The sequence below is a fragment of the Lissotriton helveticus genome, chromosome 2_1 (assembly GCF_964261635.1).
Source record: "Lissotriton helveticus chromosome 2_1, aLisHel1.1, whole genome shotgun sequence".
In the NCBI taxonomy this organism is placed as follows: Eukaryota; Metazoa; Chordata; class Amphibia; order Caudata; family Salamandridae; genus Lissotriton; species Lissotriton helveticus.
In genome coordinates this window covers 420,584,376-420,656,464 of record NC_136059.1, presented here as the reverse complement: position 1 = coordinate 420,656,464, position 72,089 = coordinate 420,584,376, and positions in this window count along the sequence as shown.

The window sequence follows — 72,089 nt, the reverse complement described above, 5'->3', positions numbered from 1 at the left end:
TGGGGCTCAGAGATGATCCTTGGGGGACGCCGCCGCCGCAGAAACAGCTTACAAAGAAACCATCTGGACATAACTATTGTGTGCCAGTAAACTGCCAAACAGCAGGGACTTCTGGGGTATCATAAATAACCTGAACAAAAGATCAAGTCTTCAGCTAGAACCAGGAATTGGAGTGGAATTGTGGGCTGAACACATGTTGAACATGTACAGTAGTACGGAATTAGGGACCACTGAAGGTTCACGAAGGCCTTCAGTGGAAAGGGAAACATGTAAAAACAAAATTCAGCCAGGACAACGCGGAGTGTCAAGACCCAGAACAAGAGAAAGATGGTAATGAACAAATTACTCTAACAAATACTAAGCAACTACGAGGTATAAAACAAAAGCTTAAGACAGAAGGAGCGGCACGGCCGAATGAGCTACCCAATGCGCTTTTTAAAAATGACCCTGATTTCTAGTCGGAAAATTTAACGCCGCTCTTCAATTACATCTATACGCTCACCGACGCCCCTGAATCTTGGAAAGGGAACATAATCTATCCAATATTTAAAAACGGAGATCATCGCAAACAAGGGAATGACAGGTTGATATCCCTAATAGATGTAGAGGCCAAACTTTACTCGTCCTGTCTCCTTGTCCATCTGCGAGAATGGATGGATGATAAGAACATAATTCCCAAATTCCAAACAGGTTTTAGACAAGGGATGGGCACAACAACAAACTTGGCTATTTTGGCACTCTTAACCGAAAATGCAGTAAAAAAGAGAACACGACTGTATACATGTTTTGTTGATATAAAATCGGCTTTTGATCGAGTGAGTAGAAAGCGGCTCTGGGAAAAGCTAAAGGCATGGGGCTTGCCGAGTCAACTATTAAATGCAATAATTGCCCTTTATAGCGACACATGGGCAAGAGTGAAATTAGGCGATAGATGCAGAGCAACCTCAAGCCTATTTAATTTGTTTCTCTCAGATATCGGCAAAAACATGGAAGTAGTCGATTGCCATCCACCGAAAATTGCCAACAAGCCGATTCCCGTTTTACAGTACGCAGATGATATGGTACTGTTAAGCCAAACCCCTATTGGTCTTCAAAGAGTGATGAACAATCTAGCAGCATATTTGGACCAGGAAAACTTGGAATTAAATAAAGAAAAAACAAATGTTGTCCGCTTAACAGATGTGAATAAAATCAAGTTTAAATGGTCGGTAAAGGGGACATCAGTGGAAGAGCAAGGGTCCTACAAATACCTTGGCGTAATAATTGGGCAGGGCATAACACACAAGGAACACAAGCTGGCTATAAAAGCCAAAGCGCAATCATTAATTTTTGCGTATAGCCAACCCAAAAAAAAATTAGACTGCCCAAATCATAACCATCTCTTAAAAGTAATGGCTGCGCAAAGCCTGACCACTTTATCATATGGTTTAACCGCTTGGCGCGGCAATGAGGTGGAGCTATTAAATGACCTCCAGATGAAGATCTATAAGGCCGTTTTCAGTCTGCCTCCCCGTCGCAAGTCCGGCTTGAATTCGGTCTCCAAAACCAGAAATTCCGGGGCATGAGTGGCTTTGTAAGGCTATGCCAGAAATTTCACTCCGCAGACCCAGACACAGTGGACAGCCTATGCTGGGAACAAATTAAGCACCTGGGGCCTCATTTATGAGGCCGTGCGTCACTTTTACGCCGCCGGTGCGTCACTTTTTGTGACGCACCAGCAGCATAAAAAATGTGCCTTGTTGCACCATATTTGCAAAGTGACGCATCTAGGTAGATGCGTCACTTTGTAAACCCCTGCGCTACATTATTCCTACGCCGGGTATAATGTATGCAGGAGGGGCATTCTGACGCAAGACAGGGTCATAGAAGTGACGCAGTGAAATCTATGTGATTTCACTGCGCCACTTCAAGGACACAAATGAGTCAATTTCTTACGCCTGCCTCACAGCAGGCGTAAGACTGACGCAGGCCCTTTCACATGGAGCTTCCCCCATGTGAAAGGTCGCATTGCTGGAGTTGCGTCACTTTTGTGACACACTCCAGCAATGCGTCACTTTTGCGATATACAGATACGTCAGAAATACTGACGTATCTGTAACTCCTTGCGCCATGATGCGTCATACTGTAAATATGATGCATCATTGGTCTCGCAAGGAGGGCGCAGTGAAAAGTGACGCATCGCTGTTTTCACGCAGCGATGCGTCACTTTTCATAAATGAGGCCCCAGGTGGGCCAAGAATCCTCAAGCTCATGGGGAAACTATTTGAGAACTTGTTTGACAGTCTTGGAAATACAAGGAGTATGGGAAAATAGGACAGATAAAGCAAGCATCAGTAAGGCAGCCAACGACGCAGCAAAAAATAAATCTTTTCTGGAGGACAAAAATACAATTTCTAAACACCGGCATGGGTGGATGGTCATTTCCTCCTACAATTATTTAAAACCGCAAGCTTACTTACTGTTGCATTTCAGTCTGCATTTGAAAAAGAGCAACACAGACTACCGGATGGGCTTGCACGTGGCAAAGGACCTTCAGCCATCTTGGAAACGTCTTAAACAATGCCCAGCAGTCATGACCTTGAGGAAACAGTATTTAAAACATATTTTTAATGAATTGCATATCCGCACGTGTAGGCAAGCGGTAATACGCTGGCTGGGCGGTTCCTCCATATCTCTGGCCTGCCGGAGAATAAAATACCTGGCAGAGGTAAGAAAACTTTTAAAGCAAGAAGACCAGGAGGAGAACTGAGAGGCGTGACTGACAGGGCATGGGTCCAGCTGGGCCAGATATGTAGTAAATGGACTGTAAGCATAACATATGAATGAATCCATTAGTAACCATGAAAATTGAAGTTGGATTTAATTTTACTTATTATAGTTAGGACATTTTATGTGTTGGGAAAACACACATTTTTAAGTACTGGTATTTTAACAATGTTGTTTGGTTTTAATAGTATATGTAAAAACATTTTTCTGCATTTTTTGGCGTTGTGTGTGTCCGTCCTCATGTAACGTAACTGGTGCTATGTAAAGCGCTCTGATACCTGATTCGGTTCGGGTCTAGTTCGCGTTATATAAAACTCTTAAAAAAAACTAAAAAAAAATGATTTTAATTAATCATACAGCAAATTTTGAATTGAATTGATAGCATTTAGTTATGTTCATCAGCATAGGTACCTGAATCCTTATATGCCCAGCTTAGGATCAGATGCCTTGAGTCCACAGAAGTTCAAATGCTGCAAAAACAACCTTCTGCCATAACGGAACAAAATACTGCATACAAAATAACAGTAGTCAAAACCACATCTTTGATGTGATTCTTGGCTAACTTTGCTTTGCGATAACAATATTCACACTTTTAAAAAGGCACAATCTTCTTTGTTTTATAAATGTCAATAGTTTCTGGGTACTACAGGAAAATTCGCCGTAACACTCAAGATGAAGTGTGCTCCTTCTGTCCAAGAAATATAGTTCTAATAATATGCGCAGTTCAAAGAGCAGTTCCAAGTTCCAAGTTCTAAAGCAAATTTTCCAAGTTCTAATGTAAGCAGACTCACTGTGGGATAGTTGTCTTCCAAAAAATACTTTAAAGCATGTTTTCTCTGTGCGCTTCTTTTTAGGGAACACGACACGGAAGAAGACGTCAGACCGGAGACTCAGCCCGGAACCACGAAGTCAGGAAATTGCAGATGCAAGATTGTCAAGCAGGAGATGCTGATCGGAGAAGCTGGAGCCAGGTAAGTGTGTTGAAGCAACGAGGTGAAACCCTCAATAGTGAAGGGGAGTGGTTTAAATAGGCTCCTAAGCAGGTGCTGGGTGTGGTCCTGAGTGTGGCCCAACTGTCTTTCAGGCCCAGGATTTGTGGCAAACCCGGTGTGGCTTCCAAATGTCTTTCAGGCCCAGGGAATGCTGGGTGTGGTCCTGGGTGTGGCCCAACTGTCTTTCAGGCCCAGGGTTTGCACAGAATAACTACACATTATTCTATTACTTACGGCATAATGGAGCCACAGTTTAAGAACATGACATAGTACATGAACTTAATTTACAGTAAACACATATATGAACAGGATGGCATTCCCTGAGTTGAAATGGAAGAAATCCATGCATTAACAGGATGCCTTATACAAGATACCAGTGCTATATTACCATTAACTCTGTTTCTGCTGATATGTGTACAAATCAAGGTGGACAGGCAAGGAGACGTGCACCTGTAACACTTATCTACTTAAATGTTTCATGAAAGCTATGAATTGAAATGTAGAAATAGGTAAATATATTGCACTGTGTATTAACCAGACAGCCCAAGATGTTTCGACTATGGTAAATGGGTGTTGTTCTAACTTCTCCAAATGCAGCATTGTATAGGTTGTATCTTCCATTGCCATCAGTTTTTGTTTGCATGTCAAATTAAAAGACAAAAAGGAAATACTGGAATTCAAATAACACCATGGGATATGCCCATTCTTAAGGGTTTGAAGTGTTGGTCTAAACAGCATTATAGATCTCAGCTGACTTTGCCCATGATACAATGTTGACATTTCACTTTGCAATAACAGACAACATATTGAAAGACAGCGTATTAATACTATTATCAACAACAGCAAAAACTTTATCCAAATTGTCTTTATCAATTTATCTAAAATGTGCAGCAGCTTCCATTTGTGATAATTTCCAAATGTCATTATAGGTAGTATAAACAAACCTTTTAGAACATGGAGATTTATGACCTAATAAAAAGTCTGATGAGTCTGTGTCTTTAGACAGAAGAGATATATGTTGTTTACTGCAGACAATGTGGAATGTTCCAACCATTGTGGACACAATTTCTACACAGAATAGGTGGTAACAATAACTGAGTGTTGTGAATTACAATATTTGGGGTTGGGTGTGCTTGATTTAAACCCATATCTGTAATTAAGAAAATGAGCATGACAACTTTTTGTGTCTACTGGCTACAATAACCACCCTATGGACCTGAAAGTAGGGAACTGAAAGTACCATTCTGCACCATACTATTATGTTGTTTTTCAGTATAATTTGTCAATCTTTGCCAATTATCTAAGCGGGCAATTGAGGGAATATCTGGAGCATTCATTTATGTCATTGTTGCCAGTCCCACACATGTGGTCTGCTGGACAGTGTCATTCAAAACAAATATTTGTGTTGGAAATAAACCTGCTCAAAACTGGGTTACTTTTCTCTGAACTTGCCACGGTTTGGTTCCTCAAATCAATTTTAGTTCAATTGTGTCCTTCCAATAATCATAGCCTTTAAGGGCTAAATGGGTGACAAACAAAGCAGTGTACATTCGCTTTGTCTATGTAAGCATATATTTTTTCAGTGGTGTAGGGACTAATTTGAAAAAATATAGTGTAGTATCTGACGTGTCATACCCTGAAAAATACGTGAATTTGTCTTAGTATGTTTTCAGGACTCTCTTGCGGGGGAGACAGACAATGTTCCCATTGTGTACAATTAAAAAGTGTACATTGAATACTGGCCCTTTGCAGTAAATGATGGCTGTAATGGTAATAACAGAACCGGTAATTAGCAGAATTAAGGCACAGGTCCTCTCATTCAAAAACAGTCTAATATTCCATCTCTGAGAGCGTAGAATTTACAGTTTCAACATCCCAATCATCAGAATGTAACCCAGGTAGGGTAACATCACCCCAAGAAACTTTAAACGCAAACGGTATCTGCAGGATCTGCATAGGACTGAATATGTCAAAAGGAACTTTATCCCAAATAATTCCATCAGTGACTGGAACTTCTGAAATGTTCATGAGGTACAAGTCTCTTTCCAGTTCATGGGAAGGAGAATTGGGGGCCAACACTCCATAGACCAGTTCCGTAGCAGAATGTTCTGGGAGGTAGATTCCATTAATCAACAAGAAAAAACTGTCACAAATCCAATATACATAAAAGAAAAACCAAGGAAAGTGCAATCCATATATATATATTCTTGGCAAGACTAGATAAATAGGTTTCAACCATGAAATGAAAGCACAGATCCATGCTGGAGGAGTGTTTAAAACAGAAGAACTGTCTGAGAAAAACTCATCATGATCCATATAATACTCAGAAGCACCTATTTAAAAAGTTGGAGGCTCCAGTTCAGTAACAGGACTCGAATATTCCAACAGTGGAGGACCCATCGTTAATGGATCAGTGCGAACACCATCAACTGTAGAGGACACAGTAGTAAGAACAGCGCTCACTTTGGTCGTATTGACAATTGCAGACTTATTCCCTTCCGCCCAGTCACGGAGTAACAGCTTTGTTGGTGCTCACTAGTGGCAGAGGAACATTGTGAGTAGTAGCAAAGACACATTGTGGCCTGCTATTTAGAAGTGGCCAAATGATGTAATTTGACATGCTCAATGGAGACAAAGTGCTTGTCATTAGAATTAGGAAGTGGTGGAAGGATTACTGTTCTTTGGCCTTAGGCGCCAAGGACGGACACCAGTTTTCTGTATGATGGCCTGAATTCTTTTTAATCACTACTATTTCTTGAACAACATCCCCAATTTTTGGAATCCTGCTGGAAAGTTCAGGATTGACATCCATACTCGGAAGGGGAGATGTTTTCAATTGTTCAACGGATTGGGCGTCATGGAACTTTTGTAGATCCTGTATGACAGCACGCACAATGATTATCTATGTCAATGATTGCAGTAGCAAGGTCTGAACCATACATCTTTGTCCGCCCACTCAGATATCTGTAAGGGAGGTTATTTAGAGCTTGTTGAACCCCATATGGGTGATGGATCCAATGATGTCCAGTGCCTAATACTCTAGCTGTTACGGAATGCTTTGAGTCACGGTTCATTCTTTCCACAACAGTATTGCCCTCTGGCCTATATGGAGAAGAATAATGAGCCTGTACACCAAGGGACACCATAGAATCCGGGTACGCTTTAGACACGAAAGCCGGGCCCTGGTCTGAGTGGAATGCACTGCATGCATTTGTCCTGATAAAGCCTTGCTAGTCTTTAATAACAGTTCAAACATCTGATTAGCGTTGTGGCCACACCCAGAGGAATCAAGAGCAAGAATCGACTGCAAACAAAATACATTTGAGTGCAGTGTCTGAAATCAGTGGACCATTGTTGGAACTAACCCTTCTTGCAGGGTCATCCTCAAACTTTTTGCTTCTTCCTCCCTTATTTTTCCTGACCCGTGGCTGTTGGCAATACGACTCTGCGCACTTTACCACTGCTGATCAGTGCTAAAGTGCATATGCTCTGTGTGTAAATTGTTATTATGATTGTATATACATGATTGGCGTATTTGTATCACCTATTAGTCCCTGGTAAAGTGCACTGGGTGTGCCAGGGCTGGTGATGACAAATGCTACTAGTGGGCCTGCAGCACTGATTGTGCTACCCACATGAGTAGCCCTAAAATGGTGTCTCAGGCCTGCCACCGCAGTGCCTGTGTGCAGTCTGTGTACTGCCATGTCCTCCTGGTCAGTGTCCCCACTGACCAGGCCTAACCCTTCCCTTTTTGTGCACATTAGTCACCCCTATGGAAGGCCCAAGGTACCCCCTGGGCAGGGTGCAGTGTATGTGAAAGGTAGAGCATATACTGGTGCAGGTGACATGCTCTGGTAGTGAATGGCAGCCATTTTCGTTTTTCACTATTGTAAGGCTATCTTGCTCTATAGATGAACATGGGGGATGCTGGCTACAGTGGCTACCAGCATTTCTTCCCATAGGAACAAGATAGGACATAAGTATCTAGTATCCCTGAACTCAGAATTTAATAACACATCTTCTAGGAAAGGTTGTTTTTGAATCCTGTGTTTGAGGACAGCACTTTTAGAATGTTGCTGTTCTCTTGTCTGACCTTTCTGTGTGCCTTGGCCTGTTTGTGTATTGACTGTCTGGTTTGAGAGTGACAGGGGCTGGGGATGCCCCAGGAGGCTGGCTGAGTCAGCCCTAGAATGAATGACTGCATTTGCAACTTGAGTGGTGGGAGGAGTTAGCACCTGGGCCTGAATAGGGCTGTGCCTGCCTTCCACAATGCTGGCTCCACCTCCTGCAGGGCGGCTGACAATCCTGCCCCTCACTCTAATTTTATAGCGATTTCTTGATGCATTGCAGTTTGCAATTCCTTAATTGCGATTCCTTATTTTTCGCAATTAAGGAATCGCAAAATGCAATATTGATGCATGTGCCAGAAAGACTTTTAGGGGTATAGTACAGGACCCCTGACAACAGAAATTAGATCATCCTGGAATCAAGAAGGAACCTCTGCCAAGGAGAAAGCTGACTCTGAAGAAGGAAGACTGTCCTGCTGTTGCTCTGCTGGACTGACCTGCTGTTGCTTTGCTGCCAAGGAGAGGGGAAGGACTTTGCTGTTGTGCTGTGTCCCCTGTCTTGAAGGAATCTCCAAGGGCCTGAGAAGAGCTGGCTCCCTGTTCTGAAGTCCCAGGAAAAAAAGGACTTCACCCCCAGCTTCCCTGAACTCTGCTGAGAGAGTTTTGTCCTTCCTAGAGTGATTGATCCAGTTGTGGGGCCTCTGGAAGTTGTACCTGTGCTGGGAAGCATGAAACTAAGCTTGAGAGACTTTTGCAATTGAAAAGTTATCGCATCGCTCGCTGCGGAGCGCATCCCCGACAGTGCGAGGAAATTCCCGCCGCTACGAAGACCGAGATCGGCGCAGCGCCTGTTGCCGCTGCCAGAGCCGTCGCATCCTTCGTTTGCGGGACGCACCAGACCAGTGCGGGAAAGTCTAATATCACTGCGAGTGTCGTCGCAGAGTCTGTCGTCGCTGGGTGAGATCGCCGCACCGCTTGCTTGCGGACCGCATCACGTCGCTGCGAGTGTTGTCGCAGAAGCCATCGCATCGAGGAGCTGCGAGAGAGAAGATCACCGCTGGTCCGCAAATCGTCGCCCCGGAGATCATCGCAACTCCAAAGATCGTCGCATCGTGCCTTTGTGAGAACAAACTTCCTACGGAACCTTCGTACCGGAATCCATACAAGTGGCCTTCCTCCCCATACAGACCGGATTCGTCGCAACACGCCCGCTGCTGCAGCGGGGCTGTCGCATCGCCTCCCCAGGGTCTCAGTAGCAACGCATCGCTTGTTTTCCACCGCACCAGCTTCTGCTTTTGGAACTTTGTCGCAACTAAAAGGTACTGTGAGTAAACGTGACGCAACTGTGAACTTTTCACGCATCTGTGGATTATTTTATCGCAACTTGAAGAATTTTATCGCAACCTTAAGAACTCTTTTTAAACCATATTCTTGAACTGTGTATGTTAGATTTTTGTCGTTTTGGTCTTCTGTAGTTTAGATTAAATACCTTTATTTTTCTAAACTGCTGTGGAGTCAGTTTGTGGTGTTTTCACTGTGTTACTGTGAGTGTTGTTACAAATACTTTACACATTGCCTCTGGTTTGCCTAAGACTGCTCGTGCCAAGCTACCTAGAGGGTGAGCAGGGGTTATCCCAGAAGGTTTTCTCTTTGCCCTGACTAGAAGCAAGGGTCCCTATTTGGACAGTGGTACCTACCCCTGCCAACTAGAGACCCCCAGTTCTAACAACCATAATGATCCACATAAATGTATCGCAAAGGCTTGCTGGAGATCAACAGCTGTGTCTGCAATGGACAATCCACAGTGGGAGGTTTAATTGGTAAACAAATGTAACAACAGAGGACATATTTCTTGGCCTGTTGATATAATCCTTGCCATCAATAATGTTCAGTTAGATTGTAGCTGCCACCCTAGCACATGCTGAAGCGACACCTTCATGTGGCGGTATAACTAACGCAAGTCTACGGTCTTGCTTGGGAATCAAACGATCACCAACCCATGGATGTCTGTTTAAGTGATACGAAAATTTAGAAGGAAAGCACTTAGGTAAAGGGGTGACATCTTTATTTGCATTAATGGCAGCCAAGATATTCAGTATCTATTTTAGTTTTAGAAGGAGTAATTGCAACAACTGTAGCTGTGGCGACTACAGATTTGGATACTTCATGAGCAAAGAATTTCCTTACAGCATGTGCTCTCACACGCTGATGATTCAATGTATGTACTACATGAGTCTGTGGCAGCCTGTTTTGGAGGTCTGCCACCTTAACCCAAAGCGTCTTATGTTTGATGATGCCACCATTAGAATCTTTCAATCCATTTTGTTGCCAATAATGTAGATTTTCCTTAAAGGACTGTATACAGTAATACGAATCACATACTATAAGTGTGGGGAATTCAGGATCTGTATGTTCAAGTGCCAGAATCAAGTCTTCATTTCAGGCAACTGCTCAGTGCTGTTACCTAAATGCTGCCTGCTATTTCTTCGAGGTTGGAATTTGCCATCCAACATAACATCAATAACAATAGTGCATGCTGTTGAGTATTGCTGCTTGAAACCTACAACAAGTTGTGCTGAACCATCAGTGTAAATAATAGATTTATACTGATCAAGAGGCAAAACAGAAGAAGGCATGAGATGGACATGTTCATATTGCAGAAATTATTGTGTCTGTAAACAGGAGTTGAAGACAAAGTCGACATCAACAGATGTTATGGATGTGGCCCATTGTATCATCTAGAATGGAGGGCTTTAGAGTTTGTAAATCTAGCTTTTGTCACAGCCTCTAAGGCTGGCACGGGAGTAAAGACAATAATGTGTTTCCCATAAGCAAGTGGCCGTTCTTTAATGATAGCCATCTGCACTGCAGGCAGTACTTTTTCAGTGATGGCAAAATGCATTTGCGTATTGGAAACTAAATGCAAAATATAAGCTATAGTCACTGTTTTGCCTTCATTAAATGCGATGTAAGTACATTCAATTACACCTGGCAAAATACGAAAGACAGGTTTGTAATATTGACATGTGTATTTAAGAGGCATCTTTCGTGCAAGTCAGTTTGTAATGATCTAAGAGTATCTGTGTGGTCTGATGTCCAGCATGCAGCGGATACATCTGGGTGTATTCATTGTTAAAGTGGTTTAATGCATTGTGCATAGACAGGTATATATGTTCTGTCTAAATTTAGAAGCCCTAGCAGGGACTTTTTTGAGTGTCTTTAGAGGGTACAGTTGTGCACATTTCTCCCAAAAATGAGGAGCAAGGCTCTTTCCCTCATATCATAGAAGTTGGACACTCAGAAAAGCGATATTTGATTTTTGAAGTTGAACCTATAGCCAAGTTCAGCAAATCCCAATATAATGCGATCTACTCTGGGCATGTGGATACAAAGTGTGCAGTAAATAGTCTTATAGCCCATTGGGATGTAACCATATCACATCTGAAAACCCAGGGTGCTAAAAGCAGTCCAATCTTGGCTTTCAGGAGCTAGATTATGACTGAAAAGACCTTTGGAAATGTCCAATGTGATTTTGTATTTTTTACAGACTGCATTATTAAAGTACCATACGATGTGTGTTTCGCACTGCAAATGTGCATGTATGACTGTTTAAATGCCTGTAGTCTAAGACAATATGGTAGGGATGATCTAGTTTGAAAACAGGAAAAAGGAGATAATTCATTTGAGAGACACATGGTTCAATTACACCCTGGTATTCCAATTGGGAGAGTATTTCTTTAACCCCTTCCATGCTCATGACGAGCTCAGCTCGTCATGCAGTACACTGCTCGTGTGCTCATGACGAGCTGAGCTCGTCATGAACAATGGGATTTACAGACCCCTCAGCCCAGGAGGGGAAAAGTCAAAGCACCCAAGGTGTTAATGGGTGCTTTAGCATCTTGTTCAATGTGATATTGTGGCTGCAGCTGTGAGCTGGACCTTAAAGGTATAAGTGATAATGAGAACCCTTATCCCAACTAACATGATTGCGATAGAGCGCAGAGCCTATTGCAAGAGCCCACTCTGCTGCATAAGCTTGTTTGACTTCTTAAGTGACAAGAGCAGAAAAAGTAGAAAGATAACATCCTCACCTTGTAGGGATGCACGTACAAATGGTGGGGGCAGTCGGCCTCCTCTGACAGGATGTCATAAGACAAAGTCAAATTTTCCCAATATATTGCTTTATTGTGTATTGTTCATCATTTTCTTTTTTTAATACCTAAATGATACAATCTATCCGGAAGGGATACGTGTTTATAGAAGTTTCAGCAGTATCAAAGGTATCAGTTGATCTTGTTACCAGAAACTCCTGGAGATTCTGGCGCTCTATGGTGACTTCCACCATGGTGCCGAGGAGAGACACCACCCAACTCCTGTCCAGGAGAAGGTTTCTCAGTGTCTGTGTCATGTTTAGCGGTTAAAGCAACAATTTTCTTTTTCAGAAAAGGGGTGATATTTGGACATGTGTGCAAAGCAAAAGCAGCCTACAACGTGCAGAATTAGGTTGGCATAGGGAAAAAGTTAATGGCTATATAGGAAACACATGTCAGACAACACCTCAGCCCTCAGACCACACCTCTAGGCTACATTGTTGTCTTGCCGCTTTCTGCTGTTGTGGAGTTCTTTGAATCCTCCACTGTTTCTCTCTCCCCACAGTCTGCCCCATGCCTTCCTGGGAGCAGAATCAGCAGGTTTATGTAGAGGCAAGATTGCTTTGACTTCCAACATGTAGACTATGTGGTGGGTATTATGGAGGGAGATTAGCAAATGGGAGGGGAATCCCAAGTGGTACCTCTGAGATAAGTCATGACACTTTTCAATTCTTTCCATTCCGGCAGAGTATAAGAGGAAATATTCAGATACATCAAAACTGTGCCCCCCTCAAACAGAACCTTATCAATTTTGCAGGTTGCGATGAATTACCACTTTTGGCAGAAAAAGTGGACGTGGGTAAGGACACATGGGGTCAGAGTCCTCTTTCTCTGATAGAAGACACAGTGGGCCCTGTCTAACACAATTTATGCCTTTGCCAGATTCCCAAAATCATGTAGAGTAACTTTCTGACATGCGAGTTGAGTTGTGCGACAGGGTTTTTAGGACCTATTCCCCTAATATACACATTATTTTGCCTCACACCTTACTCAACCGGGAAGAATAAGATCTTTCTAGGGCCGCCATTCTTTCAAATAGCATGTCATGCTCCTGATCCCATTCTACCGTAGCCTCCTCTAGCCACTCCACTCCATCCCCGAGGTCATATACCTGGTGGTCCAGATCACCTAGAGACTTTTTCTATCTTGTTTGATCGCAGTTATTTCTTTGCCAAATTCTTGCATAAATTGTTGGAAATCACTCTTTGTGACAGGAGCTATTAGCTTCGTGGGGCAAGGGGGGACTTTCTGCCATAAGCATCTCCAGTGCCGACTGCTTATTCGGTTCCTGGGTTAAAAAAGGATCTTTAATGGTAGGGTTCTTGACCACCTCTGCCTTTGTGGAATCCATGTGACACATTACAGTACGCAGGACCCCACAGAGCAGAGAGGAAGGGGGGAACACAACAACACGTCACACACTTGGTTTAGATATATGTCCTCAAAGCCGTTACTCAATTAGGCCCGGGTCCACAAATCACCTTGGCAGAATGCATCAAAAAGGGCCTTGCCTTAAGCACAAGCCACTGCACGCCCACAGAGCACCACCAGGCCCCAGTTGGGGCAATCTCGGCAGGGTGCCGATCTTCTTCTCCTCACCCTTCGATGTCTCTCTAGTATTTGTGTTCTACAGGGCGGCTCTCATGGAGATCTGGCGGCACACCTCTCTGTGGTCTTAACGGTTCTCCGACTCCTCTCGCCTCACAAGCCAGGTGGGTCCTAACTCAGTGGGCAGTCCCCGCAGAACTCTGACCCAGGGCCTCACAGGCATGATATACGATCCAGGCTCCAGCCTTGGAGCTGAGCAGCACGGGTAATGGGGGTGAGTCGGGGTAAAGGGCAAGACGAGAACAAGACCCCTGGTGTCTCCTTTACCCCCACATCACCAGTCACCGACAGTGCCCTAGCTGTAATTCCCTCGGTGCACCCACGACTAGTGCAGGCTAAAGTCCATGATCCGCTGGAGCTCTTGCCCTCTTCATCTCTGCACTGTCAGTCATATTGGAAGGCGCCTCATCTTCAGTGACACAACCCCTACACAGGCTCACCAGCCTGGCCTCGCCGGCTCCCTGGGTCTCCCCTCATTTCAGGGAGGATTGCACCAAAAAAAGTTTGCTATTACTCTGCTGGAGTCATGCTTTATATGGGCATTACCGAGCCCCGGAGCTTAGATGAGGCACATGTTTCCCAGTCCCCGACCTGGCCATGCCCTCCTTACAAATCATTCATTTTAAATACAAGGCACCCTGCCCTATACTCTTTTAGGGTCTACCTTAGGGGTGGCTTATATCTATTAAAAAGGAAGGGTTCGAACTGGCAAAATGTTTATTTTTTCCTGGTCGAAATCACAGTTTAAAACTCCACTATAGGCTGCAACGGCAGGTCTGACACACGTTTTAGGAGGCTACTTCAGTGGGTGGCACATGAGTGTTGCAGGTCCACTAGTAGCATTACATTTGCAGGGCCTGGATACAAGTAGTACCATTTGATAGGGACTTACAGGTAAATTAAATGTGCTAATGAGGTGTAGGTCAGTATTACCATGTTTGAAGGAGAAAAGCACACACACTTCAGCACTGGTTAGCAATGGTAAAGTGCACAGCAAGGATGTCAGGTCCATCAACATGGACCAAAGTAAACATTGCGTATTTATTCCAAAATATATGATGATTTGCAAATCGAAATTGGACATCTATCTGTGATGTAATGCCTACAAATTCACTTTTAGTCCATAATAGAAATATGAAATCTGATTCATATCCAATAAACTTAATTTCTCACAGTTCTAGAAGCTGGATGCAAGTCGCTGTTGAAAACAATCTTATGGGTGCTAGCAGAACCCAGCAAAAGATAGCTCTTTTATTAGTGTGAACAAGCCTATCCGAGTGGGAAGGATTAGTTGCGGCTGGCAGACACATGAAGAACCATAAACCCTAGGACTCAGACATGTCTCTGAATGGGAAAACGACATGCGTTGGCACACGTCTTCTCGCTCGTCATATTGTCACATGCTGTCTTGTGAAGGCAGAGTTAGGGGTTAGCTACTACATGGTCGTATGCTGTCTTAATAAGGCAGTGTTAATTAGGGATTAATTACTATCAAATTGAATCATCACAAATTTGAAATGCTGGCAAACTCAGTTTGCCTAAAAAATGTGAGTGGCTCATTCAAGTTGTTTACCAATGTTTATTTGTAAATGATAATGTGTCTCTATAAGTAAGCCTGGGCCAAATTTTCATTACACCAGTGAAATTTTAAAATGTTCAGAATTTTGGTATATAAAACATAGGTTTTACATAACTGTAACTTCCTGTAAAATAGTCTAGAGAAATACTTTCTGGAACGCCTCCAAAACCCTCTACTGGTCACTTTTAGCTCTACTACTGCTCCGGTCCTACCTGCTGCCAGTCTCTGGGTTCTTGTCGTCGGACAGCCGCATTGTACTGCTGCACCGCCAGGCCTGCTGCCACGGGACCAGAGACTTCAATTCCCGGCTGCCTGTGGCGGCGCGTGCCTTCGGCGTCACCTTGAAGCACCAGGAGGCGCTTAAGACTGAGCCGGGCCTCCCGCAGCGCGGGACGCGTCCAAAACCCTATGCTGGTCACTTTTAGCTCTACTACTGCTCCGGTCCTACCTGCTGCCAGTCCCTGGGCTCTTGTCGTCGGACAGCCGCATTGTAACACTGCACCGCCAGCCGTGCTGCCACGGGACCAGAGACTTCAATTCCGGGCTGCCGTCCGGGGGCACCTTCCTTCGGCGTCATCTTGAAGCGCCAGGAGGCTCTTAAGACTGAGCCGGGCCTCCCGCAGCGCGGTTCTCGTCCAAAACCCTGTGCTGGTCACTTTTAGCTCTACTACTGCTCAGGTCCTACCTGCTGCCAGTCCCTGGGTTCTTGTTGTCGGACAGCCACATTGTACCACTGCACCACCAGCCCTGCTGCCATGGGACCAGAAACTTCAGTTCCCGGCTGCCTGCGGGGGCGCGTGCCCTCGGCGTCATCTTGAAGCGGCAGGAGGCGCTTCAGACCGAGCCGAGCCTCCCGCAGTGCGGGACACGTCCAAAACTCTGTGCTGGTCACTTTTAACTCTACTACTGCTCCGGTCCTACCTGCTACCAGTCCCTGGGTTCTTGTCGTCGGACACCCGCATTGTACTGCTGCACCACCAGCCCTGCTGCCACGGGACCAGAGACTTCAATTCCCGGCTGCCTGCGGGGGCGCGTGCCTTCGGCGTTATTTTGAAGCGCCAGGAGGCGCTTAAGAATGACCGAGCCAGGCCTCCCGTAGTGCGGGATGCGTCCAAAACACTGTGCTGGTCACTTTTAGCTCTACTACTGCTCCGGTCCTACCTGCTGCCAGTCCCTGGGTTCTTGTAGTTGGACAGCCGCATTGTACTGCTGCACCACCAGCGCTGCTGCCACAGGACCAGAGACTTCAATTCCCAGCTGCCTGCGGGGGGCGTGCCTTTAGCGTCATCTTGAAGCGCCAGGAGGTGCTTAAGACCTTGCCGGGCCTCCCGCAGCGCGGGACGCATCCAAAATCCTGTGCTGGTCACCTTTAGCTCTACTACTGCTCCGGTCCTACCTGCTGCCAGTCCCTGTGTTCTTGACGTCAGACAGCCGCATTGTACCGCTGCACCGCCAGCCCTGCTGCCACGGGACCAGAAACTTCGATTCCCGGCTGCCTGCTGGGGCGCCTGCCTTCGGTGTCATCTTGAAGCGCCAGGAGGTGCTTAAGACTAAGCCAGGCCTCCCGCAGCACGGGACGCATCCAAAACCCTGTGCTGGTCACTTTTAGCTCTCCTACTGCTCCGGTCCTACCTGTTACCAGTCCCTGGGTTCTTGTTGTCGGACAGCTGCATTGTACCGCTGCACCGCCAGCCCTGCTGAGGGGAATGGATATTAAGATGTTGAAAATTAAAGCTTCTGGTTGTAAACTTTTATAACAACACTGATAAAGCTAACTTTGTGGATGTTATGAATAGTCTTATTGAGGACTTAAATAGTCAGAGTTTTACTAAAGGTAGTGATGTGATTTTGATATGGGTAGGGGATTTTAACACTAGTCTCTGTAACATCAATGACTGTGGTTTTGGGTATAATGAACAAGAAGAAATCGGCCTTATCAAGCATTTTATTCATTCTGACAGAGGGGAAAAGTTTAATGACATCATGGCCATGTACGATCCGGGTTTCGCCAATTTGTTGCGTTCCCCAATGGTGAAGTTTGAACCAACATACATTGGCCGAGGATTTAAATCAGTGATTTATTTTATTATTATCCCATTCCGATACGCTGATAGGGTGGCAAAGTTGATGATTCCTCCTAATGGTCTCAGTGATCATTTACCACTCAGTATGAATTTATTGGTATTCGACAAAAATGTTCCCACTGTTATAGAGCGTTTGGCGTGGACTCAAGATATTGTGTTGGCCCGCCAAAATGGTTATTCTCTGCGATGGGGGGAAAAAAGACCCGAGGACGTTGAATACCAACATTATATCAAAGGCCCTAACCCCGATTCTAACGTGTTTAAAAAGAAGATACTCCCCATGATGTCACTTTAAATGCTTTTATGCATGAAGTACAGAATATATTGTCTATCCCTAAGAAGAAGCTGCCGAATAGGAGAAATGGGTAGTTTGACAGCCAGTGCACAAGGACCTATTCCCGCCTTAAGGTCGCACTTAGTAATCCTACAAGGGATTGCGCAGAAATTAAAGATTGTAGAAAGGCTTATAACCTAGCCAGGAAAAACCTCAAAAAGAAATAAAAGAGCAGGCATGGGAAAACCTTTATGATGCCGCTCAGTGCAGAGATTCACAGTCTTTCTGGAAGGCAGTGAATGCCCCTTTTCTTGTCAACAAGGAGAGGGCGAGGGTAGAAGTTATGATCGATGATAACACATGGGTCAACTTCTTCTCTAAAGTATATAGTATCAAGGTGGATGATTCCATAAGTGAATTAGACCCAGTGGAGGAGCAGGGAGGTCAACTAGCTCAATTTCCGATTATTATTGAGATTTCCCACGAGGAGGTGTTGCTGGCCATAAATTCGAGCAAAGGAAGTAAAGCCCCGGGGCCAGATGGGATTCCCATTGATCCATTTAAATTGACTACTGATCTTTGGGCCCCACTCCTTACTCGTGTTTTAGAGGCATGCTGTTCAATGGAGTTTATAAAAACCTGGTCCGAATCAATAATTATACCGATTTTTAAAAAAGGTGACCGGGACAGCCCCTCTAGTGACAGACCAATATCGCTCCTGGACTCCTTAATGAAAGTTGCAGGAAGGGTGGTGTTAAACAAACTCCACATTTGGGCAGAGGACAATAATATTTTGAGCCCTGACCAGTATGGTTTCCGGGAAGGGAGGGGTACTGTAGAACAGGTTTTAAAATTCGTTTTAATTCAAGGAAAATATACCCACGTGAAACCAGGGCGTTTGTATGCAGTTTTTGTTGACCTTACGGCCGCCTTCGATTGTGTAGACCATAATAAGCTATGGGAAACTTTGGAGGAGATGAGGGTAGAACCCGCAATTGTGCACTTTTTAAAACAATTATATATGGGTGCCACCGCGAAGGTAAGATATGGCCTTAAGGGAGAGTGCACCAAGTCCTTCCGCGTGGAGAAGGGAGTGAGGCAAGGCTGCGTCTTGGCCCCGTTCCTCTTCTCCATATATATACCAATGCTTTGGAGGAGGAACTGGGGGCCAAAGTAAGAGACTCTCCAAGATACAATAATAAGCAGATTGTCTCCCTTCTCTACGCGGATGATGCGGTGCTAATGGCCAGAACTAAGATAGGTTTACAAAGAGTACTTTCTACCTATATAGAGTTTATGGCTAGTAGGGGCCTAAAGCTCAACGTCTAAGAAAACCGTTGTGATGACGTGTGGGAAAGGTGGGAATAAATGTAAAAACATAGTAGTAGGGGATGACAGAATTGGATCCACTAAAACATTCTGTTATCTTGGAATACTTATCGAGGAATAAGGATCGGGGGCCTCTGCAGTCAAGAGCAGAACTCTCCTGTTTAAAAATTCGACCGCTGCGTTAATGAACTTTGCTCAAAAACTTGGAAAAAGACCTCCAGAGATTCTATGAAAAATGTACATAGCAAAATGTAGAAGTGTAGCAATCTATGGGGCAGGCATTTGGGGTTTTTATAATGTAGGTCCTTTACAAATTGTTGAAAATGCCTTTTTAAGGTTTATTTTAGCGGTTTCCCAGAGTACTTCAGTTTTTAACTGCCATAGCGAACCGGGAATTGAGTTTATCACAGACCTCATCAAAATACAACCAATCTTACTCTGGCACAGAGTTTGGTCTTCGCCCACTTTGGGCTTAAACCGAGAAATTATCAAGGATATAATGTTTTTGGATCTTGTTAGAAACATTCCATGGTTGCATTATATAAAAAACCTGGTACATGATCTAAATAGACCAGAATTCTATGAACATCCAGAGACGATTTCCTCCCTATCCAGAAAAGAACTGAGAACTTTATGTATTAATCATTTTGAACTACTTAGATTATCCGGGGAGATCAATAAGAAAACTGCGGTCCTGCACCAAATGACCTTAACATGTTTTACCATCCAACCCTACTTGTTTTTTTGCTTAAGGGGTTTTGACAGATACGTTTTGACCAGGCTGAGATTTGAGACCTTTCATCGCCTGGTAACATTTCCCAACATAAATGACTGGTCGAGAAACTTGGTGCTATGCCCGTGCGATAATCTTTCCCCGCAAACAACCATCCACGTGGTATTATTCTGTAAATACTATGTAAGGGAACGCAGAAGATGGATTAAGCCGCTTCTGAAACTGGATGCATGGAGGCAATATCGCCCAACTTTTTTATTCTTGCAACAGTTGGATAATGAATATTGTATTGGAACTATGATTGGTTTGTTAAAGAGTATGATGAGGAAACGGAAAGCTATGACATGTTAGTAATTGGGGAGGGGAAAAGTACTAATAATATGTGGAATAATTTTAAAAATGTGATTCAGTATGAATTTGCTTATTTTTTATGCTGCTTTTATGATTTTATTTGTATGTTAAAATCCAATAAAGCAATTTTCTGATACTTGCTGGAGAATGGTTCACAGGGAAATTATAACATGAAAATACTTTTTTGCACTGGAGAGGTGCACTCGTTCGGATGAAGTAACACGAGATACAGACAAACCTCATTTCGCGATGAAAAAGTGTTTTCACAAAATTTTGCAAAATTTCACAGAATTTCGCAACATCTCATGAGAAAACAATGACAGATTTCTCACAGGCCATTTATTAACCACGAGCTGGTGTCTAAACTTCTTTCAATTTCTCTTGTGGTTTATTATGTGTTTTGTTTGTCCTATGTGTGGGCAAAGATGATATTCCACCAGCGGAAACGGGCATGGTCCAATTTTATTTTTAATTGCAATGCTTTTAACCTTTTGTCCATTTGTGCCTCTGGTGGACTTTTCCTCAGGGCCGGATTTAGGCATGTGCAAAGTGTGCACCTGCACAGGACTGCCAAACCCTAGGGGCCGCCACGACGACGAGGATCGGATCCATCAGATACCAATCATACAATATTCGTGGCACTGGCGGCCCCTGGCGGCCTCCAACCCCGGCTTTTTACTAACTTCCATTCCAGTAGCTTCCAACCAAAGCCTGAGTCACCCCCCCTCCCCTTCCTTACCTCTCCCCTCCCCTCCTCCACCCTTTCACTTCCCTGCTGGGCTCTGGCAGTGGCCCCACACCGACCTCTGTTCCCCGTTCCTGATTGGCGGCAGCAAGGGCGCCGGGGTGTTTCAATCATACACACATGTGCCGGAAGCCAAGGATAGAGTGATCTGCGCGGCAGTGCGCAGAGTGCACAGACTCAACCTAACCTCTAGTGCATCCCGTGCGTTGTGGTGCCTTGGCGTATGTGAGTCTCTCTCTCTAGTCTCTGCAGTGCAGCCATTTCTGTGGTGTGGTGGTGCCACTGGTGGTGGTCCTAAAGCTGAGCTCAGAATAAGGTAAACTAAGTGAAGTAATAGTATAACGCACCTGGCGCGTGGGTGGCAGATCTGAATGTAGTCAATTCTGATTCTGCAGCAGTGTCACTGACTCTGACTGACTGCTGCGTCAACGCTGTGACTGAAGGTGTGGGTGGGTTTCACATCTTGGCTTTGTCAGAAGCGGCCGAGCTGAGGCCCGCAGCGCGAGGTCGGATGCCTTTATTGTCCTTTCATAACTTGTGCAGTAACGCAGGGTAGTATAATTAGGGGGCTGCAAGAGACCCTTCAGAATCTCTGTTCACAATCACCCATCCAGGGGTTATTTCTGCTGCCCCACACTATTACCACACAGGACTCCACCATGCGTAGCTACCGCGGAGCCAGGCTACCCTGACCTGGAAGGTGTGGGTGGGTTTCACATCTTCTTGGCTTTGTCAGCAGCGGCCGAGCTGAGGCCCGCAGCGCGAGGTCGGACGCTGAGTGCAGAAACAAACTAAGCGCCTTCACTCCGGAATGACCCCTAGAGGGAATTCGCACCCAGACGCGGTCACAGATGTCCAGGCTACGAAGCCTTAATGGCATTTGTTGAAGCAGGTTAATGCCTTGCCTTTATTGTCCTTTTGTGCAGTAACGCAGGGTAGTATAGAGGGCTGCAAGAGACCCTTCAGGTTCAGAATCTCTGTTCACAATCACCCGTCCAGCCAGGGGTTATTTCTGCTGCCCCGGGTCCGACACTATTACCACACAGGACTCCACCATGCGTAGCTACCGCGGAGCCGGGCTACCCTGATGACCGTGATAACATTTTATGTTAAAACTAAGTAAGATTGAAAATATGAACATATCCAAAATAAAGGAAACAATCCAATGTAAAAATCCAGTTTTTTCCGACTTTTTGAGAGTTGGGTGAGGCGTCTCTCTCTGTTATTTTGTAGGGGTTCTGTCCGCCTTGTAGAAAGCCTTAAGCATAATTAGTTTTCCTCTCACCTCTGAGGCCTGCCCTTTTCCCTGCAGTGTTCTGTGCACTTTAGCATTCTCTATATTCCAGGCCATAGAAATTGTATTCCACGAGCACCCATATACAATAATATTTTTTTCAAATCTTGTACAGTGATTTGACCACCGAAGACCCGGATTTTATATTAAAAACAGAGATTGGGACTATACCATTTCCAACTGAAAGGCAATATTTCTCTCCATGTAATCCCATACCAGGCGTTTTGCACGTAGTTTGGTGCTTACTTTCCCTCCATGTTAAAGAGAAGTAGATATTTCAGCACCCAGTTCTACATAGGTAAATCACATATAAGGTCCCAAAGGCGAGAATATTGCATTGCAAATGCTTGTTTAAATTGTTCTAACTGCAGCCACGGCGGATTTTTGCTCAGATAGGGGCCCTGACAAAAGCACATTTTGAGCCCCTTCTGATGCCCTCCCGCTCTTGCCCCCTCCCCCCTCCAAGGTTTACATTTCCGCCTGTTCTAAGCGCTGTATGTATTGTAGCAGGGGGTTGTATTCTGTATCACTGAGTGACCCTGGGTGGGAGTAGTAGTACTGTCCTTATTCCGGCGGCAGCGCAAAAAGGAGGAGATACATACGCTTAAGGCATCACGACACCGGCGGCGGTACAACCTCATGTTAACATTATCTAAAATTAGAGAGGTAATTAAGGGTCCAGGGAGTTGATCTTGCCACACGTCTGCAGCAGACCGCATGGCACTGCCACCAGATTCGCTTCCTCCTCTGGGAGCTTGTGGCTGTGTTGGAAAGATATCACCTGTGCTCCCTAGTCATACTCAGGTGAAAGGATGCCTAATTGCCTTCCACTCTTCGCGACGCATGCTGTGCCGTGCCACTGTGCATAGGGCGGGTGGGGTATTCGTACATTTGTGACGTTTCAGTACTTAAGATGCCTATATTTTTTCTATAACATTGGAATCCATTTTGTATCTATGTGTTTTTTAAATATTTTCAACAACTAGTAAGAAAATTGTGTGAGCATTTAAAATCTGTGCTATCACGTAGCTGGTGTTCTAATTTACAATAAATATTTGAGGCTTCACTTTATGTTCAAACCAGTTGTTTAACGTGACTTAGGATAAGGCTAGACCTATTGTTATTATAATTTTGTGGACTGTTGGAGGGGGCGATGAGGAAGAGCCACCGATTATTTCTCTGTGGGGGGTTGTGTGGGTCCAGTGCCCCTGTCATGGCCCTGGCACTGCAGCTGTCCGTGCGCCCAGTCCCTCACGACGTCGTGTGTCACAATGCCCTCCTCCTCCTAAATTGTATTGTTCTGAGACGAATTCGGAAGGGTGGGAGCAGCCGCAGGTACTGGTCATCTAATGACTTTTCTGGACGTATTATTAAAACACCTTCCTGAGCTCTGCCCCGGCCGGACCCCCTCTTCCGGGGCCTCCACCTACGCTCCCTGCACAGGGCCACCATGAGCCTAGAGCCGGCTCTGCTTTTCCCTGCTTGTCATGAGACTCTTTTAAGACTATCTCCATGATAATAAAGCTGGTGGCAAAAGAGTCAGAATTTTTCCATGTGTACATACCCAGTGACTACAGAAAAGCTGCCGTAATTTGTATTGCAGAAATGTATTGTGCATGTTCCAACACATCAATTTGTGGACGGGTTTATGCTTTTACACCTGAGGACCACCATTATCTAATTAAAATGATGCATTTATTTATTTCAACATGCACGATATATGATGCTTTTCATGTGATATATCTGCAATTTGATGAGAGTGTGGTACCACTCACAGTTAGCCAGGCGATGACCAATAAACTGACATGACACCTTCTACAGCTGCTCCATTTGTGGTTAGGGAAGTTTTTCTTATTTTTTAAATAAGTAAAATGAAATCAGAAAATCAGAATAATGATGAATAAAGAAACGACTGCAAAGACTGATTAGTTTACTAAATAATAATAAACTAAATAATAAACTATTGGTCCACAGCATATTTTCGATTGCCCTGTATTTAATGTTCTGCGATGGCTTCTATATAACAAAATCGGACACACTGCATAGAGCTTAATGACAGTTACCTGGTTTCCATGCATTAACGTTATTGGCCCGATGCCCAACTCAAATAAACCAAAACGAGCCTTTGCTAACTCATGCAGTAAAATCACACACAGCACAAAAATAAAACCCACGCTTCAGCGATGGAGAATTAAATATTATTGCAACCCCTGTTCTATTAATCTCAAGTGACTGATTTATAAAAATCACTGTCTGATATGTGCCTGACTAAAAGCATTTTAATACTTTATAGCACCGCACTTCGGCGATACAAGGACTGAAGGTAAAAACCCTAGGAACAGAAAACCTTGTTGGATTATCTAAATGTGTAAAGGCATGGTAGGCGTGCTTCCCAAATCACACGTAGGAAAAGAATGTTTTATGAGTCAGTGTGAATTATGTCTTTTCCTCGCTTTTTAGCTTCACACCGTAAACGAGACATCTCAGCTGAGATCTTTTCAAAGATCAATGTATCAGTTTCATGTGGCTTTCATGAACATTTCAAAGCAGGTCCAAAAAAATGAAACAGCACCGTGAAATTCATTTCACTAATCACTCTATTTGCAAAGTAGGACCATGTCATTAAAAATATATTTCAAGACATGTATGGAGCGCCTGCACTTTAAACAGATTAGAGCTCAAAACAATATGTGTACTTTGAATTTTTTAATGTGTTTATAAAGGATTTTTATATAAAAATCATATTGATAGAAATAAAGAATTTAACAGCAGGCAGACTTTTAGAACCTACACAGTCTCCCCCGTCCACACTCCATTCAATAAGTGCCGAACTTACTTAAAGTCTGGTTTTACCTTCGTTTAACATCCCTCTTGAAGTTGGAAATAATTTTTACATGTAATACATCTATGAAAATCTCTCGATATTCACATGTTACTAGGGACAATTTGTCAAATGGAGGGACCCAAGATTTTTGTTAAGGAACAGGTTTTCAACGTGCTTTTCCCATCTTTTTGGATTTGGTCAGACTGCAATAGCTCTTGGTCAAATCTCAGATGTCGCCCAAATAATACACAGATGGACATATTTACAACCTCCTATCACCACAGAAACGTGACCTTTTGTGACGTTCCTGTGGCGATATGTGCTTCTCCTTATTTACAGGGCAGCATTAAGCCACTTAACATGGCTGCCTTGTAAATAAGGCACACTGTCGAGCTGTACTTAGCGTGAAAGGAGAGGGCAATGGGTGTTGCAGTGGACGTTCCACCACAACACCCATTGATTTTGCCGCTCTCACTTATTTATAAGGGCAGCGTAAATAGGAGACAGTGCAAAAATGAAGACCAAGAACAACCTAGCCGTAATCAGGCGAAAGGAGGGGAAATGCTTTATTTCTCCTCATTTTTGCTGTTTCCAAATGTGCTGCGTGGTGCAGAACACACAGCAAAAGCAAAAGGCAATTGATTGTTTATGTGCAGGTAAGTGTCCCTTTCTGCACCTAAACAATCTTTAAAAAAAATACATTTTGTGACTTCTATGCGTGCTGCATTAAGCAGCACACATTGAAGTGACAAAACGCCGTTTGAAGATTGTTTATGCGCAGGAAGGGACACCTTCCTTCATATAAACAATCTTCCCCTTAATTCACACACCCTTGCAAGGGCGCCTGCATTGGCGCTAGGTTGCTAAATTTGGTACCAGCGCAGGGGGAAATGCAGGGCTGACCCATATTGTTGTAAATATGGTGCAGTCCTGTGTTTCAGAAGTGGCGGAGCGTGACGTTAAGCCAAGGAGGCTAACGCCACGCTTCACCACTGTGTTGTAAATATGCTCTAGAGATCCGTCTTCAATCATTGCTTGATGAGTCGTTCATAATTTGGATCAACCGACAGGACTATTTTTCTACTACCATGCAGTAAGGAGTATTTTTTCACCAATACATTGGTGCACGCAGAGCATGTATTCGGTGCAGGAATGGTATGAGAATGAGATAGCAACTTGCAATGCGACTTATGAACTTATTGATCACATTGCAAATTGCAGGGGAGTCACAAAGCAGTTCACCTAATCAATATTAATTAGGAGGTCGCCATTTGTGACCCCTTTTGAATGAATGCGACTGCAGGGATGGAGGCCTGGAAGGAAAAGCAGACCTTCATCCCGGCATTTTCTTTCCAAAATGGAAATCCTTTTAACAATAAGCAGCACTTGTCCATAAAGACACAAGTCCTGCTTTTTCCATTTGGGAAGATTTGGGGGGGAAGTTGGCAGCGGTCCTTTTAGTTCAATCTTTGTCACTCTAAATTTGACTCACGGAACTGGAACCAAAATTATCTCTGCTGACTTGGTATGTTGATTCGCCATCACCCTAATACAATATAGCCATTGAAATGAAAGCATGCCCACGTAAGTTACTAAAATCTTTGTAACTTGTTGTACAGGGACTTTGTCCCTTTCTCTTAACTATGCATTTCCTTGTTGCTCTGTTGATGTCAATGTAATAATTCCTAGTGACATCATAGAATGTTGTAGTGAATGCCTAAGCCTACTGACAGTTGCAGGCAGGCTGAGTAACAAGGAGGTCACTCCTGGTGGGGTCTCTTATATATCATCATAAGAACAGAACCTGTAACCATCCATGAATAAAGCTACATGAAATATATTATGACTCAAGAACATCTTTTATATACAACATAACTCATATTTAACCCACTCTGTAACTTGCATGTTTGTTTGTGAATAACATTAAATAAACATTTGTTGGGGCATGGATGTTCCCTGCATAATGTACAGTCATTCCCTGCCATGCATGCCCAAACTGCAAGCATCAAGTATGATAGTTTTTGGACCATGGACAGAGCCTCACACTAATCCAGTGTGTGCATGAAGGCCTAAACCTAGATTTGACTTATGATGGCTTCAAGACTAGTCCTGACCCAGGAGAGGTGCACCAAGCAGACTCTCCTAGTGACAGTAAGACTACTGTACTCTCTCACAGGTTTCACCTGTGTTGCACAGAGGTGGCAGCATGCCATTGCTTATAGTGATTAACAGTGTGACCAAGCCTTTTTATCTGTATCATAAGAATGGTAGCCTACAGACCCATGCACTCAAAGTTTTGTTGCTAATGGTGAACCTGGAATCCTAGCACTGTGATCGGGTTCACCTGGAAATGTGGATGTGTTAGACCTGGCACCATTGGCTTGGGTCTCCCTTCCATTTGTTTGCTGTTTGCCTCCTGTGTTTTTGCTATGTTTTTGCTGGTCTAGATGCTTTGGGCACTTTGCCACTGCTGTTCAGTGCCAAAGTACAAGTGCTCTCTACTGTAAATTGCTGTAGTGGATTAGGGACTCCATGACTGGCTTATTTGATATACTTGTCAGACCCTAGTACAGTGCACCATGTGTGCCCGGGGCCTTTAGATGAAATGCTGCTGGTGGGCTTGCAGCACTGGTTGTGCCACCCACAGAAGCAGCTTGTAAAGTGTGGCTCAGGCCTGCCATTGCAGAGCCTGTGTGCAGTCTGGGACTGCCATGTCGACTTGGTAAGTGCACCCACTTACCAGTCCCTAAAACTTCCCTTTTCTACATGTTAGTCACCCCTATGGGAGGCCCAAGTTACTCCTGTGTGCAGAGTGCATTATATGTGAAAAGTAGGACATGCCCTGATGTGTGTGGCATGTCCTGATAGTGAATTACGGCCAATTTCGTTTTTCACTATAGCAAGGGTACCTGTTCCCATAGGCCAGAATGGGCATTTTGATTATAACATCTTATAATCCTAACTGACCATGGGAGCAAGGTAGAAAAACGAGTTTAGTATGGCTGAATGTTAAAATACATCTTTTAGTATGGATGATTTTTACATTCTGTGTTTGAAAATTCCACTTTTAGAAAGTAGGTATTTTCTTGCCTAACCATCCAGTATGCCTCTGCTAGGTTTGTGTATTCCATGTCTAGTATGTGATTGACAGGGGGCTGCAAAGGGCTTTGACTCCTGCAGTCTGATGAGTCAGGGTTAGGCTGAATAGGACCTGGGTTGAATAGAAAGTAGGGGGAGGAGATTTCCTTTCACTTACCCGAGCCTACATATAATAGAGTGTAGGGGGGAGATTTCTTTTCAGCTACCTGGGCCAGGTCTGCTTTCAACAATGCTGTCTCTACCTCCTGCGAGGAAGCTGCACCGGGGAGGACAGAACTGGTTTTGACTTGGTAGAGACACTCCCTGCCTTCAGAGAACAAAGGATTTGGTAGTATACATATTGCGGCCCGGACCCCAGAACTTTAGATCACTTCTGGGAATCAAGACTAACCATTGCCAAGGAGATAAACCAAGAACACTGAAGGATGTGACTGCCCCTGTGCTATTTGCTGTTTGGGGTTGGCCTGCAGTGGTTACTTATTGCCAAGGAATGGAGAAGAGGAAAATACAGATGGGCAGCTAGATGGGTCATTGGGCCTAACCGGCGAGAAAGCACCTTACAGGGTAGGCATCGATGTTTCTTCAAAGGGCATGACCCCGGGAGAGTTGGAGGACAGGGAGAGGGATAGAATGCATAAGATGGAGCTAGCCAAGGTCAAACTGGGTGGTCATATGGAATTAGAAAGTAAGAAGTTAGCCTTGGAAGAAAAGAAAATGCATTTAAAGCATGAGAAAATGTTGAGGGAATTGGAGCTGAAAGCCAAGAGCTTAGAAATAACTCCCTCTGGTGGCAGCACACCATCGGTCCCTGTAGAGCAAGAGTATTTATCCCCAAATATGTAATTAAGGAGTTCCACAAGCATGAAGATATTGGTCAATGGTTTAAGGCCTATGAAGTTACCATTTCCTCCCACCGGGTCCCTGAGAAGGATTGGGGAGCGAGGTTGTGGGTGCGGTGTCTCAGTAATGGGCGGGATACCTTGTTAGACTTGCCTGCTGAGGACCAAAATTCCTATGCACACATGAAGGAAGCCTTAATAACCAGGTATGGGTTGACCCCAGAGCTTTATAGACAAAGGTTTAGAAATTGTAAGAAACTGGAGTCAAGTACTTGGGTGAAATATGTGTCTTTTTTTGCAGAGCATTGGATGATTTGGTGGAGTGTAGCAAAGTAAATGATTTTGAGGCACTCTGTGATTTTATTGCATGGGGTTACTTGTCCAGTAATTGTTTTCCAGAGCTACGCCAGCACCTTATTGATAGTAAGCTGACTAACCCTAGGAAGCTTGCTGAGGAGGCGGATCACTGGTGTCAGGACCCGGGTCCGCAAGCGTCATGTGTGAGACTTTGCCAAAGGTGGGCAGGGTCCCCCGCAGAAGAGTGGGGGGGGACTAGGGTAAACAGAGGGAGTTCCAGAAACGGCCCCAAAGTAATCCCCAAGGGAACCAAGGGAAGGGTTCCCAGCCTCCCCCGGAGAAAAAGCCAGGGGCCCTGACAGATAAACCTGTTCAAAAGCGGCCCAGGACATTTTATAATTGTGGTCAGGTGGGCCACTGCTACTTGGATCCTAAGTGTCCCTTGAAAACGTATGCAGCACCCACTGGTGCACCTCCCCCAGCAGATGGTTAGTGTAGCCCTGAGGGAGGAGTTGGGTGCCCAAGGTGGGTGGGGGCCTGCAGAGATGTCCCTAGTCTATTTAGGAGATTATGGGGTGGTCCCTAGGACCCAGCTGCCTGATAACACTAAGAAATACAGGCAGTGGGTGACCATCAATAGCCATAGGGTGGAGGCTCTGAGAGGGTATGTAACGTTTACAACGAAATTTTTACAACGCACTACCATTACAACGCAGGCATTACCACGCATACCATTACAATGCATTGCGCTGGGGGGCGCTCTAGGATAGGAAATAAGTTTAATTTTCTATCCAACACCTTCCCTAGTGTCCACGGGGACTGGAGTTGGAATAGAAAATTATACTTACCACTATCCAGCACCTCTAAGCGCTATGCGTTGTAATGGTATGCGTGGTAAAAAACGCGTTGTAAAGGTATGCGTGGTAAAAGTATGCGTTGTAACGTCATACATCCCTCTGAGAGACACCAGAGCCAGTGTGACAGCTGTCAGTTGTCGGCTGGAGTCTGAAGAGCAGGTGATCCCCAATGCATTTTACCCTGTAGTTGCCACTGACAACTCAGAGAGCCACTGTAATGTAGCCAAGGTTCCTTTTGAGTGGTGGGGGCACAGGTGAGCCTGGGCAAAGCACTACTCTACGCTCGCGTAGTTTGCGAAGTTTGCGCTACTTCGCACTGCGCGAATTGCGCGTAGCACAGTGGAAACGTGTAGCGTAGTGCAGCGGTCATTTTTTGCTTACTCGCGGTCCTCAACGTCAAGTTGGCGACCGCGAGCACGCAAAAAGACATCCCGGCAAGCCTTTTTCCTCGTTCCCGATCAGCAACATCAAGTTGTCTATCGCAAGAGTGGAAAATAAACCTCCCGGCGAGCTTCTCAATGCGGGGAGGTCGGATTTCTCATTGCGAGTGGTTGCGTATGCTCGCGACCACTCCCGATGAGAAACTACCAGTCCGCATTGCGAAATCTGCGGCTCGAGAAGAAATCTACTCGAGCGGCAGAAAACGACCGCTTGCACTGTGCAAGATGCAGTTTGCACTGATTGCACAGTGCCGGATGCTTGTCCGCACTGTGCAATCAGTGCGAACAGCATTTTGCACAGTGCACTACGCATTTCGCGTAGCTCGTGTAGTGCGAAGTGCACTTTGCATAGCTACGCGTAGCGCTACTTTGCAAACTATGCCCAGGATTAGTCTCAGGTACCTTTCAAGTAGCTGTGAGGCCAGCCATGCCTGTCGACTGTCTGCTAGGCAATGATTTGGAATGCTTCCCTTTGGGCTACAGTGGGGAAAAAGTCTCATTTGGAGATGTTGGGTCTGCCAGAGTTGGCTTATGTGATCACTCGGTCCATGACAGCCAGTAAGGGTATTCAAGAGGACCTGGAGCCTGAGATCGTGGTCCAGGTGCCTGCCGTAAAGAAAAGAGGCATGGGACATGGAAAACTGGCCCCGAAGTTCCAGGAAGAAGTAGACCTTTAGTGGGATGCCCTGGAACCTACAGGGGAACAAGTAGCTGAACTGGGGGACCTGCCCGAGCTGACCCATTGACAGCAGGAAGGAGGACCCTCCAGGGAAGAATTCTGCGAGGAGGAGAAGAAAGGCCCTTCTCTTGTGGGTTTGTGAGAACAGGCCACAAACCAGGCAGCAGATGATCAGTCTGGATCACATTGGATCTACTGAGAGAATGGTCTCCTGTATAGTGAGCCTAAGGTTGCTGAGCCTGGGACAGCCCCGTGTGCTTGTGGTACCCCAGAGCTTCAGCGGCTTTCTACTGGATCTGGCTCATAATGCGCCTTTAGCAGGACATTTGGGGCAAGACAAGACCTTTGAACGGCTTGTCACCCACTTTAATTGGCCCCAAATGTGCAAGAGTTCAGATACTCATTGCAGGACCTATCAGACTTTCCAGGCAAGTGGTAAGAGTAGGAGTAAGCACATGGCTCCTCTTCAACTGTTATCTGTGGCCAGCACCCCCTTTGAAAGGGTGGGCATTGACATTGTGAGGCATCTGGATCCCGAGGCAGCCATGGGCAATAGGTTCATCCTGGTCTTGGTGGACCATGCCACCCGGTACCTGGAAGCCATCCCTCTCCGGACTGTGGTGGCCCCCGTGGTGAGATGTGCATTGATGGGTATTTTCTCCCTTGTGGTGTTTCCTAGAGAGGTGGTACCAACTTCATATCGAAGTACATGAAGTACCTGTGGCAGGAATGCGATGTAACCTACAAGTTCACCACTCCTTATCACCCCAAGGTAATGGGCTGGTTGAGAGATTCAACCGGACCCTAAATGGCATGATTATGGGTCTTGAGGAACCTATGAGGCGTAAGTGGGACGTCCTCTTGCCACGCCTTCTGTTTGCTTACAGAGAGGTGCCACAGAAAGCCACAGAAGGCCTTAGGGCTCAGTCCCTTTGAACTGCTGTATGGTCACCTGGTAAGAGGATCTCTGAGTTTAGTAAAGGAAGGCTGGGAGAAAGCTCCCAGTAAACCTCCCCAGGATGTATATAGCTACATGCTGGCCTTCAGAAACCAAATTAGACGTTTCAGACGACTTTCTCAGGCGAATCTGGAAGCCAGCCAGGAGGAGATGAAATAGTGGTATGATCAGAATTCCACTCTGATCGAGTTTCAGCCTGGACAGAAAGTGTGGGTCATAGCCCCCCGTGGAGCCTGGTGTGCTCCAGGATAAGTGGACCGGACCATTTGAGGTGGTGGAGCGCAAGAGTAATGTCACCTACATGGTTGACTTGTAGTCTCCTAGGAACCCTTTGCGGGTCCTGCATGTAAACCACCTGAAGCCCCCTTGGCGAGGTCTGAAGTGGGCATGCTCCTAGCGACAGATGATGGAATGGAGAAGGAGACTGAGCCTCTTCCTGACCTCCTGTATGCAAAAGACTAAGATGGGTCAGTGGATGGTGTGAACCTCTCTCCCGCCCTGATCCCTGAGCAGCAATGTGGCTGTCGCCAACTGTTGGGACAGTTACCTGATCTGTTCTCCCTGACTCCCGGTGTCACTGCGTGGTGTGTCCATGATGTGGACACTGGGGACAGTCCTCCTGTAAAACACAAAACTTACAGAGTGACTGACAATGTGAAAGCTTGCATCAAGGAGGAGGTCTCCAAGATGGTTGCATTAGGGGTGATTGAGTCCTCAAACAGTCCTTGGGTGTTGCTCCCAAAGGCAGCCGCACAGGGGCCCATGCGAGAACTCTGGTTCTGTGTGTATTACCGAGGGCTCAATTCAGTCACTAGGAATGAAAGGGGGTTGGGAGCACACTGCCTCACAGTCCCAGCACAGTTCGCCCCTTTGCATCCTGGTAAATGCAGTGCACAATTCACACTTACTTCAAAATTATCTGGAGCTTTTCACCAAAGTTAGTGCAGACATTGCTGTATATCTCTAGACACGTGTTTCTGGGCTGAGCCCTTTCATCAGTAGCGAGCAGCAGTATTAGAGAGCAAAGAACAATCATCTTGGGTTGCTGGAAATCAGCCAGCAAGCTGACGAGCACGTGCAACCAGAAACACGTGTCTAGAGATATACAGCAATGTCTGCATCAACTTTGGTGAAAAACTCTAGCTATTTTTTAAGTAAATTTGAACTGTGTACTGCGTTTACCAGGATGCAAATGGGCCTACTGTGCTGGAACTGTGAGGCAGTGTGCTCCCAACCCCCATTCTGTTTAAAAGGCTCCCTTGAGGCAGCAAGCTGACGAGCTTTGGAGATGCACTGTGAGTGGTACTGTGACCTGAGAGGAACTTAGCAGCATTTCCAGAAACTTAGACAGATTTAGTCACGAGTGGGCGTTCCCTTACACAGAGGACCAATACTACCAACAAGGGGGCACTACCAATCAACAACCGCAGCGTGGTAGGGGCGGGCGGTATCCAGCTAGGCGCACCCCGAATAATTGGGCTTTCGATAACACCAGTAGCGAAGATGAGGAACAGACCGCACAACCACCACAGGGTAATCCACGCGTACGGTTTAATGCCCAGACTAGCACTGACCAAGATCTAGGAGCATTATTCAGAGCTTTTTTAGGCCAACATCAAGCAGATCAGGGAGGTGCCAACACGAGGGGCAGAGGCAGGGGCCGGGCTCGGCAGTTCACAAACACAAACCAACAGGCCTACTCCCCCAGAATCACACGCAGCAGAGGACGAATGCCAATATAAGCCCACTAGACAACATAGTGGTGAATCTCTCTGACCACCATCTCACGCCTAATGAGAGTGCAGTACTGAACAAAGGCCTGGGATATGTCCCCACCCCACACCATGACAGTTTCCAATTGAGAGGAGAACTCCATGGTGTCTTTAGAAAAATCAAATTGCGTAATTTTTTTTAGGGTAAGGAAAAATCAACGGCAGAGATGATGTTCTGCACGGACCTACGCCGCCCCTCCACCTTCACGCTCCTAAACCATCAAGTGGGCCCGGAGGTGGGGGTCTTTGAACAAAAAGTCCTACAGGACATCCAAGAGTTAGAACAAAAACAACAACTTCCCAAGCACAGCAATATGTCCAAAGCCGATTGGCTGGCTGTGAAAGCCCTTCAAGACAATGGATCCATCACCATCAAACCAGCCGATAAGGGCGGGGCGGTGGTGGTGATGAATACCCTTGATTATGAAAATGAAATACACAGATTATTGAGCGTGAGGGAACACTATCGACCTCTTGCCAGAGACCCGACAGACGAGTTGCAAACCATGATACAAACTATGGTTGCAGAGGCACGGGAAAAGAAGTGGCTTACTAGTAAGGAAGCTGAATTCCTGATAAATCCCACTCCGAGGATACCAGCTTTCTACATTGTGCCCAAAATTCATAAGGCACAACGGCCCCCTCCCGGGCGGCTGATAGTCTCAGGTATAAATTCCTTACTTGAGCCTTTGTCACAATTTTCTGATTTTGTTCTTACGAGAGTGTGTGGTTACACAACCCTCCTTTGTGCAGGACACAACTGACATCCTTAGACAGTTACAGACAGTAACATATGATCCGGCCGAACAATTCATAGTGACAATTGACATAGAGTCACTTTACACAAACATACCCCAGGAAGCGACGCTGGTGGCAGCAGCCCGCTCCCTGGAGGAATGTGAGTGGTTCTACGACACAGCTAGGACCTTTGTGTTGCAATGCATTGAAATAGCATTGACAAGGAACTTCTTTTCCTACAAAGAACAACTTTATCTGCAGACATCGGGGACCTCGATGGGAGCCACATTTGCCCCGAGCCTGGCATGCATATATGTGGGGCATTTTGAAACCAACTATATTTATCATGCATCTAATCTCTTCCAGGGGAACATTGTCCTCTGGAAGAGATATATAGATGACATCCTATGCATCTGGAGAGGGTCCGCAGAGCGACTAAATCGATTCTTGACCTGGCTTAACAATCTAGATCGATGCCTCAAATTTACATGGACGGTGGATCGCAACAAGGTGACATACCTAGACCTGGATATAGAGGCGAAAGATAACGGTCTAACCACCATAGTCCATCAAAAGCCCACGGATAAGAACTCTTTATTACATTATGAATCGTTCCATCCGAGGGCCCTGAGGGACAATCTGCCAGTCGGGCAATTCATGAGGTATCGCAGGAATTGCTCCACAGTGAAAACCTTTTTAGAACAGACTGAGGACCTGACGGATAAACTTGTCGCCAGGGCTTACCCGCAAAGAATTGTTAAGCAAGCCAAAAAGCGGGCACTCAACACCCCCAGAGAAGCCCTCCTAGACCGGAGGACTAAAGAACACAAGGACTGCATTCCAGTAGTTACCACCTTTGGCCCCCATTCCACCAAAATCCACCAAATAATTCGGAAACACTGGCACTTATTGAGTACCAGCTCGATGCGAATGCCACAACCACGTTTTGCATTCAAGCGATCATCGAGTTTGAGGGACCGGCTGGTCCATTCAAGTCCGCAACCCACATCGATTGAATTCACAGTCTCATCCGGTCACTATCCTTGCGGGTGTTGCAACGTATGTGCCCTCACAAAGAAAACTGGTGTGATAGTCAGGACAAATGGGAGAACTTGGCACCTGAATGCTTTCAGTAATTGTAACACACGAAATGTTATCTACAGGCTTACGTGCCCATGTGAGTTGCACTACAACGGATTAACAACAAGAAAAGTAAAAACCAGAATCCAAGAACATCTCAGCACCTTAAAAACAGCAAAACTTACGACCAAACTGGTGCAACACTTTGTTGACTTGAAACATCAGCCCAGGGATCTACGCTGGGTAGTAATAGAAAGTGCTAAGGGTGATCAATACAACATGGGCAATAGGTTACTCAGGAAAGAGGCCCGTTGGATATATGAAGAGGGAACAGATCAGAGAGGCCTCAATGAAATTATTGAATGGAACCGTCTGTCGTCATTGTAGAGGTGTTTAATCTGACTGCTCACTCTTTTTGACATAGTACAGATTCTGGCACATTAACGGATAATCTATGGGCCAGAGCAGATGGTTGTAGGTAGGCATGCCACGATGTCAGCACATTACATGTGCCACGAGGCATTAAATCCATCTGCTGTAACAATAACGAGGAGCCCTACGAACACCACCTGACATATTAACAATTGAATAGCATGACTCTCAATGTGCCGAGTCCATTGATGATACAACGTGACTATAGACTACTAAATTAGACTAAGGGACATAGTCCATATGTGGGATCCAATTTGATAGCGGATCATTAGGACAGTTGTAGTTACCCCGGGTCGATACATTGAGATTGGCAGAGAGTATGGGGTAGACTGGATATGAATAATACAGTATCCACTTTAAGATGGCGGCCCCACTTATAGCAAATTGGGTTACGCTTTACATACACGTCACATAGCGGAGGGATCACATGACCGCAACCGTGACATTTAGCCCAGCCCACGACAACGTCCAAACACATGAAGGGTGAGCGGAAGCCATACCACGGAAAATCACCGGTAAGGAGAAAATGAGGGCGGGAGGTCCAACCGTTGCTGGGGAGAACCAAGGTAGCATACTGATACACAACCTGTATTGATGGCCGAAAGTTAACTAGGCACATCACAGAACCCGCTGAATCGAAGTATGGCCACACCTAACTATAGCAGCAAGGGGGACATGGGCTCGTGAAGCTAAACGTGAGAGCAGAAACACGAAGTACTTCGTTAATAATCAGAGACTGCGAAGTACCGATCTAATAAGTGACGACACTGCCAGTACCTAGGGCAAACTATATGAATATGATTTGCACAGAGGTCACTGTTGTGTGTTCTCTTCTACAGATACCGACCTTCTGTCGGTATACGGGACCCGCTAACGTTTTAGGGGGACTCCCTAAACACAGATTCTCCTACGGGGGCCGGTAGGCTGGAAAAGAGAGGCCACCTGGTAAAGTATGAAGACAGTCACCAAGACGTACGAGTGAAATAATCAGCTTTCAAGTTGATTCACTTTTAACTTTTGACCAGAATTACAGTGGAGATAGAGTGAGATAGCGAGTACATTGTGTGTGTGTTTGTGTTTGTTCTCCCGTTCTACACAGGTACAATACACGGAGAATCCAGAGGTGCAAATCACACGCTGACCCGAACAAAACCCTGAAGAAATCACCGGTAAAGTAGGAATGGTGATGGAACATGTCGGTATTTGGTTTTTATTAGAGCGAGCGAACAGCAAAGAATAAAGATACAGTTGCCAGTTTAGCGCAGCTCTTTTTAATTTCATAAGGGTCATTCTAAACCTTGTAAACTTTGGCACATATATGGTTTTTGAGTTCTTTGCACACCGTTTATCCCTTTCTGTTTGGGTTGACAGACGCTGATGATGATAAGTGGGGACACAGGCGAGTACCAGTCTGTAAAATCCCCCCTTGGTTGTTGCTCCCGTGAGGCTCTGTCAACCCCCCCCTTTTTTCACAGTAGGAGGGTGGAGGTAGCAGTTGGCACCGACTGGGGGATGTACACACACACACACATGATTTTACATACAAGGCAGTAAAGCTATGCGACAGTTAGCAGCGCAGCAGGCTTGAAGGGTGAAGTTGACCCTGGGTTTGTTTAACAGTAAAAGTGAAACAATTGATCTAGGGATACACATCCCATAGTACTATAGGGAAGGCCCTTGCTGTTGGTAGTGTTGCGAGTGGGGGGCGGCCTATCCCTGTCGCAATTTCCCTCTTAGGCTCCTTTGTTGAATGAGCATTTCCAGCAACCCCAGATGGTATGCCAGCTTGGTTTAAACACAAGAACACAATATGGGATTTGGGGTTTGCTCTTTAGTAGGTCTTCCTCCTTTCTCACCAAACGACACATAAGAAATACATATCCGAAAGATTTGAAGTGTGCTGAGGTTCGGTCCTGTAAGGCTTGATCCATGTCCTGAACTGTTTTAGTCTACACATAGAGTAGCTGAGTCAGATATTGTAGGATATAGGTGTCTTCATATACCACTATGTAGAAAACACACACATCTACTGTTAGACATGTCAGCTTTAGCTTGGTCTTCCCCCAAACGTTTTGCTCTCACCCTGCTATTTTTATACATTTGTTTTTGCTGGCCTTACGAGTCTTTGCACTGCTAACCCGTGCTAAAATGCTTGTTCTCACTCACTAAAACATGGTACAATTGGCTTGCACAGATTGTCATAATTAATTTAAAATGTTCCTAGTAAAAGGGGATGCGATATACCCAGGGCTGGTAAATAATTGCTGCTAGTGGGCATGCAGCACTAATTGTGGCATTCACTTAAGTAGCCCTTAACACATGTATCAGGCATTATCTTGCAATTCCTATGAATTAAGTTGGACTGTGCATTCGGTTAACAGAATAGTAAGACTATGGGGACCGAGGCCACACAGATCATCAGAGTCCATTGGCCCCACTCCTAGCTAGCTCACAGTGTCCCATTTGAACCCTCACTCAAACCAAGATACCATGTAGTATCTGCAAACAAAGAATATGACCACTATAATTACCCAAGGAAATCATGGAAACAGATTGACCCTTTCGTTGTTACTCAGACATGCTCAAGAGAGATGCAAGAATGACACAAATTGGCTTTTCAAACATTTATTGAAATGGTTGTATTCTTTTGTGAAAGGAGTAAGTTGCACTTATTATAAGGGGGCAACGGAACGTCCTTCTCCCATTATTTACAACCATTTGTCCCCAAATCGGCCAAGGAGGACCTGAGACTTAAAGCCTACCTTACATCAGGCAGGGTGCAGCTTTATCAGAAAGATCATGGCTGGTAGAGCTTACTAACAGCAACCATAGAACTGCGTCAGGTTAGATTCTGCACCGAGCTGGCTGTTGGTGTGTATGTCTGGGAGGCAGTTTGCATGTCCTCTCCTGATCAGAGTCTCCATCACACACCATTCCCATGATACTAGTTTACAAAGGTCCAACTGCCAATTAGAGACTGGTTACCTGCAAACTCCTAAGCAGAATCACCCGGGCTTTAAGACCCCCTCCTCGGCCCGGAGCCACACCCTCATCGCTCTACGGGAACCCCACGGTTCGCCACCCTGGGCCACCTAGGCTCCAAGCTCCACATCGCAACTTAATCAGGCTCCCCCCCCCTCTACAACTCTCACGATGGCCCGGGACCAGCCTCCCCCTCCTCCTCCAGTCCCACTTGCCCACCTCAAACCTCACAGTCGGAACTCCTTCATCATCATCTCCCCCCCTCCTCTCTACAAAGCTTCGACGCACTTTCAAGCAGAAACTCATCCGCAAACATAAAGAAACCCTAATCACTGACATCTACCACTCGACCTCCATAGGACCGATGAAGATGGAACTAATATTTCACACCGAAAGACCCAAATATTGGGTCTCCACGATCAGAACACGGATGTTCATCGCCAAAACTACCTCCACTCCTCATAGCTGCAAATTAACCGCGATTCTTCCGTTCAGATCAGTTGGCAGAGGCTATACAACCGTGACTATCTTCACCAATGGCACAGTCCTCATACAAGCCAACAATGATAACCTGGAAGCTTTTGACTCCTTATTTCCCTCTCTCAAGTCAGCCCTCCCTACCCCTCCTCACCTCGCCTCAACACCCTCACCGACCACTCCCTCAGTTGACAGAGAAGACCTCGACACACCCCTTCTCGATCCACTCACAGCCCTCCAGGCTCCCCCTCCCCCCGCCATATCTCATCACCAACGCCCACCCATCCACCACCAACAGGAAACCCAACTCTCACCCCCTACCCCTCCCCCTAACCACCTCACCCCCCCAACCACAGCCACCGACCACCTCCTAGGACAATCACCTTCCTGCCAACAGGCAGTCCATAGCCAACGAGCCTCCCCTCAAGTCTCCCCCCAACTCTCAAACCTCCCCTGTCTAATCCTCCTCCTGTCCCTCTCCATATCTCTCCCATGTCTAGACCTCCCCCTAGCCCTCTCCCCACTCCTCCCCCTCCCTCTACCCCGATCCCTATCTCCCAACCCATTCTCTCGAACCATAACACACTACAGCTGTCCACAACCCCCCCATTGACTCCATAACAAAGCGGCTCACAGCTCTTGAAAACCAGGTCGACACTATCACCCAAGGCTTAATAGCAATCCTCTTTAACCTCGGTATAGCCTGTAATCCCCACAAACCCCCTCTCCGAACCCCCCTCCTCGCCAACGCCAACATCACCCAGGGGCCCACAGTAGCCCTCAATGCCCACCCGATCGATCCCTATCCCAAGGGCCTGGTTTCCAGTCCCAAATAATCAGAATCCTCCAGAGCCCCATGCACCAGGCCCCTGACCACAATCTCATCTCACACCCTAGCAGGCTCAAAACACCTGACCTCCAGACCACTCAGATCAGAAGCTCCTATCTCAGACAGAGAAGCAGCCTTACTAGCCACTACCTACGACTCTCCCATCTCAGTTTCACCTAAATCTAAAATCCAAGTAATCACGGGCTACCGGAAAGATCTACCCACTCTCAAACGACAGAGACTACCAGTCCTAACCGCTATACCTAGAGAGGCTAAAGACAAATTCACCAGCAATCAGGAGAAAATCACCAACTGCCTCCTAATCAACTGCAGATCGGCCTCACTACATGCAACGGACATAGCCGAAGCTATCCTCACACACGACATCGACGTTGCGTTCCTCACTGAGACCTGGCTAAACAAGACATCTCCTCCCTGCCTAGACATGCTGGTACCACCTGGTTTCTCCCTCATCTCCAAAGACAGGATAGAACAACGAGGAGGTGGGGTTGCTATCATCCACAAGGACAGCTGGAGCATCACAGAAACCTCCTCCTTCGAGTATGACTCATTTGAATGTCTATCCGTTGTCATCAAAACCAAAGACAATGACTCTCTACTGTGCCATCTACTCTATCACCCCCCAGGCAGAAACAACGAGTTTGGAGATCAACTATCCAACCTGATTGCACAAGACGCTCTCGGCGATTCCAAAAACCTAATTCTTGGTGACTTGAATCTCCGATGGAACGAAATTCATAACCCTCTAATCAGATCGCTATCCAGCCTCATCGCCGACAACAACCTTACTCAACATTGCACTGAGGAGACACACTACAAAGGAGCCATACTGGACGCCATCATTGCACAAAAGAATTCAATCACGGTCAACCACATACTTCCCGTCGATTGGTCAGATCATCATATGATCCTATTTCACATCAATCACCCCATCATCCCGCTTAAACCTCCCCAAGACCCCCCCAAATGGTCGAGAAACCTCTCCCAAGTACCCCAAGACATTCTAGAAGGTCAGCTAAGTTCACTTCTTCCAGACAACTTTCTGCACCTTTCGACCAATGATCTCATCGACCACTACAACGCCGAGCTAGTCTCCATTCTCGATAATCTAGGTCCTCTAAAGCTCAAAAGAAGCCGTACCACCCCTTCTAGAACCTGGTTCAATGCGGACCTCAACGCAGAAAGAAGAACCTTGAGAGCCAAAGAAAGAAAGTGGAGAAAGAACCCAACAGCCATCCTTCGCTTACAACTAAAAACAGCCAGCAGGAAGTATAACAACCATATCAAAAACAAGAAATCCAGCTTCTTCCGAGAGGCACTAGCCAATTCCAAAAACAGACCTAAGGGGCTCTACAACATAATCAGACATCAAACATCCAAGCCTCTGCCCTCACCCCTGCAGGCGTCCAAAGAACTATGCGATAACTTTGCCAGCTTCTTCAACGAGAAGGTCTTAAAAATCGAATTATCTCTAGACATCAACAACTTACACCTCCCGAAGAGCAACGCGGCCATTCCACAGGCCCTCCCATCCGGCCCCTCTCCCCTCCTTTGGCTAAGCTTTCGCCACGTGCAGGAAACTGAGATAATCTCGTTGATCTCGACTTCCAAATCATCAGCTCACATCTCAGACTCCATTCCTCCCTCACTAATCAAAAAAATGAAGCTCACCTTAGCACCTATCTGGGGCAAAATCATTAACAGCTCCCTACAAAGCGGAGTGGTCCCCGACTGTCTAAAATGGGACAAGTCACCCCTTTGCTGAAAAAACCCGGTCTTGACTCTACTGACTTGAACAATTTCAGACCGATATCTAACCTCCCTCTACTCGCCAAAACACTGGAACGCTGCGTTCTCCTGCAATTGACTCATCATCTGGATAACATCAATCTCCTGGACCCCCTCCAATCTGGCTTCAGACAAGGCCGCAGCACAGAAACCGCGATGCTGAACATCATAGACGACATTCACGGTTCTCTTGACGCTGACAAGTTCTGCCTCCTCATACTCCTTGATCTATCCGCAGCTTTCGACACGGTGGACCATAAGCTCCTCATCAAGACTCTGAAAGTAAGAGCTGGCCTCGGCGAGGTAGTTCTCGAGTGGTTTTCCTCCTTTCTACACAACCGCTCGCAAATAATAAAAATGAAGAACTTCACCTCCGAAACCCAGCAAGTCAACAAGGATGTCCCCCAAGGATCAGTACTCTCTTCTCAGTTCTTCAACATCTATATGGAACCGCTCGCCAAACTACTCAGGAATGCCAATATCCACTTCCACCTCTACGCGGATGACATGCAGATCTACCTGGAAACCTCTTCACTTAACGACATCCACAGACTAAATACTGTCTTAAACGATGTTCAAGATTGGCTGACAAAGAATCACCTGAAACTCAGTCCCGACAAGACCGAAACTCTTCTCATCTCAAACAAAGAAGACAACCCTCAAATCACCGAGTGCTGAAGTTGATCGATGCTCTTAAAGGTTCTCTCATGCTAGCTGATTCCGTAAAATCTCTGGGTTTCACCCTAGACCCCAAACTAACCTTGACAAACCACATTAAGAACTCAGCAAAAAGTGCATTCTTTAACCTCAGACTTCTGAACAAAATCAAACCTTTCATTCCCAACAAGGACCTCAAACTAGCCACGCAATCTCTAGTTCTATCTAGACTGGACTATGGGAACTCAATCCTAACAGGCATCCCCAAATCGCACCTGGCTCCATTAAAAACCACATTGCATGCGGCAGCAAGAATGATCACAGGATGCAAAAAATCTGACCACATCTCCCCAGCACTCAAAGAACTTGAATGGCTCCCGGTGGAAATGCGCAGCACCTTCAGAACGGCCTGCCTAACCCATAAGGCCCTCCACACCGGAAAACCAGAATACTTGGCAAACAAGCTCACAAAAGCTGGCCAAACCAGAAATTTGAGAAGCTCTAACTCCCTGCTGCTCATCCTACCAAAAACCAGAAAGAAGAAAACTGCGGACTGCTCCTTCACAGGAAATGCCCCCAAAATATGGAACTCTATCCCCCCGCATATCAGAACCATACCGTCCTATGCGGAATTCAAGAGCCAACTCAAATCCTTGTTCCTCATCCGTTCCCTAGGTCCTGGATAACTAGGATCAATAACCATCCCCAGAACTATGTGTTATCTCTGTATCCTATTACCAAGAAGTCCTACTGTTCGAACTTTTCCTCCTCCCTAATTGTCTTTCGATGATCGCCTTTATTTGTTACGTGTCTTTTTGTTCACCTTTTTATTCCTCTTACTGTAAAGCGCTCTGCTACCTTCGGGTCTTGTTAGCGCTATAGAAAACTTCTAAATAAATAAATAAATAATATAATATATATATATATTAAATATTTTTAAAAAAATTACATTTAATATACATTTTTACAAAATATTAAAAATAAACACAGAAACATAATGATGTATATAATTTACTTTACAATAATTAATAAACTATTATCTCTGATTTATTTTAAAACTTTAAGATTATATACAAATAATATGTATATACATTTTAAAATATAATAAAGCATTCTAGAATAAATTAAAACATTAAACTATAAAAAATATTGAAACTTAAATTGTCCAATACAAACAGTGCAACAGAATGAAATGTGTTGGATAGCAAAATAATACTGTTCCAACTCAAGTAAAAATGACTATTCCCACTCCAAAGTGTGCAACAGTAGGGAAAGTGCTGGATAACGAAGGGTAAAAATTACTATTCCCACTCCAGTGAGTGCAACAATAGGATAAGTGTTGGATAGCAGAGAGGTAAAAATTACTATTCCCACTCCAATGAGTGCAACAGTAGGGAAATTGCTGGATAGCGGAGGGGCAAAAATTACTATTCCAACTTCAGTGAGTTCAACAGTGGGGAGAGTGTTGGATAGCAGAGGGGTAAAATGTAATATTCTCACTCCAGTGAGAGCAACAGTAGTGAAAGTGTTGGATAGTGGAGAGGAAAATATTACTATTCCCACTCCACTGAATGCAACAGTAGGATAAGTGTTGGATAGCGGAGGGGTAAAAAAAGTTATTCCCACTCCACTGAGTGCAACAGTAGAGAAAGTGTTGGATAGCTGAGGGGTACAAATTACTATTCCCACTCTATAGAGTGCAACAGTATGGAAAGTGTTGGATAGCAGAGAGGTAAAAATTACTATTCCCACTCCAGTGAGTGCAACAGCAGGGAAAGTGCTGGATAGTGGGGGGGTGACAATTACTATTCTAATTCCAGTGAGTGCAACAATAGGGAGAGTGCAGGATGGCAGAGTAGTAACAATTACTATTCCCACTCCAGAGAGTACAACAGTAGGGAAAGTGTTGGATAGCGAAAGGTAAAAATTACTATTCCCACTCCAGTGAGTGCAACAGTAGGGAAAGTGCTGGATAGCGGAGGGGTAAATATTACTATTCTCATCACATTGAGTACAACAGTTGGGAAAGTGCTGAATAGCGGATGGGTAAAAATTACTATTCCAACTCCAGTGAGTGCAACAGTACGGAAAGTGCTGGATGGCAGAGGGGGTAACAAAATTACTATTCCCACCCCACTGAGTGAAACAGTAGGGAAAGTGCAGGACAGCAAAGAGGTAAAAATTACTATTCCCACTCCAGTGAGTGCAACAGTAGGGAAAGTGCTGGATAGCACAGGGGTAAAAAATACTATTTCAACCACAGTGAGTGGTAGGGAAAGTGCTAGATGCCGGAAGGGTAAAAAAATTACTATTCCCACCCCACTGAGTGCAACAGTAGGGAAAGTGCAGGATAGCAGAGAGGTAAAAATCACTAATCCCACTCCAGTGAATGCAACAGTAGGGAAAGTTTTGGATACCGAAGATCTTTTTTTTTTATATTTACACTCAAAAATATATATATATATTGAAACATCAAAAAATAATAAAAATATTTAACAATATTTTAAAAATTGATATAAAATATATTACTCATAAAATAACACATATTATAATATTAATTACACACAACAACCTACAAATACTATATATATTAAAATAATAAATACATTTTCAAATAAATATTTATTTTTAACTAGAAAATATTAACAAACAAAACAATGAATTAAAAAATAAATGTGTTTATTTTATTTTCTAACCTATAACACCACACCAATAACAAAACTCTTCGTTCACCGGCTCCTCGAGCCCGAGATTGGCTCATAGACATTACATACTGTCACGAACAACTAGCCAACTACTGGGAGCTGATGCCACCAAAATCTCGCCCTCGTGATATTTGGGAGCCATTCACTACCTACCTCCGGTTGTCAGAGTCACCTCCTCCGGATCTAGATGGACAGACTGCTGAGCCTCCATCCTAAAGACATATGTGACACCATGTTTATTATGTAATATGTTGGTGGCCTCCACCATCCTTTCTGATATAATAATAATCCACATTTGTAAAGCGCGAATAATCACCTGTAAGAGTCTCTAGGCACTGGGGGCCTTTTGGAAGATTAAGCAAGCTATTGCCCATAGTCACATGGTCCTGGGCTAATCTGCCGCCGGCGCTGATGATCGAACCGTGATCCCCAGATTCCAACATCAGTTGTCCTGACCACGGCGCCACACCTCTCGCTCATTATTGAAGTGGAATGTTCCGGGGGGCACCAGGTGGAGCCGCGGTGGAGGGAGGTGTGGGACCCTTCCTGAGATCTCATAACTATTTTCCTGCTGTGTCTTTAAACTAGAAGTGTATTCATGATGTATGTGCTATGTTGCTCAAGTTTACTTTAAGCATCATGTTTGTATCATTGCCAACACTTTAAATAAATAATTAAGAAAATAACAAAACAATTCAACATTTTTACTTACATGTATTTACATAATTAACATAATTAATGATCAATTAAAAAAATATCAGTAATTAAAAAAACTATAAACAATAATTGACTACACACCCTTTAACACTATCATTTCCACAACACACACCTAAATTAAACTTTAAAATAATAAAACAGAATTAAAACGTTTTAATTAAACACAATTACTATTAACAACTAAGAATTACATAATTTAAATGTATTTGATACCCAACCTTTACCCCTTTAAAAATAAATACAATAAAAAACAATTACCGAAAATAATTATCTATTAATGAACATTAATTAACAATTATATATTAATTAATTAAACACAACTTACTTCCCACCCTTTATTCCTATAAACACCACAACACACACCTAAAATTAATTGTACAATTACCAACATTATTTGCAAATTAATTTATTCAAATTAATTAACAAACAATTAATTCATCAATTAAAAACAAATTACTTCCCACCCTTTACACCTATAAAAATCACAACACACACCTAAAATTAATTACACAATTGCCAAAATGAATTACAAATTTATTAATTAAAATGTATTAACCAATTATTAATTCATAAATTAAAATTAAATTACTTCCCACCATTTACACCTATAATCCCCACAACACACACCGAAAAGTAATTACACAATGACCATATTTAATTAACAATTCATTAATTTAAATTAATTAACATTCAATTATTAATTAATTAATAATAAATTACTTTACACATTTAGCACTGTAAAATATCAATTAAACAAATATTAATAAATTAAAACATTATCAATAAACTTAGTATAATTAAATTACTTCCACCCTATTCCCCTATAAACCCACAACTCACCACCAAACTAAAAACTCAAAATTCAAATAATTTTTTTCTAAATAAATGTAATATAATTAAACTACTTCCCACCCTATTCCCCACTATCCACTACAGAACTAAAAGCGCAAAATTCTAATGATTTAAAAAAAAAATTTAACATAACTAAATTCCTTCCCACCCTATTCCCCTATAAACCCACAACCCGCTACAGAACTAAAAGTGCTAAATAACATTTTAAACAAATGCATAACTACTAAAAAATTTTAAACATATTAAAAATACAAAAAATTCTTATACAACATAACATACATCACATACATATAAAATATAAACTAAAATACAAAACAATAATAAAAAATAATATTTTTAAAAACTGATTTTTGCAATACGATATTAAACACTTCGATATTTTTAAAATTGATATTACTTACCGTAATTCGATATTCTTGACCAAGATATTCTTGCTGTCGATATTTTTGACCCACGATATTGATGACTCAATATTTCTGCCACTCAATATTTTGTACTCGATATTCTGTCTCTGCACCTGATAAAAGCGCTGTTCCAGTTGCAGTGTGTTAAAGGTGCAGTGCTGATGTGATTGCTAGTCTTGAGACTCAGAGCTGTCTCCAACTGGACGACTAAATTCAAGGGCATCACGTTCAAATGTTCCTAACCTTGGACATGTTAAAATGTTTGCTAAGAAATGTGCTGCATACAGAATATTTTTAAAGCATATGTTCTTGTAAATGCAAGGCATGTAAAAAGTCACTATTAGAAAACGATATCAAGTTTAAACATGAGCTAAAATGGAGACTTGTGTTCAGGCCCTGTTGAACTCCTTAAAGCTCACTCCTTGGTCAGAGTGATACTTTGCAAAACCTAAAAGCTCCCAAGCAAGTCTTAAAAAATCAAACTTCAAATATAAATCTAATTATAATAAAATGAATATAAAAATGCACTTTAATATTAAAAGTGAGTGAAAGTCATAATGCATTCAAAATCCCAATTAAGAGCTTGCAAATGTTAAAAAATGAATAATAGATCTATTTAAAATAAAAACAAGATGCCGAACAAAAATCTAAGATGCTCCCAAAATGTTTTCCATGTTCAAAGAAGTCAATAAGATCCAGGAAGGAACCCACATCTGCAAATAAAGTTTACACAGTGGCCTGGACTGCAAGTTTCAAAGAACAAACAGTCATATCCATCCCAATCAGAAGATGCTGATGGTGTGCATAGCTCACAGTGTAACCACAGAAGGGGATCCAGAATCCAGGAACCGAAGCATCCAGGAATGTCTCATAGTAAGCATCCTGTAGCAAGGGTAGTCTCATAGGACAGTAATGAAGATGAGCCCTTAACAGACGCACCTGCAGATTCATATCCAAAGATTAAACTGGTTGCATTGCAATACATTGATCCAGTGCACACTCAGAGGTGCACAATAGACAGCAGAACACAGGCTATGCGCAGTGTAACCATATAAGAATAAAGGACAAAGACCTGTTGTCATTCAGTTCCTGAAGTAAAGACATTCCAAAGTACTGCATCGTTCATTCACGACACAGCCGGACATGTGGTAGTTCCATCACCTTTTGCTCAAGTCTGGGAAGGATGAAATACTGCAGTGACAGCATCTACCATCAGGCCCTGTTCTTTGAACATTCAACAAGAGCTACCTGTCTCCTTTCTCTATAATCATGTGTCAGCCATCTTGTAGCTGAACTACAGCTCACATGCAGGTAGCCATTGCTCAAGTCTGGCAGGGATGGGAGACTGAAGTGACTACATGTAGCATCAGGCCCTGTTCTTTGAACACTCAACAAGATATACCACTACTTTTTGTCCATACTGAATTGTCAGCCATCTTGAAGGTGAACTGCACCTCACATACAGGTAGCCATTGCTCACATCTGGGGAGATGGAAGACTGAAGCGACTTCATCCACCTCAGGCCCTGTTCTTTGAACACTCAACAAGAGCCACCTGTTTTCTTCGTCCATACTCACTTTTCTGCCATCTTGCACGTCACATGCAGGTAGCCATCGCTCAAGTTGGGCTACCATCAAGGCAACCTTAGCAAGTGTTCACATGGAACTCACTTATAAAAACAAGTTTTTGTTTACAGACTTTTCTGTGCAGAATGAATTTATGAAACAGCTTTTGAAATTACATCAATACTACTATTAAATAGAGAAAAAGGATTCGAGAGCAGCCAGTGTTTTTAAAAAACTACGGCTCAGCCAAACCAAATGTATTTGAACGGGAAACAACCTTCACAACGCAACTTTTACAACGCACTACCATTACAACGAAATGTTTACAATTTGTATTTGAACATGGAGTAATAGTTTGGACAAGCAGATGTGAGTGTCTCTCAAGAAAAGCAGGGAGAGTGAGTTTACGTCAGGTGAAAAGACAAACCGAAACCAAATTTGAAGACGAAAAGGTAAGGTGCAAAAGCGAACATACACAGTATATTGGTTGCTTTACAACAAAAGGCAGCAGTTTTTTCATTCAATAAAATTCGATACACCACAGAAAATGTATCTGTGTATCACAAATCAAAGAAACAATCTGTCTTTGTACATGTGTCGATGACGTTTTGACCCTTGGAAGAATAAATAGGGTCTCATCAGGACTGAGATGCCTGAGATCTAGGGAAAAAGGTGAAAGGAGGGTGGTTAATTTAAAAAAGTATGGATATTGGAGTAAAGGATTGGAGATGAACAAAAGGGTACATAATGCCTGAGTAAGTAGAGGCCCAGTCTGAGAAGACAGGTTTTCAGTTGAGCAAAATCCTGTGTACGATTAGATGGGGCGGCAATCCCCTAATATAGCCCTAGGAAAGTAAGATAAAATAAAATAAAAGGCATGGCTGCAATCTTAGTAAGTAATTAGCAAATAAATATATAAAGGGTCAAGCACGGCTCACCTTAATTGGAGAGCAGTGTCTGTGATGGCCTCTCTTCCAAGGTGAAGGGATTGTATATGCCTGAAGATAGCACATCAATTAGCTATCGGCAAAATAATACCTCAAATTTCAAACAAAGGACAATTGTAAAGGAAGTGGTTAAAAGGGAGATTTTTCTTGTGTTGATAACACTTTGAATTCAGCAATTCTTGCTGATTGGGCAGTAAATGATCCTAAGCAAAATGCTTTGCCGTTCCGTGTGAAGGCTGCTGGTAAGCCATGAAGCTGGAGCTTCATTGTCCAAAAGATAAAGACGATGATGCTGCTCACGTTGCGTCCTTGTGGTGGTACGCGTATCATGGGGGGGGCGTGCTGGTGGGCGTGGCCCACTGTATGAAGAATCTGAGCAATGCTCGTGAGGGAAAAGGTTTGTATAAAACATGGTACAACTCAGGTGCCCGACTGCTCATAAGAAGCTATTTACATGTAAAATCCATTCCAATGTGAAACAAGCATTAGAAATGCAATCGGGCTCTGATTTATTTGAGTTTGAGCTAATGGCATTGTAAATGCCAATGTATTGTTGCTATGTGTTATGGAGTGTGTTCATGTGGTGTGTACTGCCAGTGATCTCCTTGTGAGTGTGAGAATATTGCACCGTTACTGCCTGTGATGTCCTTCTTGTGAGTGTGAGAAGCTTGCACCTCTGCTGCCTGTGGTCTCCTTGTGAGTGTAAGAAGCTTGCACTGCTGCTGCCTGTGATGTCGTTCTTGTGAGTGGGGGAAGATTGCACCTCAGCTGCCTGTGGTCTCCTTGTGAGTGTAAGAAGCTTGCACTGCTGCTGCCTGTGATGTAGTTCTTGTGAGTGGGAGAAGATTGCACCTCAGCTGCCTGTGGTCTCCTTGTGAGTGTAAGAAGCTTGCACAGCTGCTGCCTGTGATGTCCTACTCACTACTCTACTCTACTCACTACTCTACTCACTACTCTGCACTCACTACTCACTACTCTACTCACTACTCTACTCACTACTCACTACTCTACTCATTACTCACTACTCTGCACTCACTACTCACTAATCTGCACTCACTACTCTACTCACTACTCTACTCACTACTCTACTCACTACTCACTACTCTGCACTCACTACTCACTACTCTGCACTCACTACTCTGCACTCACTACTCACTACTCTGCACTCACTACTCTGCACTCACTACTCTGCACTCACTACTCACTACTCTGCACACTCACTCTGCACTCACTACTCACTACTCTGCACACTCACTCTGCACTCACTACTCACTACTCTGCACTCACTCTGCACTCACTACTCACTACTCTACTCACTACTCTGCACTCACTACTCACTACTCTACTCACTACTCTACTCACTACTCACTACTCTGCACTCACTACTCACTACTCTACTCACTACTCACTACTCTACTCACTACTCTGCACTCACTACTCACTACTCTGCACTCACTACTCACTACTCTACTCACTACTCACAACTCACTACTCACTACTCACTACTCTGCACACTCACTCTGCACTCACTACTCACTACTCTGCACTCACTACTCTACTCACTACTCTGCACTCTCTACTCACTACTCTACTCACTACTCTACTCACTACTCACTACTCTACTCACTAATCACTACTCTGCTCACTACTCACTACTCTACTCACTACTCTACTCACTACTAACTACTCTACTCACTACTCACCACTCTGCACTCACTACTCACTACTCACTTATATACATGGGCTTATATGTTACTGATATCTGCGTGTTATCCACTGTGCACCCTACCTTCTGTAGCGCTACTCAAACGTGACATTACTAGATATGATTGTTAATTTTAATATGCGCACCTGACTTAGTAGGTATTTAAACATTAAAAAAAAATATTTGCAAACAGGAATGGTGTGATACGCGCGTTAAGGGGCGTTGGTTTCACTTATATGTTTTTCAAAAAGTGTCTGAGTTTTCCGACCGTGCTGATCTAGGCCACCTACAATACGTGTATCCCAGCAGGGCACGACAGGCTGACTGCCCAGAAAATGGGTGACTTTCAGTAAGTCTTACGAGGTCTGCATTTCCATTACGATCACTCTGGACAGAATTAAAACCCCTGAAGTCGGTGCAGATACCCAGAGCCTGGGCGGCCGCCTTCTGCAACACAACGAGAACAGTTCAATATGTTTTGGGCGTTTACCTACCAGCTTTGCAGGAGCAGCTTGAGAGCAGGACAGCGATGGGCCTTTCCTTCCCCTGCATGTTTATTTGTCACGGCTCCAAGTTTCCTTCTCCGGGAAGCATGCCTCGGCACAGAGTGCAACGTTGCGTGCACGCATGGCTGGGTCGCGAGGAGCTCTGGTGTGCCAGGCGGGGAATCAAACCCGTCGCACAAAAACACGTTCCTGTGAAAGCCTCCTGCTGAGACGGCCCGGGGTGCACCTCTCGCGCCCGTCTCGCGCTCAGTGTTTCTCATGTTCGCGGATCTACCCTGCTCCTAGTCTGGAAGCACTTGCACCGCTCAGACCATCTGGATTGCATTACACGGGCACTCTGACAGCTCCTAATTAAGATTAATAGTCTGCCGTGCGTGCGCGTAACCGCACAGAAAATGCCAACATGGCCGCCTAACATTACATATGCCCTATGGCATCAAGACTACTACAAAAACAGCACCGCGACGACCAATCAACATTCAGATAACAAAAAAAACCTTGCGCACTAAGGAATGTGTCTTTCCCGAGCCCTAAGGAAACTTTTTTTTTTTTCTTTAATAATAGGATCTCGGAGCTCCGCATCGAGCCCTAAAAAGGATGAAAAATAAAGATACAAAATAAATAAAAACAGACCCTCCATGAGAGGTATTGAACCTAGGTTACTGCCACACTTGTCGGTGTACAAACGGATCACTGACATATTATCGAAAGACACATTATCGAGATACAAAAATATCGACACAAAAATATCGAAATCAAAAATATCGAAGTTATATCTACATAATGGTAAGTACAAAAATATCGAAAACATAATATCGTTGTACAAAAATATCGAAATAAAAAATATCGTTTTTTTAAATGTATTAATAATAATGTAAAATTAATTTAAAAATACATATAATTTTACAAATATTAACGCATGTTTTTACAACGCAGATACTTTTACAACGCATACCATTACAACATAAGTATTGGTAAGTATATAATAATTTTTTATGTAAATTAATTAAAATAAATATAATATAATTTAATTTAATTTAATTAATTTAATTTAAATTTAATTTTACTTTAATTTTTACTCTGTACCCCTGTACCCCAAAAACCCAAAACTGACCCTGAACCCTAAAAATACCCCTTTACCCAAAAACTAAAAACTGACCCTGAACCCTAAAAATACCCCTTTACCCAAAAACAAAAAACTGGCCCTGTGCCCTAAAAATACGCCTTTACCAAAAAACTAAAAACTAACCCTGAACCCTAAAAATACCCCTTTACCCAAAAACTAAAAACTGACCCTGAAGCCTAAAAATACCCTTTACCCAAAAACCCAAAACTGACCCTGAACCCTAAAAATACCCCTTTACCCAAAAACAAAAAACTGACCCAGTGCCCTAAAAATACCCCTTTACCCAAAAACTAAAAACTGACCCTGAACCCTAAAAATACCCCTTTACCCAAAAACTAAAAACTGACCCTGAACCCTAAAAATACCCCTTTACCCAAAAACTAAAAACTGACCCTGAACCCTAAAAATACCCCTTTACCCAAAAACTAAAAACTGACCCTGAACCCTAAAAATACCCCTTTACCCAAAAACTAAAAACTGACCCTGTGCCCTAAAAATACCCCTTTACCCAAAAATAAATCTAATTAATGTAATTAACTAATTAACATTAATTAATTACCAATTAATTTTTAATTAACAATAACAATAAATTACATATCTTAGCACATTAAATCTAATTAATGTAATTAACTAATTAATATTAATTAATTACCAATTAATTATTAATTAACAATAACACTAAATTAAATATATTACCACATTAAATCTAATTAATGTAATTAACTAATTAGTTTCAATTAATTACAAATTAATTATTAATTAAAAAATATTTAAAAATATATATTAATTATTTAATTATTATTAAATTACTTCCCACCCTATTCCCCTATAAACCCACAACCCGCTCTAATACTAAAACGCAAAATGTTAACATAATTACTAATTTTCAAACATACATTTCTAAACATATTTAGCAAACATATAAACAACATAATAAAATACATAACACTAAACAACAAAATTTCGATATTACTAACATACATACCTTAATCTCGATATTCTGTCTGTCGATATTATGGCACATCGATATACTGTACCATCGATATTAAAACATCGATATTATTGTATATCGATATTTTGTTTTCGATATTTTGTCTGACTACCACACAAACCTCTTGGTTACCTCTGGGCGCGATAGTTAGCTTGATTATTGGTTGAAGAGGGTGCAGTCCTCTGTGTAGATACCTGCAGGAAGGCAGGCGGGGAACTGGGCTGTGATAGGGGAGTGATGTGAATTACATCCGGGTCAGAGGATATAAGTAGGGAAAGAATTCGAGTGGAGTATGCAATATATATCTCAAAGAGGGCAATCTCTAGGTAAAAATTACCCAAACATACAATATCGACATCAGAATACTCAAGTCACATGAAATGTACAGGTGCCGGTGTGAATATCAGAGAACATTTGGCTTATAGAAGAATAAAAAACATCCAAGGCTATTAATTGATAGCCAAAAGCAATGGCAATCAAGTAGATCCTTCCATTATTATGCAACTAGTACACTACTGGCCGGATGTACATATTGTCATAATGCATCATTGGAAATGCAGAGGACACATTAATCAGGAGACAATATCACATCACATCAGTTTTTAAGTATTAGCAAAAAGAGAAAAAGGGGACGTACTTGAAATGGAAACACATCATTTCATTAAAGTCACGAAATTATGCCATTCTTTAATTGAGTTCAAACCTTTTCTGATTGCATGACAGGAGTCTATCCATTACATTTAAGTCTTTGTAGTAGGTATTTCATATCTCCTCCTCTTGGTGTAAGAGTCGCTTATTCCAGAACTTGCTATTTGATGTTGTTCGCCATGTGATATTGATCAGGAAGTGAGTCACCATGGATGCAGTGACCACAGCGCATTGAATTCTGCTTCCATGCTGGGAAATCCTTCCTCTGATTTGTTGAGTGGTCTGCCCAATATAGGTTAACTTACAAGGACACCAAATACAATAAACCACATTAGTTGATACGCAGATCATATGTTGTTGCAATGTAATTTGAACATCTCCAAGTGTGAACGTTTTTGTGTTTGTGGAGATTTACATGAAGTGCACCCACCCCATTTGTAGTGGCATCTAATAGGCTCAAGGCCCCATGCGGAGACAATGGTGTTGTTCTGTTTGATCTCATCTGTGTTGGCATGCACCGGGGTTTGTTTGCTGTTCCTTCCCTTTCTATAGGAGAAAAGCGTGAGTTTGTTAAAAGTATACATTGTCGAAAATAGTGACCAATGTTTCTTGATGATTGGTCAATATTACAGCAAGGCTGCAGGCTGTAACTGCAGAATGTTCGACGTCGTCAGATGCCAGTTAGTGCCAGGCCCATGGAACAAGATTTGTTGCAGTAGAGACGTACGCAGTTAAAGCTGCAGCAATGCCAGGACTGCTGGCGATGCATCCTCAGGAGATCAGATGGTACATTGGTCCCAGAATCCCATGATGGTTCTCCAAGCAGAAATTTGCCAAGAACTTTTTAAGTCTCAGTTTTTAGGGCTTGGCAGGAGGAGTTCACTCTGACACAAGCCAAGGTTTCGAGGTAATCATGACCTCAGGAACAATTGAGTGCCAGCACTCATCCAGCAGAAGCCACCAGCAGGGTCCATAGCTGGTCCAGTTGAAACTGTCTGGGTGTGTTGCAGCTATTGTGTACATGTAGCTTAACAGGAGGTCAGCCAACTGACCCTTAGATTGATTTCTTAGTATTGGGTACAAGTAGGCGCAGTACCAGTCATTCAGTTTTCCTGACAGTCCTTCTTCTGTCTTCCACAAGTCCAATAGTGATCTGAACAGAGCGCCTAAGGATGCCACATTTTTAGCTGCCACTGACCTGTGCATGGGGTGAAACATGGCCCTTCTCTAACCAATAAGGAGAAACTACCCAGGGTAACCCTACCTACTTTTGCAGCAGTTGCTGTTTGCTGTACTACTAAAAATCTCACAGTGCCCTGATCTACATAAAGCCAAGATGGCTCAACCATTTTCCCCTTATGCAGAGCTCCTGTTCCCACCCTGGATGTGTGGCCAGTGAAATGAGCAACCCCTTCACTGTGGTTACCTACAACTAGTTCTGGGGGTAGGTCCTCTCCCACTGGGACTGGTGCCTGGCTGGATAACAGGACAGAGAGGGGGCAAACTCAGGTGTTAGCAACACCTGCCTGTGACAGGGTAGGTATCTTTGATAATAATGAATTTCCTGGGCACTTCCCAAATAGTCATCCAGTCGAAGGAAAAGAACACCTCCCCACAACCAAGGCCTTTATTTCAGCTTTGGGAGCAAGTTCACATCTCATCATTGAGCTATTCAGCTCCAGGGTGACAGCTGGAAGCTCATGCAAATGGACTTCTAGAGGCCTTAGGCAGACAAAATGTGACTATTTTGTTAATGTATTTGTTGTGATATATTTAGTACAAATCCGACTTTGCAAATGATTTGAATGTGTAATACATATTTAACCAAGCCCACAGCTTTCTAATGGGGCAGCTTACCCTGCTATAGTAAAAAAGCTTTAGGGTCCTTGCAATTACTGACATATTTTACATTAATATTTTACATGCCCTAGTTTTAAATACCATGCACCGTGCCTTATTGAATCTTATGGCCCACCTAGAGTTGACATTAATAATTAAAAAGGGATGGGTTTAGACCTATTAAAAGGGGTTATTTTGACCGGTCAAATTTGCAGCTCAAACATGCACAGACAAGTTACTGGTTAGAGGCCTGCAGTCATGTTTTGTATTGCCACTTTATTGATGGCTCAATATGTGCTGCAGTCCACTAGTGATGTTTAACTTACAGACCCTAGGTCTATTTTGTACCTTATACTAGGGACATATAGGTAAGGTAAATATGCCAGTTAGAAGTCTAGGCAATTTTGACATGTTTTAGGGATCATAGCAAATGCATTATAGTCTGGTTAGCAGGGTGCCAGAGCACAGTTTAAAAAAACAGCAGCATCAGTCCAAATAATTGGGGTGATCTTGTAAAAAGAGCAATTGTCTTGGAGTTGTAAGACATTAACTACAGAATTTTTAAACTGATACATCAGCCCATTCTAGTTCCAGAGTGGTTGCTGTCAAGCAATGGAAACAGGAAACTAGCCTGACTTTGCACATGTGCTGTTTGGAGATGTGAGAGGTTATGGCCGTGGAGATGCTGGGTTCTCATATTAATAGCTGTGAGGCTTCCATTCTTACTCTATATAGAGGGCAAACAAAGAGACGTGACATGCCACTTTAGGCTAAGACCATTAAGGCTGTATGACTAGACATATGAGGACAGGACTTTTCTAGTAAGAGAGCTTAGACATGATGAAAGACCAATGAAAAGTTAAGAATTGCATCTGTTTGTTACGATGACAAGTTAAGAATTGCATCTGCTTGTTATTTTGTGACTATGACAGACCTTCTCTCTAATTTTGGAGGTGGGGAGTGAAATGTTGGATCTTGTGGAATGATGCATTAATTGATACTACTGAGTGGGGAAAAACAACTTTTGACCTCAATGTGATGACTGCTTCTGATTCTACTTTGAAAAGATTATTAAAGATGTTTACAAAATTGAATGCGGATGTCAGCTGCTCTCTCCGGTTTCCCTTTCCATATAGAAGTTAAGCACGTCACACTGGGGGCAGCATAAGCCTTAGAATGTGTATTAACAATCTCTGAATTATATTAATTTTAATGGCAATAGTGCAACCCATCACGAATATATATACATGTCAGCATCTTCTTGCGTCCTATTTTAGCTCTTAAAATAATTCTGAAATGTTTACTGCATATGGGGCCAGATGTACGAAGATTAGGAACAGTGATTTCCAAAGTGCGATTTCCTGCAAATCGCAATTAGGAAATCACTATTCCTCATGTAAGAAACTCTTTTGAGTTTCATTAGCGATTCCTGATGGTTCGCAAATAGAGCTACCTCTGTGGAGAAGTGTGGCTCACTGGTTAGAGGAGGCAGACCTGGAAGCAGAGGTCAGCCTGGGACCAGGGTTCAATTCCCGGCTCGGCGGGGTCTTGAGTCCTAAAATGTCAATGGACTTGACAATTCTCGCTCCGGTGCCTACTCGATTCACGGGTTCACACTCTGTGACTCTGGGCAATAGCTTGCTTAATCTCCACAACGGCCCCTCGCGGCGGGATGCCTGGCTTTCACCTTGCGGATACCCTGCCGGGGTTATCTCACAGGGGAATACCAGGACGGGTTCCCTAAGCAAGCGCTTAGAAACCGCTCGGTGATTTGCGCTATATAAATTCCTGTACATTTACATTTACCTCATGCATATTGATGAGGTAGGTCATAATTTTCTACCCACTAGGATTCACTGCCATCACAGGAATTGTGAACTGCTGGGGTCCGCAGGCCACCATGTCTGTGGTTGTGATTAAATAAAGCAATCTTTTTTAGGTTTCGCCTGCACATCACTTGCGCTGTGCTTCTAAAGCCTCTTGTATTTAATATATCTTAAAAGGGAGCTCTTATCAGTTCCCATCTGTGAATTACTGTGTTCATTCGCTTTTGTGTGTAACTTTTTTTTTGTTTACTTCCCCTGGCTGCACTCATTTACGATACTTCTACTGAAGCTGTTCACACTGTTTAAGCCCCAATCACTGTCAAGATCAGATCTATTCCACAAAAAAGGCAGATAGTTTCTAACAGTATGCTGGAAATGCTTGCTTTTTATTACTTAGTTGTGTAAAGCAGATGCTTTAGCTGTAGAACGTTGCTGGTATTTCCTAATCATGTCGCAGTCCCTTTCTTTGCACTTTGTAGGCAGCTTCGGATTGATTTGTTCAACTTAATCTGGTTAGTCATTATGATCGAATTCTGAATGTAATAAACATTGCAGGTTAAATATAAAGGTAATACACAAGAGCTATGCTATATTTTACTACTTAACAGGCAACCACAAGTGCAGTTTCCTTGCAGACAACAGGGTCATGATTTGAATGGTGCAGCAGGGGCAGTAGCACCGGACCCAAAAGTTGTCAGAACTCCTCTAAACACATAATATTGCTATATTTGACTACTAAACAGGCAGTCACAATTGCAGTTACCTTGCAGTGGAAAGGGACTTGCTTTGAATAGTGCAGCAGGTGCAGTGGCACTGGGGCCAGAAGCTCTCAGGGCCCCACTAAACCCAGAATATTGCTAAAATGTAAAACTAACAGACCCCACTGAACCCAGATTACTGCTAAAATGTAAAACAGACAACAGGGTCATGCTTTCAATAGTGCAGCAGGTGCAGTGACACCAAGATCAAAAGCTCGAGACACCCCACTAAACAGATAATATTGCTATATTTTCCTACTAAACAGGCTGTCACAAGTGCAGTTACCTTGCAGACGACAGGGTCATGTTTTAAATGGTTCACAGGAGATGCAGTGGCACCAGGCCCAAGAGTTGTCAAAACTCCTCTAAACCCACAATATTGCTATCACATCAATTAATTCTATCGTTTCCTTATTTCATTTCATTTTTCAACATTTTGCTATTACTTACCCACGCCATACCACAAGTAACAGCACAATATATTAACTTTTTGTACATAAACAAGTCATAGCACTTTAACAGACTTTCTGTAACTTATATTGTACAACTACTTAGCAAGCTACAACTTACAACAATTTAATCACATAGACCAGGGGTACTCATAGTACGGCCCGCGGGCCGGTGGCGGCCCGGCAAGCCTTCCCTGGTGGCCCGCGGACCTTGCACACATCATACCAGTGTTTTAATTTTTTTTTTTCAAGAGTGTCTGCAAACTAAGTTACAGCAGCACAACTCCGAGACTCTGCTGCTCTGTGGGGGCCGACCAGGGGATTCCTGCCATAGTTAGAGTGGAGCGGCAGGGGCCTAAGAGGTGAACAACACAGCCTCATTAACATGCTAATGGTCTTTTAAAGACCTGTTAATGTGCTCAGTGCGGCTATGTGTGTGTGCTCCGAAGCTGTCTCAGCCCGGACTGACACAGAGGCAGGGTGAGATGGCAGAGGGTGAGGGAGGGAGAGGGAAAGAAAAGGAGACTAAGTGAGGAAGGGAAAGGGAGAACGGGTGAGGGAGTAAGAGAGGGAAGGAGGGAAAGGGAGGGTGGAAGCAGGGCTCAAGTCAAGGTACCACGCGGGTGGACGGCGTCCCCCCACTTATTTTACCGGGAGCTCGATAAGTGGAGCAAATGGAGCAGCACATTCACTATTTGGCCTCTCTGGGGTGAGATTGGAGCTCATTCAGAACGCTGCTCACACACTGGCTTCTCTGATGCAATCGCATCTAAGGGGTGAGCGAGAGGAGGCAATGAATCTGATGGCGCAAGCCACCTTTCGTGACATCACTTCCTGTTGTGACGTCGGCGTCCCCCCACTTCTTTTTTTAGGACTTGTGCCCTGGGTGGAAGGGAAACGGAGGGTAAGGGAGGGAAAGGGAGACAGAGTGAGGGAGGGAAAGGGAGTGACAGTGAGGGAGTGAGGGAGGAAAAGGGAGATTGGGTGAGGGAGTGAGAGAGGGAAAGGGTAGGAGGGAAAGGGAGGGAGGAAGGTAAAGGGAGGGGGAGGGAGGGAAAGGGAGGCAGAGTGAGGGAGGGAAAGGGAGACAGAGTGAGGGAGGTAAAGGGAGACAGAGTGAGGGAGGGAAAGGGAGTGACAGAGTAAGGGAGTAAGAGAGGAAAAGGGAGACAGAGCGAGGGAGGGAAAGGGAGACATAGTGAGGGAGGGAAAGGGAGACAGAGTGAGAGAGGGAAAGGGAGACAGAGTGAGGGAGGGAAAGGGAGACATAGCAAGGGAGGGAAAGGGAGACAGAGTGAGGGAGGGAAAGGGAGACAGAGTGAGGGAGTGAGGGAGGGAAAGGGAGACAGAGTGAGGGAGGGAAAGGGAGTGACAGAGTGAAGGAGTAAGGGAGGGATAGGGAGACGGAGCGAGGGAGGGAAAAGGAGAAAGAGCGAGGGAGGGGAAGGGAGACAGAGTGAGGGAGTGAGAGAGTGAAATGGATGCAGGGAAAGGGAGGGAGGGTAAGGGATGGAGGGAAAGGGAGGGAGAGAAAGGGAGTGACAGAGTGAGGGAGTGAGAGACAGAAAGTGAGACAGAGTGAGGGAGTTGAGAGAGGGAAAGAGAGACAGGGGGAGGGAGTCAGAGGGAGTGGGACAGAGGGAGGGGGACAGAGTAAGGGAGAGTGAGAGAGGGAGGGAGAGGGAGGGATGGAGACAGAGAGAGAAAGAGAGTGAGAGAGAGAGATGTGTGTATGCCGGGTCTGGTGGCTCAGTGGATGAAGGTGTCCGCTGCAGGGACCAGTGATCAACCTCATGGTCAGTTTTTTTTTGTTGCTCTAGCCCCGCCCCCTCCCCCACTGACCCCGCCCCCACTGGTGCTGCCCTCGGACACAAACCACAGTGTAAATTTGGCCTCCGAGAGAAAGTTTGTGAGTACCTATGACATAGACGAAGCCTAATGAATTTGCCAATGCTTGTTTTTAAATGCAACTCATTTTCCTTAAAGCAAAACTGGATGAATTTAAAAAAGAAAAAAATTTATCATTTCAGTTTTATTTTTTAAGAGTAGTCTGTGGTCCGTGGGAGCACTGCCTGCTCCTAAAAATATTTTTCCAACACTCTCTAAATGGTGCTATAGTATTACTATTTTGCGACCAGAATTCGGTTTCATAACAGTAATACATACTATACGGTTTCGGTATTTGGAAGGGACTCTCAAAACTTGTCCTTCAAAATATTGAATTGCAAATGCAAAATGAGATTCAGTGATAAGTTACTGAATCACATTTTGCATTTTGTACATCAGGAAAAAAAAATCCGGACGCAAACGGCCAGATTCTGCGAATCGGACCGTTTGCGGTCACAAAAATGCTTTGTACATCTGGCCCGTTGTCCATTTAAAAAGTGTGAACTCATATTTATTTATCTATCAGCTGCTCTAGGAGCATAATGCGTTACATTCTCATTATTGAAATACAGGGACACTTGTATGTTAGCTTGGGTCCAATATCATGCGTATAAAAGCCTGACTTACATCTTCATGCGGGCGGTAAATCCATTACAATTTAAAGGGGTAATAATAGTGCCTGGTATTTATAGCGCTTAGCTGACCAAATGACTATATTAATCTAATCTAATGTTATTTTTGGTTGAGGAGGGTTTATAGTGGATACTGTTGTATTGAATCCAATTAGGACCACTCACTATTACAGGGTATGCAGGTTTTTCCAGGGCTTTCAAAAACACATATTGCCTGCTGATTAAACCGAGGTAAATTTGGTACTGGTCTTCTGTTCTCTTTTGAAGAGAAATTCCTTGAACTTTAATTGATATGAAATACTTCTGCTAATGGCAACCGGCCTCACGCAGTGTGTGCTACTGTATACCTGTGTTTACCCTAAGGAGGGGTTAATCTGTGTCAAAATGATTAACTGCACGCTGTATTTATATCAGGTAGACGCCTGGCAGACTCTCTGTCGCCATCACCAGAAAACTTCAATACTTTTGCTTTTCAGATTGTGCAAGCAGAGTGTACCAATGCAGCGTTTGTCATCCAGGTATCTCACGCCCACATTATTGATGGGACAAGTGCAGCATGACCGTTCCTGCCAGGCTGGCGTCAGGGGAGCGCGCGCTATGGGCGTTAACCTCAGGCAGGGCAGACTGTGAGGGCCCAGTTGATCAACACAGTGCGTGGAAGTGGACAGCTTATTCGTAAAAGCAGACAAGTAAAAACACAAGTTACCTTCAAAGCCATTCCAGCACTTAGAAGCTCAGGGAAGTAACAAAGGCACTTGCAGGCCATGCAGCTTCCCTCCAGACACCCCGATCGACCCTTCAGACCCTCCCCCATCCAGCCCCAAGCCCGAGGAAAATCAGTGAGGTATGGAATGGCGGGGGCCCTCAATAAATGCTGAATGGGGTGTCATTACGTCACTGCGCAGGCCAACAACTGCACTGTTTTTTTTTTTAAACATGTCACCACTTTAAACTGCAAATTCAAAAGCACCTTATGAAGCTTTGTAAAACTAGATAACGCGAGGCCACAAAATCCTACTTTCAATAACTGATTAATTATGCAAAGATATTTTGAATAATCAAAATCACTCGCTAATGGTATTCTGGTGACAGAACGCTTGTCAGACGAATCTGCAATTATGCAATCCACGTTAAGGGGCGAGAGTTCACAATAATGTTATCCTTGGTCTCCATTTTACACCAGGAGTGTTTTTTCGTCATCAATACTTAGGTTGTATCCTGTGTTACTGTTTTCTTTATTCTTCTCAAGATAAACAGCGTGCAAAATGTAAATATACTCAGTCACCAAAACATAATTAGACCAGACATGTATATTTTGTAACAGGGGAAATTCTGTCAATACTCACGATAAGAAAGTTCCAAGGGTTAATGCTTTGGCGCTCTGCATCCAATGCTGCTAGCGGGTCTCCGTGGCCTAGTCCATTAATCCAGTCAGCACAATGCATCAGGTTAGAGATGTGTCTCCATAAATCACTCTCAAGTGCTGGGGGTAGGAGGTCCTCGTTAATCAGCGCTGTCATTATGTTTGACTTGGAGCTGCCTCGCTCTGTTTGGGATGGGATGAGTGGATTTAACCCGTGGACTTCAGATGTACACTGCTGGTTTGAACACATTTGCGAAAGGAAAAAAGCTAAACAATGCCGAAGAAGGTAAAATGTGCGTTTTGTAAACCTCAATGCATCCTTTGTTCCTGGCACCAGATTTCACTCACCCCAAACGGATTATTTTCTGCATATATTGTTCACGCGTTTATGCATTTGAAACAGTTATATGCCGCTACATGAAGGGGGCGATTAGGGCAATCTGTGCACGGAGCAGGACAGCCTACAACGCCTGGCTTTCAGCTTCAAGGCCGAGCTCAGACAAGCGAGGTAAATCTATTCACAACTTTCGGCAAGACACTGTACCTTGGTGCAAGTCAAGGTGATTTCTTTTTGTCGCCTTTATGACTGGCAATTCTTTGAATTTTGCATGTCATATTAATATAGAATGCCTCTGTCAGTAGATATGGTATTATGCCACAGACATAGTACGTATGCATGATACTAATTCAATGGGATAATTGCAAAGAAACGTGGTCCAACATCTTTACATGCAGTCAAAACTGTACAACACATGTAAATATATATCAAGCTGAAATTTGGGGGCATATTTATTAAGGGTTTTGTGTCATCCTTTCGCCGCGCAAGTGGGTACAGGGTGACACAAAACCTCTAACGAGGCTTACCAAGCCACAAACGGCCAACTTGCGTGATCCTGCGTGGCTTGGTGAATCAAGAATATTGCAATGGCAGAGCAAGTCACTGTGTTGCGTTACTCTGCCCCAGGGATGCGTTCCATGGGCCTTATTTATGAAGGTCTTGCGCCGCCGGTGCGTCACTTTTAAAATGGGAAAAAGTGACGTACCAGTAGCGCAAGGCCTTCATAAATGAGACCCCATGGGTGGAACGTCAGATTCTATGTCAGGATCCGGAGGCGAGGGTTAGGCTATTCTCTCTTCGTTTATTTTTACAGCAGCCATGTTAAAAAAAAGAACACTTAACACCTGGACTACATTTCCCATGAGTCCAAACAACAACAAACTTCTAGAACCAGAAAATTCATAAAATGAGGGACCTCCATCTGACATAACCATTGTTTCCTTTCCTAGGACTTCCTCTTTATTCGCTGCTGCAGCCTCGTGACATAAGTGTGGGGTTTTCCCCTTCCTTCTTTCACTATTTGCCTCAGTTATCGTTGTGATCGTTAAAACATTTGTAACGCGGTCTTCCCTGCAGCACTTACTGGTATTGGTATTAGTTATTGCCGGTTTAGTACCGTTGTGATCGTAACACGGCATGGACTCTTGTCTTCATCGGGGAGGCCATCATGGGAATGGGTCCCGGGGGGACTTGACATCAGCCGGTGTCCCCCTGGGATATTTTGCGCTATGGGATATCCCACACAGCGCGATTGGCTGTTGGGGGAATGGGGAGGGGCTGTTTTGTGAGCGGGGCGGGAGCGGGAGGGCGACGTCACTCGACAGGAGTGAAGGAGCGGTGGCGTCGTGTTTTTTGGTCAACTGTGAGGAATTCCTGTCAGCGTTTTTGACAGTTTAACACTGTACCGGCGTTTTCAGCACTGGAAGGCGTTGAGAGGCGATGTCGGCAGAAGACATTGCCAGAGAGGCGGTCAGAGCGCTGGTGGCGGTCGGGCGCACAGACTTACTGCGTCCTGGAGCCACTACTGATTATGCTGAGGAGGCAAAGCGCCCGAGGAGATTGGCGGCGGAAGGGGTGAGTCGTGCTGTGGCAGCATGTATGCCCCTTTCTGGTCGACCGTTTGAGGCGGAGTGTGAGAAGATAATGCCCAATATAAAGACTCGCCGAGCGCGCTCTGTGGGAAGGGGTGCTCGAGGCAAGAAGGCAGTAATGCGCTCCCCATCCGACCCAGGTATGATGAGGGGAGGACAGGTCCTGCTGGCACCTCAGGCAAAGAAAAAAGCGGGAAAAGGGAATGGGAAATGCAGCGCTAGTGAGGAGAACTGTCAGCAGCAAGTTAATATAATTGAAGGGGCGCGCTTGGAGGTTTGTACTTCAGGAGCCAGAGTGCCTGCACAGTCACCAGGAATAAGGAGTATACAACAAGAGGCAGCATTGTCAGGAGGATTTCCTACAGTACATTATGTTATAGGGCAGGATGATGCCAGGATCGACATAGCGCCTGAGGCTTGGTCTGGAGGCCCCGTGACTGCGTTAGTTGATTACCCCACGGACAGTGATGAAGATGAGGAGGGGTAAGAGGATGTTTCTGGGGCTGGGCTTGCTGGTTGCGGTGAGGCAGCTTTCCCTATCCACGGCGTGCAGGTTCAAGAGCGAGCAGAGCTTCAGGAGGTCCTGCAGCCTCAACCCAGAGGCCCCCAAGGGTGAATTTTGGACTGGTCTATAGTCAGGAGGATGAGGATGTCAACACGTCGGTATATGACATTCAGGCAGTTGAGGGGGCTTGTGGGGGCACTATTGGTGAGGCACGTTCTTCTTTGAGGGGGGGATGTGGCGCAACTGGTGCTAATAACATGAACTGTGAGGTGGTGGCGGTCTTTCCAGAGCCTAGGCCACTGCCGCGTCTTCCACAGGTGGAGTTTGACTCCTATATGGGTCCTCAACAGGGGCAGTGGGTATGGGTGAAACACGCTCCTTTGCCGAAGAAGGTATTAGCTGGAGCAAATAAGGATCAGGTTAAAGGTAAGTTGAGAGCAGTTCCTCGCTGGACCGGCGGGAACTTGCTAGCGGACTCTGATTGCAGATATGTGGCTCAGAGTTCTATTCCTATTATAGCGAAGCAAAGTGCGGCTTTGGGGGCATCACAATATACCCGAAGCGAATCGTGTGCGGATTTTGGGTCATCGGCTGGGCGCTCGCAACAGAGGCCTGTGTCCAATTGGGTAAGATATGATGGTGACATTGGAAATGGCTCCATGCCGAGCACAAGTTTTGTTGATAATGAATTTCATGATGTTTATGGTGGTGATTATGATGATTTTGACAAAGAAAATCCAAGGGAGTGGGTGTTGAGGGAGGCGGCTCCTGGTTCAAGCGGTCAGGAGTTTGGGGGTCATCTCACATCTTCTAGTGTGTTTCAGAGAACTGGAGCGGTTTTCTCTTCAGATCGGGGAAGGCGTGGTGGACATCATCAACGTGATGGTCTTACAGAATTTCAGCAACGGGCTACACAGCTGTCATCAGGTAAGGAAGACTGGTGGGCGGCTTGGACACGGCCTTTGGCGAGTGGCCCACGTGTGGGGCCTGGGGAAGGTGGTACTGAGGGGATTACGAAAGGTCAAAGAGATTTGGGCACGGTGCCACAGGGTGCACCACAGTCAATTTTGGGGTCTGCGGGTCAGATGGAAGGGGGTGGGGGTGTAAGCCCTGTTTCGTCTTTAGGTAGTTCTTTGCAGAGTGAGAGTCAAGGGTGTGGTCGTACAAAATTACCTTATATGGGTGTGGCCATGCCCTTGGGCACGCACTTATCGCAAAGGACGAGGCAAAGAATTTGGAGTCATGACTATGTGGATATTTTCCGGCTCTTACATAGAGATCTGCAGGCTAGAGAGGGATCGAAGGAGGAAGAGCTGGAGTTGTCCCGCCGCCCAAAAGTGCCTAAAACAATAGAAAACTGGACGGCTGCTTTCATAATCTATGCAAGTGTATATCGTGAGCGGTATCCAGAGAGGGCGGTGGCATTGTTTAAGTACATAGACATCATCAGGAGGGCACATTTGCAGGCGGGAGGCTACGCCTGGTTGAATTACGACGAAGAGTTTAGGGCCAGAGTGAGTCTGTTTAACGACAAACCATGGCGGGAGGTGGACCAGGAGTTGTGGCTCCAATGGATGTCAGGGCATCAGTCATCAACCACGATCCATAGGGCCAGTGGCCTTCCCATAACATATCGGCCCTTTCTTCAGCGTCCCGCTCCACTGGGGGTGAGTGTTTTGGGAAGGGGACAGTTGCCTGCCACTGGAGCGTGCTGGGGCTTCAATCGGGGCTCATGTGTGCGACAATATTGCAAATTCAAGCATGAGTGTGCTCGGTGCGGGGGTAGACACGCCATTTTCCAGTGTTTTCCCAATCAACACCAAGGGGACCACGGGAGGGGGCAGAGAGGACAAGGGACCCTTCCACCTCTTATACCAAAAGGCTCCTACCCCAGTTAGACTTCGAGCTATGCTGAACGATCTGGAGGCCTACACGGATAGTGCAGCAGCGGTTAAGTTGCTCTGGGGTTTTAGGATAGGTTTTTGAATTGGGTACCAAGGTCCTCGAGTACAGCGTTGGGCTGAAAACTTAAAATCGGCAAAGGAATTACCTCATGTGGTCTGAGCTAAACTGGATAAGGAATTGGAACTGGGCAGAATAGCGGGTCCTTTTTCTCACTGTCCCCTGCCTAATTTGATGGTCTCGCCTTTGGGGGTTATTCCAAAGAAAGCCCAGGGTGAGTTCCGGCTCATTCACCATCTGTCCTGGCCGGAGAGTCAGTCAGTCAATGACTTCATCTCGGTGGATGACACGGCGGTGTCATATGCCTCAGTTGATGATGCTTTGCGTCTGGTTCGCTTGGCTGGAGTGGGGCGCAACTTGCAAAATGTGATATTCAGGCGGCGTTTCGGTTGTTGCCTATCCACCCCATGGATTTTGAATTATTGGGAATGTATTTTGAAGAGGCATTCTATGTAGACCGTGTGTTGCCTATGGGATGTTCCATTTCGTGTTCCCTTTTTAAGACTTTTAGCAAGTTTTTGGAATGGTGTGTAATACGGAAATCCGGGCATGCAGCAGTTTGTCACTTCTTGGACGACTTTTTATTTATTGGACAGGCAGGAGGTGAACAATGCAACAAGGTTTTGGCTTGTTTTCAGGAGATGGCAGGTGAATTTGGAGTGCCATTGTCTCCAGAAAAAACAGAAGGTCCGACGACGAAGTTAGTCTTCTTAGGCATAGAGATCGATACTGAAGCAATGGTAGCTTGTTTGCCCTTGGCTAAGGTGCAAGAGATTAGTGCCTTCTTGCAGGAAGTTCTTGGTGAAAAGAGGTTGCAACTCCAACAGGTTCAGCGTCTGTTGGGGTATCTTAATTTTGCCTGCAGAGTGGTGAGAGCGGGCAGAACCTTCTGCAGACGTCTCGGTTTTGCTATGTCGGGGGCTTCCTTGCCGCATCACCATATAAGACTGACGAACAAAGTGAAAGAGGATTTGGTCATTTGGTTGAGGTTTTTGGATGAATTCAATGGTGTGCCGATCAACCTTGTGAAGGAAGACACGGTGTGGCAGGTCCAGATTTTCTCGGATGCTTCAGGGGCCCAAGGTTTTGGGCTATTTTGGGAAGGGCACTGGTGCGCTGAGCGTTGGTTAGAACAGGGCCGTAGTATCGCCTTCCTGGAGTTTTTCCCGCTTTTGGTGGCATTGCAGGTGTGGGGAGAGGAGTTCAGGGATCGCTGTGTACTATTCCACATCGACAATATGGCAGTGGTAAGTCTGGTTAATGGGCAGAGAGCGAGAGATGTGAGGGTTCTGCACTTGTTACGAGCATTTATGTTGCAAATCCTTAAGCTGAACATTGTCTTTAGGGCCAAGCATATTCCTGGGGTGAACAACTCAATTGCCGATGCTCTGTCTCGTTGCAATTGGCAGAAGTTCCGGGAGTTGGCGCCAAGAGCGGACAGTCACAAGACGGCGATCCCTTCGACCATTTGGGACCTGGGGGAGTGAGGATCGCGGATCTGGTAGAACATTCCATAGCTAAGTCCACGAGAAGGAGCTACCAGCAAGCGTGGTCTGAATTTTTAATTTATGCTTCAGCACATGATCAGGATGGCACAGCAGTGGGAAATGAACAGTTTATGTTAGATTTTGTGTTACATTTGATAGACAAGGGTTTGTCGCATCCAACGATTTCAGGCAAACTTGCAGGCATTTCATTTTATAGCCAGTTATTGTTAGGTAAGGCAGTACAGGTTGGGTTTTTGTTGCGGAGGATGCTGAAGGGTTCTGGGAGAAGCAAAGTTCATGTCAAATCTTTGAGAGAACCTATTACCTTTGACCTGTTGAGGCGGATTTTAAGAGTTCTGCCTAGTTGTTGTTATAGCGAATGGGAATTAGTTAGGTTCAGGTTGTGCATGGTCTGGTTGTTCTTTGGCGCGTTCCGGATTTCAGAACTATTGGGTTTAAGGCACCAGTCTGGGATCCAGACATCGGATATCAACATCTTGGATGAGAATGTTTTACAGATCAGGCTGAGACAGTCAAAGACAGACCAAACAGGGGTTGGAACTTGGATAAAATTGGGAGGGAGTGGGGTGGTGGGTTGTTGTCCGTTGGAGGAGTGGGGGTCATTTTTAAAGTCAAATGTTTTCCGTTCTGGGGTAATTTTTTGTCATGATCAAGGGGGGCAGTTGACTTGTTTTAAGTTTTTATCCGTACTGAGAAAAAGTCTTTCATTAGTGGGGGAAAATCCAAAATGCTTCGGGACCCATTCTTTTAGAATAGGTGCAGCTACGGAGGCTGCCAGACTGGGTTGGGGGAAGGAGGAGATACAGCGCATTGGAAGATGGAAATCAAACTGTTGTTATATATATGTGCGGCTGTGAAATGCATTCGCCCCCCCCCCTGTTGTATACTAGTTAATGTTGGTTTTTTATATCACAGGTCGAGTGTTGGATTTCCCCCGGAAAAAGAGGACATGGATTGTGGGCCATTCGTTAGTTAAATGGTCATGAGTTTTTGCCGAACAGCAAATCTGTGGACGGGGTTTGGGTTTGTATGGAAAAGAACATGAGGTTTTGTGGAAAGGGGTGGGGGGCATGAAATGGAATGAACTATTTCCTTTGCTGTCCAAATTGGCTGCTGCATGGGGAATTCCAGATCTACTAATAATACACCTGGGAGAAAACGATTTGGTGGAATTATCAGGCCTAACCCTGATAAAGCAAATGAAGCTGGACCTAGCAGTACTTAAAAATAACTGGGTGGGAACAACGGTTGTATGGACAGAATTTGTTTATAGGCACCAATGGAGAGGGGCCCGAGTACATTCGGCGGTGGAAAAAGCCCACCGAAAATTGAACAGAGCGATGAAAGTTTTTTGCACAGCAATGAGCATAACTGTTCTGGAGCATGAGCATTTTTCAAGCGAGATGCTTCACTTATTCAGAGGTGATGGTGTGCATTTGTCGCAGATGGGGCAAGCGTACTATCTTATGGAACTACGGGATGCCTTGGCAAAATTGTGGTGTGTTGATCTATGGTGTTTGCATAAGGAAGTTTAATTTTTCTTGTAATGGCCGAGGTTGGGTAGGGCAGGAAAACACTTGGGGTTTTCCTGGGTGTCGTGTTTTTAGGGGATAGGATAGTCTAGAGCGGACGTATCCTTTCTCTCTGGGGGGTGGGGAGGGTAGGTGGAAAGGGAAAGGAAAAGTTGGATGGAAAAACATTGGATTGGTATTAAAACAGTTTTGGAGTTTTGGCAAATAATGAAATCATTGGGGAATGGTGATGTAAAAACCAGTTGGGGAAAAAGTTTTGGAAAAATTATACAAAGGTGTTTGTTTAATAAATGTAAGGTTCGGAGTCTGTCTTTGGCTGTCCTAATAATAAAAGTGACCTTTTATGCTATATAGCAGAGTTGTGTGGAGTGTCCTTATTTGCGCAATGGGTCCCGGGGGGACTTGGCATGAGCCGGTGTCCCCCTGGGATATTTCGCGCGATGGGATATCCCACACGGCGCGATTGGCTGTTGGGGGAATGGGGAGGGGCTGTTTCGTGCGCGGGGTGGGAGCGGGAGGGCGACATCACTAGACAGGAGTGAAGGAGCGGAGGCGTCGTGTTTTTTGACCCACCCACCCGCCCTTAACTTTTGGGAGGTCGTTGAAAGTTTTTTTTGTATATATGTGTGTTTTGTCTTAGTTTAAAAAAAACACAAAAAAAAAACAAAAGAGAAAATATGAATGAGATGTCACTCTAGGGCAGTCTTGACAGTTCTCCTTTTGTGTTATATTTTAGTTTAGGGGTGTTTTTAGGGGATAGGATAGTCTAGAGCGGATGTATCCTTTCTCTCTGGGGGGTGGGGAGGGTAGGTGGAAAGGGAAAGGAAAAGTTGGATGGAAAAACATTGGATTGGTATTAAAACAGTTTTGGAGTTTTGGCAAATAATGAAATCATTGGGGAATGGTGATGTAAAAACCAGTTGGGGAAAAGGTTTTGGAAAACTTATACAAAGGTGTTTGTTTTATAAATGTAAGGTTCGGAGTCTGTCTT